General features: G+C 40.7%; 1 protein-coding gene across 1 annotated transcript; it reads right to left on the bottom strand.

Moving 5' to 3' along the window:
- Positions 1 to 19,585: 19,585 nt before the first annotated feature.
- Positions 19,586 to 48,498, bottom strand: LOC307119571 (NXPE family member 3-like; the record flags this gene model as incomplete). The annotated part of the gene is made up of 6 exons (XM_079805913.1): positions 19,586 to 19,783; positions 21,903 to 22,243; positions 26,291 to 26,506; positions 29,371 to 29,441; positions 29,529 to 29,944; positions 48,292 to 48,498. 6 exons carry the CDS (start codon positions 48,496 to 48,498, stop codon positions 19,586 to 19,588), a joined length of 1,449 nt encoding a protein of 482 aa, XP_079662039.1.
- Between the last annotated feature and the right edge of the window lie 23,591 nt (positions 48,499 to 72,089).

The following is a 72,089-nucleotide window of genomic DNA, read 5'->3' as shown; positions in this document are numbered from 1 at the left end:
GGAACGACTGCTGCTTCCAGTGCGGGTGTGACGGCGCGTCTCAGCGGGTGGCCGCTTCAACGGAGATCAAAGAGTTGGTTTGCTGGGCGTTTCCGTTTTTGAGTGCACACACAGGCTTGCACCTTTGCACTGTGTGGTGCCGCGGTCATCTCCCTGAGTGCTTCAGCACATAAAAAGAGCAGTTTTCCTTTCTAAAAGAGCTACACGGTTTGACCCTGCGTCTTTTTCAAGATGTTATTCAAACCGTGTGTTTCTGGATGCGGTTGTTTCCTGTCCTCCTTTGACGGCCACGATCTCTCTCACATATAAACATGTGAGATTGCGTTTGTGGGTGATCCATGCTCTCTCAGGAGAGCATGGTCACGTCGGCGCGTTGTTCGTCTCACCTTTCTCGTAAGGGCTTGAACGTTCAGCGCGCCGTGTGTCGTCGGGCGCCGACTGACAGTGGGGGTTGCTACGGCAATCCAGCGCGTCACTCAGCGTTTTCGAGATGCGCGGTCGAGACTATGAAACCTCAAACGGGGTTGAGTCCCTTTGCCTATTCCCCGATCCACTTTCTTTTCTTGCAAAAGCCAGAAAAGGACTACTTTGGCTGATAAGCCTTGGTGACCTGAGGATTACAGTGGTGCTTCCCCGCCGGGTACATCTCCGTGGGCCCCCACTCCTCTATCGCATCACAAGCATGCTGAGACTGTGTTTGTGGGTTGTTCATGTTCTCTCATGAGAACATGACCACATCGGTGCAGTGTTCGTCTTGTCTTTTCATAGGGCTTGAGCGTTCAGCGCACCGTGTGCCGTTGAGTTTGACAGCCACGTTCACTATTTCACATGCCTGCTGGTAGCTTATAGATGGGATTGCTGGTCCTTTTAAAACAAGGGGACCTAATGTTTAATTTGGGGCTCTGGCAGAGGACAGATGTCAATTGCTGCATCGGAGAGAGGGCTGTTATACACTGGAAATGATGATGCTGAGTTTCCCACTATAAAGGTGTGTGCTCTTGCTGAATCAGATTCAGAGTTGACAGCCATGCTTTCCCGGGTGGCTGAGGCGTAGTGCAATGCGTAAATCGCCTTGCCTACCCCCGTGCCTCTTTTCCCCGGATGGGCATTGGAAAAATTTGCAGTATGGAACTATTTGGTGTCAAAATATGGAACACCAAAAGGGCCAAAATCTGTATAAATTTTTCCTCTCTCACTACCCTCTGTCCTGCATCCACTGAAGGACGTGGTTCCACAGCGTACCATCTCCCGAGACGGACACGCTTCTCAACGTTATCCAAAAGTCACACTGGGTGGGTCTTGCAGAAACAGCAGTGACTGACCTCCCAGCTTGGAGCCCTGACTTCCGTACCATCTAAGACGGTCCAGTGCGCTCAAGCAGGACGCTGGAAGGGCCAGCGCCCTGGCGTTTTGGTAGGGATCCCAATTCGTCGGTCAGTTCCGACGTACATCGAACGTGACCGACTGAAAGGGAACGTCTTGGTTACGTATGTTACCCTCGTTCCCTGAAGGAGGGAACGGAGACATACGTCCCGTCGCCAGGTGCTGCGCTTCCGTTAGGGGGCCGAGTCACTAGTTCGGCTCCTCAGCAGAAAAAAGCAATGATCAAGCATTCCACTTCCTTATTTATACCTGCGCTGCAGGGGCGGTGTGTGGAATGCGTGAACCGCATTCCAATCTCCATTGGCTCGTTTTTAACACACTCGAAGTAGGTTGGTCTCTGAGACCAGATCCCAATTCGTCGGTCAGTTCCGACGTACGTCTCCGTTCCCTCCTTCAGGGAATGAGGGTTACATACGTAAACGAGACGTTTTTGATGAGCGAAGAGTAGAGACATTTCTGTGGGGACTAACATTATGCCACAATTGCTCTCAAAAGCGTATTGAACCTCAAGCATATTTTCTTTCAATGCCATCAGCTCATTCCCATATTCCTTGGAAAAAAATCTGTTTATATGTAATTTAGGGTATGTATAGTGAATAACTGCTTTTTGAGAGTGTGAGAGAGAGCTGAACTGCTCATTTAATGAGAGTTTGGCACCTTCATATGGTCACCACCTTCAATCTGCCCTCACATTTTCTTGAAAAGGCCTCTCCTGCCAAGTGCAATGAACCGTACCAATCAGACCCCATGCTGCTAAAGGGGAAGAAGACTGCAGAAGTACATTAAACCCTAAATTGTAAACGGACCAGATTATTGAAATGAAAACCGAGAACATGTGTAGTTCAGTAGTCCATGCCCTTGAAGTTTCCAGCATTCGTAAAACTATTTAAAAAGGGGTACATTTCAGGTTTTGTGTATTGGTAAAGGAAGTATTGTGAACTGTGGTAAACCAAACATTTTGTTGTCAACACACACTTGAAATGTTCACACCAAGTGCAAATAGTGAGCCTTGATGGCAAGTGCTATTCCCACTAGCTCCGGCAAACAATGTCTGGTTGGGGCAAAGAAGATAAAAAACCCTTGTATTTCAATGTCTTCAGGTTGCAGGTTAATATACAAAGAACCTTTCCATTTCCATCTTTATAGCGTAGAAAGGTTCTTTAGACTATAAAATGGTTAGAAAAAATGGTTCTTTAAATAGTTAACGTGCGACGTGCCGCCGACGTCACACTGGATTTTTTTACTTATTTAGTGAGTGACACTCAACAACTCAAATATAAAAGCTAAACATGCCACATACCTTTGGAAAGCTGAGATTCTTGTGAATCGAATGATGTAAACCATTTCAAGATGTAGTGAACACAGCAGGCACAATCAGTGTCTTTGTCAGACCACCAAACTACGCTGACCGCCAACAAATTTTTACGAATTCAAATTAAAAGTGTTCTTGTCATCCAAACATCATCTGTATCCATGAAAAAACGCTGTAATTCCACTCTTTAGGGTCCAGGCAATCCAAATTCAGTGAAATATTTAGTCCATAACACATTTATACAGCAATAAACAGCCACAGAATGTAGTAGTACCATTTCCAAAAAGTGGAGAGTGCTTTCCAGTCTTCTGTCAGCACTATATGTGATGTGAAATGCTTCACGAGTACAGGTAAACAATGAAGATCGGCGAATCTAAAATGGCCGCTTGACCTCTGCACTTTTGACTGACAGCTCATTTCAACCAATTGGGGCAAGCTGTGAGGGCTTTGGAGACTCAGAGAGCCAGTCAGGCTGGAGTATCCAAGCTAAAGCCCGGCCACCTTCACTCTCTTTGATTGACAGTGTTTCAATCCAATTGCACCAGAGATTGATTTTGAGTGACTCTTCTTTTAGCCAATGAACTTCTGAAAAGATTAACACAGTGTTTTAGTGGGAGGGTCGACCTTTGTTGTTATTTTGGCTGCGCGTCATCAAAGCGCGCACTGAGCCTGGGACGCGCAAGAGATCGCATCCAGAGGGGAAACCTAGGGGTTTTCCGTGTTATAAGCTAAATATAACGCGGATTCTCACTCGAATAGACAATTGAGCAATGCTATCGGAGTAAGTTATCACTTGGAGGAGGAAATTTCTAAAGAAGAGTGACGTTTTGAGCCATATGGACTGGTCAGAAAAGGATGCATTGCCCGAGGTGGACTTCCAAAACAACAAGGTAGTGTTTTATTATATTATAACTGCATGTTTTATTGTATTGTACTGCGTTTGGTGTGTTCTTCTCGACTAACCTCTGCCGTTTTTGTTTGGATACACCATGTGTGTATCGAGCGCGCGCGCGTGTGTGTGTGTCGAGCGTGTGTGTGTGTGTGTGTGTGTGTGTCAAACGCGTGTGTTTGTGTGCTTTCGTGCGTGCATGTCTGCGTGTTAGTGTTTTATTATATTATAACTGCATGTTTTATTGTATATCTGACGAGCACATGCCGGGCATGTCCCCACGTGCCTCGCCATCGCCCGTGTTGTTCGTCGACGAGCAGCACAGCTCCCCTCGCATGGCGGCTGCTGCTGTTTCGTTCGGCGGACCGGAGGAGGAAGAGGATGACAGCCTTTCCCTTGCTGCATCCGGGAGCGGGTGGTCGGACGCCGCCTCGGAGCATAACCTCAGTCGACGCTGAGCTTATGCGTTTGCTCACCAAGGCTGTGGACGACCTCGGCATTGACTGGTCTCAGCCCGAGGAGCCCACGAGAAGCCGACTGGATGAGTGGTATTTCGAGAACCGCCGTCAACCGACCACTCAAAGACCCGCTCCCTTCTTTCCAGAAGTCCACGAGGAGCTAACAAAATCGTGGAAGGCGCCATTTTCTTCTCGCGCCAAATCCTCTTTTTCTCCAGCGCTCTCGGTAGTCGATGGCGCTCAGAAAAAAGGATATCTGTCGCTGCACACCTTTGCCCGCCCTCCGCCAGAGGATGGCAGTCAAAGGATGTGCACCCTTCCAAAGCCTGCCGCACTACGTCCAGCCTCGCCGGTCGAGCATTCGCCTCCGCCGGCCAGGCGGCGTCAGCGCTACACTCCATGGCGGTGCTTCAAGTCTTCCAGGCCAAACTCCTCCGTTCCCTGGACGAGTCTGTTCCTGATAACGAGGCTCTGAAGGATCTGCGCGGCGCCACTGACTTGGCCCTGCGCGCCACCAAGGCCAATGCTCAGGCTATCGGCAGATGCATGGCCAGCCTGACGGTGTTGGAGCGCCATTTGTGGCTTAACTTAACGGAGATGAAGGACAAGGACAAGACCGCTTTTTCCTGGACACGCCCATTTCGCCTTCAGGATTGTTTGGTTCCGCCGTGGTTGGGTTCACGGAGCGCTTCACTGAGGCACAGAAGGCTTCGCAGGCAATACGACATTTCCTGCCCAAGCGTTCCAGCTCCTCCGCTAGCCGTCAAGATAAAGCTGGACCAGCCCAGCCCACCAAGGCGCCGCCTTCAGCTCGCCAGTCTCATGCGGCTTCCAAGCCCGGTCAGCGTTCCCGCTCTACGAGCCGCAGCAGACCGCCGGAGCGGCGAGGTCCACGACCCAGCAATGTGTCGAAACCTGATCCTCCGAAGCCGTCCTAGCCAGAGGTATGAAGAGAAGGCAGATAGTGCCCACTTCGGCCGGTGCACCGCCTCGCTCTCTTCTAAAACGTTCCCCAGCTCCCTTCAAGGCGGCTGGGAACGCCACATTCACAGCCAACGAGCCCGCAAGCAAGCGTGCTCGCCTGTACACAAACGCCGTTTTCACGGCGACCCATATGAGTCACAAAAAGAGCTTTTTCTCTGTAGGCAGTGTGCCAGCATTAAAGCATGTACCCCTACACTCAAGCACTCCCCCATGTTCCCCAGCCCCCTGCACTCAGGTGGCTGGAAACATTATTCTCACAGTCAACGAGCCCGCACTCAAGCGCGCTCGCCTGTACACAAGCACCAATACTCCATTTTTCCCCGGCCCCCTGCACTCAGGCGGCGGGAAACAATTCCCTCATAAGCGCCAACTTAGCGCAAGGTTATCAGGCCACCGAGTCCCTGTTACTCAGCGACTCGCCCCACAGATTAATTCAGCCCCTGGCTTCGAAGGCCGAGGCCTGGCGGGCCATTCCCGGCATTTCGAAATGGGTGTTGAACATAATAGGACGAGGTTACTCGCTACAGTTTGCTCGCAGACCACCGCGCTTTCGCGTCGTGGAAGAGACAACGGTGAGAAGCGACAAAAGTCACGTGCTTCGAACCGAGATGTCAAAACTGTTAATAAAGGGAGCGGTAGAAGCCGTACACCCCTCACAGAGCGAGTCGGGCTTTTACAGCCATTACTTCCTTGTACCAAAAAAGGACGGTGGTCTAAGACCCATCCTATATCTCAGACATTTGAACAAAGCCCTTATGAAGCGCCCGTTCAGAATGTTGAGAATGAAACAAATCCTCGCGCACATTCGCCCGGGAGATTGGTTTTTCACTGTGAATCTAGAGGATGCCTATTTCCACATACAAATAGCCCCCCATCACAGGCCATTCTTGAGATTCGCCTTCGAGGGGAAAGCATACCAATACAAGGTGCTACCTTTTGGTCTATCTCTAGCCCCTCGCACGTTTACAAAGTGCATGGAAGCGGCGCTAACCCCGCTGAGGCTTCGGGGAATGAGAATTCTCAACTATCTCGACGACTGGCTCATAATAGCTCAGTCAGAGATACAGTTATTAAACCACAGATCTTGGCTTCTCAACCATTTACAATGCTTGGGACTCAGAATCAACGTGGCAAAGTCTTTATTGTCTCCCACACAGAAAGTTTCGTTTCTGGGAACAGTATTGGACTCACTGCAGATGAGCGCGCGGCTGACGTCACAGCGCGCTCTCTGTTCGGAACCGAGCGGTTTCCCTCAGGTCCGGTGCACACATTCCTCTCAAACACTTTCAGAGGATGTTGGGTTTCATGGCCTCGGCGGCGCCAGTTCTCAGACTGGGTCTGTTGCACATGCGCCCCCTACAGCACTGGCTGAATCGCCGCGTTCCAGCTCACGCATGGCTTTCGGGCCGATTGGAAATCAAGGTAGACCACAGCTGTGTGTTGGCTCTGGCTCCTTGGAAAAATCCCATCTGGTACAAGACGGGCGTGAGTTTGGGCACTGTTACAAAGTGGAAAGTTATCTCGACAGATGCATCCAACCTAGGTTGGGGAGCCCTTCATGAGGGCAGGCCGATCTCCGGTCTCTGGTCAGACTCGGAGAAGAGCCTTCATATAAACTGTCTAGAGATGAAAGCGGTCACGATATCGCTAAGAGCTTTCCTTCCGTACATAAAATACCACCATGTCCTGATCCGAACGGACAGCAGGTCGGTGGTAGCCTATATAAATCGCCAAGGCGGTCTGAGATCTATCGATCTGCACTCAATGGCGGAAGAAGCCCTAATATGGGCAGAGCACAATCTGAGCTCGCTGAGAGCGACTCACGTGCCAGGCATTCTGAATTTGGGTCCGGACATGCTGTCCAGGGGCAAAGTGTCCCCAGCAGAGTGGTCTCTTCACCCAAATATAATTCAGATAATTTGGGGCAAGTTTGGAGAGGCAAAAGTGGATCTTTTCGCCTCACAAGACAATGCTCAATGCCGAATATATTTCTCCAAGCACGAGGATGCGTTGGCCCACGAATGGCCCAACCTTCCTCTTTATGCGTTTCCCCCAATCTCAATGTTACCTCAGGTCATAGAGAGGATCAGGGAGAGCAAATGCGCTGTGCTTTTTATAGCCCCGCTTTGGAGAAATCAACCTTGGTTCTCACTGCTGAGTCAGATGTCAGATACCGCTCCGTGGCCGATCCCGCTGAGGAGAGACCTCCTCATGCAGGCGGAACGGCAGATCTGGCATCCCCGTCCCGATCTATGGGCGCTTCATGTTTGGCCCAACTCAACGGGTACATGAGAACCTTTCTGAAAGCGTAATGAATACTATTACTGAAGCTAGAGCCCCCACAACTAAGCGGCTCTATTCAGGCAAATGGTCAGTCTTTTCAGACTGGTGTAAAGCGCGAAGTCTGACCCCACATGATTGTGCAGTGTCAGAGGTGCTTACATTTTTACAAGAGCTTCTGGACGCGGGTCGCTCCCCCTCCACGCTCAAAGTTTATGTGGCTGCTATAGCAGCGTATCACATTCAAGTGAACGGACTGTCACTAGGAAAGAGCGATCTCATTGTTCGCTTCCTTAAAGGGGCTAGAAGGCTTCACCCACCTCGCCCCACTTCAGTCAATTCAATTCAATTCAATTCAAATTTATTTGTATAGCGCTTTTCACAATACACATTGTTTCAAAGCAGCTTCACAGAAAGTGCATTTCATAAATGTACATTGAAAAATGTTAGAAAAGAGAATGTTAAAGAAAAAATGTTAGGATAAGTTAATCAATCATGTATTATTTTAGGCCATAACAACGCTGGCGTTGAGTCGTCTCTTCACAGGCGTCGAGTCGTCTCATCACAGGGGCATCTGAAGTCTCCATCAGAGGCTGGATACAAACTGGAGCTGACGAACTAGTTACCTCGGGACTAGTGTCCCGAGATAACAACAGAAAAGCAGATGGGAAATAATTAGCATAGCTGCTGTTCAGAATATTAATGCTGTTGGTGCGATTTAACTGTAGTATAAAACTTATTTATAATGTGAATGCTTGGCTAAAGAGATGCGTCTTTAATCTAGTTTTAAACTGGGACAGCGTGTCTGAACCTCGAACAATATCCGGAAGACTATTCCAGAGTTTAGGAGCTAAATGTGAAAATGCCCTCCCTCCTTTAGTGGACTTAGATATCCTAGGAATGACCAGAAGCCTCGAGTTTAGTGATCTTAAAGAGCGCGATGGATTGTAGGGCGATAAAAGATCAGTTAAATACACTGGAGCTAACCCATTTAGGGCTTTATAGGTCAGTAGCAATACTTTGTAATTGATACGGAACTTAATAGGTAACCAGTGTAGGGATGATAAAATTGGTGTTATATGATCATATTTTCTTGACCTAGTAAGAACTCTAGCAGCTGCGTTTTGGACTAACTGCAGTTTGTTTATCGATGATGCAGGACAACCAGCTAATAAAGCATTACAGTAATCTAGTCTCGAGGTCATGAATGCATGAACTAACTTTTCTGCATCAGAAATAGATAGCATGTTACGTAGCTTGGCAATGTTTCTAAGGTGGAAAAATGCCGTTCTTGTAACATATGAAATATGACTTTCGAAAGATAAGTTGCGGTCTAATATAACACCCAGGTCTCTTACTGTAGTGGATAAAGCGACAGGACATCCTTCTAAGTTAAAGTTGTATTGTGAGAGGTTTTGTGGGCAATTTTTTTTTTTTTTTTTTGGACCAATAAGTAACACCTCCGTTTTATCTGAATTTAATAGCAGAAAATTACACGTCATCCAGTGTTTAATATCATCAACACACGCTGTCAGTTTAGATAATTTAGCGTTTTCATCTGGTCGTGATGAAAAATATAAATGAGTGTCATCAGCATAACAGTGGAAATTAATTACATGTTTTCTTATAATATTACCAAGTGGCAGCATATATATAGAGAATAGCAGAGGGCCTAACACGGATCCTTGCGGCACCCCATAGTCTACTGATGTTATCTTTGATTTTTCCCCATTTAGACAGACAAAATGGTAGCGGTCTGATAAATACGATCTAAACCAGTTTAATGCCTGTCCCTGAACACCAGTGTAATTTTGAAGTCGATCTAATAGTATTTTATGATCTATAGTATCGAACGCAGCACTAAGATCAAGTAGAACTAGTATTGAGATACAGCCTTGGTCAGAAGCTAGAAGTAAATCATTTGTGATTTTAACGAGTGCAGTTTCTGTGCTATGATGTGGCCTGAATCCTGATTGAAATTTTTCATAGATATCATTTTCTTGCAAGAAAGAGCACAATTGAGCGGACACAACTTTTTCTAGTATTTTAGACATGAATGGAAGATTTGATATTGGTCTGTAATTTGCTAGGTTATTATGATCTAATTGTGGCTTCTTAATGAGAGGCTTTATGACTGCCAACTTGAATATTCTTGGAACATGACCTAAAGATAAAGACGAGTTAATAATATTGAGAAGAGGCTCTTCCACTACAGGTAACAACTCTTTCAGTAGTTTAGTGGGTATTGGATCTAATAAACATGTTGTTGGTTTAGATGCAATGATAAGTTTATTTAGCTCTTCCTGTCCTATGGTTGTAAAGCGGTGTAGTAGTTCTTGAGGGGCGATAATTGCGGTTGAATCATAAGACATCATTAATGATTGTACATTTACAATTTTGTTTCTGATGCTTTCTATTTTGTCAGCGAAGAAGTTCATAAAATCATTACTACTAAACTGTAACGGAATATTTTGTTCAGGCGATGCTTGTTTATTTGTTAGTCTAGCCACAGTGTTAAATAAAAACCTTGGATTATTTTGGTTATTTTCTATTAGTTTGCGTAGATGCTCAGCCCTGGCTGCTTTTAGGGCCTTTTTATAACGTGACATACTTTCTTTCCATGCGATTCTAAAGACCTCTAAATTAGTTTGTTTCCATTTACGCTCTAAGTTACGAGTTTCTCTCTTGATAACATGTGTAGCACTGTTGTACCATGGTGCTTTAGTTTTCTCTCTAACCTTTTTTAATCTAATTGGTGCTACAATTTCTAATGTACTAGAGAAAATGGTGCTCATACTGCTAGCCATTTCCTCTAGTTCATCTGTTTGTTTGGGTTCACTTAGCAGCTGAGACAGATCCGGTAAGCTATTTGAGAATCTATCTATAGTGGTTGGAAGGATTGTTCTGCCTGGTCGATAACGTGGCGCAACATGACAGATTTCAGCAGTACGCAGTATGCAAGTTACCATGTAATGGTCAGTGACATCATCACTTTGTGGTATAATATCTATATCGGTTGGGTTGGTTCCATGTGATATAATTAAATCTAGTGTGTGATTAAGACGATGAGTGGGACCAGTGACGTTTTGCTTGACCCCAAAGGAATTTAATAGATCTGTAAACGCAGCCCCTAACGCGTCATTTGTGTTATCTACGTGTATGTTAAAATCTCCAACAATTAATGCTTTATCGACGTTGACCAATAGATCTGAGAGAAAGTCTGCAAACTCTTTTAGGAAATCAGCATAGGGCCCTGGAGGTCTATATACAGTAGCTAAGGCTAGAGATAATACAGATTTCTTTCTTACATCTAATAGCGTGACATTTAGCACTAGTACTTCAAATGAATTAAACCTGTGACCTGTTTTCTGGGTAACATTAAGAATATCTCTATATATTGTTGCAACACCGCCGCCACGACCAATCAGACGGGGCTCATGCTTATAACAGTATCCTGGTGGAGTAGACTCATTAAGACCGAAATAATCATTTGGCTTAAGCCAGGTTTCAGTAAGGCAAAGTACATCGAAACTATTATCTGTGACCATTTCATTTACAATAACCGCCTTAGGTGTGAGCGATCTAATGTTTAGAAGACCTAGTTTTAGAAATTGTTTTTGTTCACTAATATTGCGATTTTCTGGTTTAATCACAATTAGATTTTTCCTAGATCCTACAGTAGATTTAATGTTTGACCTCACTAAACGAGGAATAGACACAGTTTCTATATAATGTTCTACATTGGTACTTATGTCAATTAAGTTAGTACAAAATTGGTTTTGTTCACTAATATTGAGATTTTCTGGTTTAATCACAATTAGATTTTTCCTAGATCTTACAGTAGATTTAATGTTTGACCTCACTAAACGAGGAATAGACACAGTTTCTATATAATGTTCTACACAGTTATGTTCAGACACAGTTTCTATATAATGTTCTACATTGGTACTTATGTCAATTAAGTTAGGACAGCAAATACTGTTATTTGGACTTTGACTTACTAGTCATATGATGGCGGTGTGCAGCGCTCTGGAGATGTTGTCCGACAGAAGAGCCGCTCCGATTCTGCTGGGGTGAAGGCCATCAGGACGGAAGAGCCTAGGTCGCTCCCAAAACAGATTCCAATTATTTACAAAGAGCAGCTTCTGTTCATTACACCATGACATTAACCATTCATTTAGAGCAAATAATCTACTGAACTTTTCATGTCCTAGTCGGTACGTGGGAAGCGGTCCGGACACGATGATCGCTGCTTCAGGCGATGTTCTGCGCACCGTCTCGATCAGGCTCCTGTAGTCCTCTTCAGAACCTCCGTCTGCCGCAGCCTGGTGTCGTTCGTCCCCGCGTGCAGCACGACAGCTCCGATGCGCTCGTCACCGTTCAGGATCTCGGGAACCTGCGCAGCAACATCGAGAACTCGAGCACCAGGAAAGCAGTGAGTGATAACCTTGCCTTTACCTGAGGTAGCGTGGACATGCCGGACGATGGAAGTACCGATGACCACAGCGTCGCGTTCCGTCTCGCGAAGAGGGGAGAAGCGGTTCCGGGTGGAGATCTCGAAGACCGGGAGGGGCGGAGAGGTCCTCGCTCTGGTCCTGGCTCGCGTCTTCCGCTGTGGAAACACCCAGGGTCCATGGCGCTGTGTCGGTGCCGGAGTGAACGAAACCAGGGATGATGATCGCGTCCTGGGTGCTTGGGTCCTGTGCAGAGAAACACGCGGAGTAGACGAGGTCGGAGTCAAAATGTTAGTATCCACTGACTTGTGCGCATCGGCGCGTGATGTTTCAAGCGCCGTTCGCCGCTCTCTCAGCACAGCTTGTCTGTCTAGAAGGCTGCGAATCTGCCTCGCCAACGACTCCAACTCCAACTGCACCGAATGCAGCTCGAACGTGTCCTCACCTGCACTCAAAGGTAACATTAGACACACATCCGAGTTATTCGCCATTGTAGCAGAAGTGCTACGATGGCGAATTGTAGCTATCAGTGTTTACCGGGTGTAACGTTAAACAAGTTACCACGCGTGCAAGGCTAGCGGGCTACGGCTAGTAGCGGAAGTTCGGATATAAGTAGCGATATCAAAGCAATCCGATTGTTTTTTATAGAGAATCGTATCGGAGATATGTTCACACGCTGTAAATAATAGAAAGTATTCGTTTGTAAGCGAGTATTAAGAAGAAAATCAAGGATTATGAATCAATTTGACGGAGCTCAAACACAAACAACGCGCTCACTTCAGTCCCTATATGGGACCTGTCCACGGTCCTGGATGCCATGAAGATCTCTGCATTTGAGCCTCTGCATTCTGTGAGCTTTAAGCTCCTATCACTAAAGACCGCTTTTCTGCTAGCGATTGCATCAGTTAAGCGAGTGGGTGATCTGCACGCGCTCTCTGTGAGAGCCTCGTGTCTGGAATTTGGGCCAAACGACTCCAAAGTCGTCCTCAAACCAAGACATGGATATGTACCTAAAGTGCTTTCAACTCCGTTCAGAGCACAGGTCATTTCACTTTCGGCACTTTCATCACAGTCAGATGAAATAGATGCTAATTTGCTCTGTCCTGTCAGAGCGCTGAGAATATACATAGAGCGTTCCGCTGCTTACAGGCAAACTGAACAGCTCTTTGTATGCTTTGGCGGCCGCACCCGAGGGTGCGCGGTTACAAAGCAGACCCTGTCACGGTGGATAGTGGATGCTATCTCACTGGCCTATGAGTCTAAAGATCTCAGTTGCCCCTTAGGCATTAAAGCCCATTCTACTAGAGGCATGGCCTCTTCGTGGGCTTGGTCTACTGGCATTTCTCTGAATGATATCTGTGCGGCGGCAGGCTGGGCCCAAGCCTGTAGTGCTCCAGTCAGAAATTGAAGCTTTCGCGCCTCGATCGCCCCCCGGTGGCCGGTCCCAGTATAGCTCCTAAACCCGCCTCTCCATGTATTTCAATGGGCGCGAGACACACTAAACTATTTAATTACACTTCAAATAATTGTTTCCTAAAGATGGTTTCTGTCATTTTAGGCAGTTTTTATTACAAAAAATTTCATTTCAAGTGTTCGTTTTTTAAATAAGTTTAGTTTTAGTGAGTTATTTGATGCTATAAAAACGGGGGTGTGACGTCATGATTGACAGCTGAGATTGACGGCTTCTCTGAGTGGGAGGCTTCTCTGGATTTTTGTGAGGAGATTGGAGCTTTAGCTTTCATTTCTACACTTCCATAACTGTTTATTTCACACCAACATAATTAATTATTCTGCATCTGTGAGAGTGTGGGCGGGCTTTTGATAATCGCGCCTCTACTTCCTGTTCTCTACTGCGCAACTCCGGTCCCGAGATCGCTACTGCGCAGACTCGGTCCCAAGATGTCAGCGCCGTGAGCGGGCATATGAAAGCTTCAACTTTGGTCAGCGGAAGTCAATGGAGTCGCGTCGTCCATATTTTTTTACAGTCTATGGCTGGGCCTCCCCGTCCACTTTTATCAGATTCTATAATTTAGATGTTCCGGCTTTACAAGCTGGGCTTCTTGCTGTATGAACAGATTTAACCCCTTAAGGCTCGATAAGTCCGGCCTGGGTTGAATATTGTTAAGTCATAAGCATATTCCTTATACGGCCCGAAGTATCTGGCCACTCATTATTCCTGACCCGATTATGTCTGGTCTATACTTTTATTGCACGAATATCGTGTTCATTCTCATGAGGGCCCGACTCAGGTCTGGCTCATTCTGAATTATTGATATCATACTACGGGCCCACCTAGGTTGGCCTGGGTTTGGTGTCGTCGGCTTTAGAGTCGTCAAGCAAGCACAGCGTTTTGCATTGGTCCCCATACCCCAAAACGCAATACGAGAGTACTCTCGTAAGGGAACGTTTCGGTTACTAACGTAACCTCGGTTCCCTAAGATGAGGGAACGAGTATTGCGTTTTGCTTGCCGTGCTTGCTCACTTGCTTAGGAGTCGCTTCAGTCGATTAACCTGACTAACCTTGCGAGAGTGGGTCTTATATACCCTAGGCTATGCAAATTCTGTTGCCCCTTGTGGCAGGAATTTGGAAGGACCTGATTGGTCCGTCCCGCCCCACGGTCTCGCTATAGGTTGCTGCAGTTGCAGCGGCACAGCCAATCAGCATGCAGCTGCTTCCTGCTGAGAGTTGTGCAGCTGCACTGCGTATAAAAGGTATTTTTGGATAAAAATTTGCTTCAATTTCTCGAGGAAAGGAATTCCCCCATAGCGTTTTAGCAAAACGCAATACTCGTTCCCTCATCTTAGGGAACCGAGGTTACATTAGTAACTGAAACGTTTCTTAAAGTGTGTTGTTTGGACTGACTCAGTCGTAAACGTTTGTGCTCTTCTCAAAGATTAAAATCTGATCCAGTCGAAGGGAACAATCTTTGTGTACAGTACAGTCTTAGAATGTTTCTGTCGTTAAGTGAGTCCCCAGGTGTGTGATAAATAATAAGACCACACCAAGAAAACCCCATTATATATAATTCAATGATGCTGTGACTGTCCACACCTCATTCTATTTTCGATCTTTGAAATATGCATTTTATTTTAAGCGTTTGTTACATGTTGTGCATGTACAAATAGGAAATATGAATGTGAAGTGAATTTGTGGTCTCATTTCAAATGCATTACGTTGACGTCACTGTAGCCAAGGCTATATGTGCGCTGCTTCCTTTCCGTGTTCTGACAGGTAATGGAAAATATCAAGCGCTTCCATTTCAGAGTCCCTGTCTGTTGAATATGTTGCTGTTCATGTTTGTTAGCCCAGGACATTTTATTAATCCAGACCAGACGATGTTCTACGGCCATGACCGGAATAAAGAGTATCCATGTCACACAATAAGATTTAAGATTTTGGCCATATACCTATCCAAGTCACAGACAGTATCAACGTCAGTAGGCTACACTTATTGTATTTCGACCACAAGGTGTCACTGTCGCCGCAGCACTTCGCCCTCGCCTACTTTGAGCTCGATTGCTATGTCTGTGGTAAACCACGCCCTACTCATTACCCTACGGACAAATAAATGTATAAATAAATGTATAAATAAATAAATAAATGTATAAATACATAAATGTATAAATAAATAAATGTATAAATAAATAAAATAATAAATAAATAAAAATGGAAAAAATAAACATATATATAAAAAAGGAAATAAATGTATAAATAATTATTTTTATTATTTTTGCTTTTCTATGTATAATTATTTATATATTTATTTGTTTATTTTTGCTTTTTTACATTTATTTGTATATTTATTTATGTATTTATTTATTTTTAATCTTGGCAGCTTTGGAATTACATATATTTAAGCGTATACTTTTTATATACTAAATTAGGAGCCTGCTTGCTGCTGTCACGTGGTAAAGTGACGTGATGAGAAACCCTGCATAATTTAAAAATACTACTATTGTGTCAAAAAATGTAGTTTTAAGACTTTTTCAGGTGAGAATGTAGTTGTTTAAAGCTCAAGTCTGTGGTTTATTTATAAAGAGAGTGCCTATTTAAAAAAACAATCTTGTGTTTTTGGAGTTGTGAGATCCAGGCGATCACCGGGCACTCAGTGCTTATTAACCCCGGCGAGAGCAGCCTTTCCTCGGCCAGTCCTTTTGACGTTTGCCGCTGACCAGTCCCTCCAGAAAAACGCGATTATGCGATCGCGTGATTTAACGCATAATCAGCCAAAGTCCGCATATTCATGCGGGGGCCGCATTTTTTCAAATATGCCGCATTTTCGCCGCATAAATTGCCTATTTCCGCGTGCAAAATATGCGGGGCTAGCATGATTTCATAATCCCCGCATTTTCATTGCAAAAAAAGTAATATATATATTAGCAGAAAGTTGAAAAATGTTTGTTTACTTCACACAAGAGCCTCCATTTCCCCCTATTGCCATGGGAACGCTTTGAAGTGACGTAATTACCTGACGTGAAAGTCATCGAAAAGCTGCAAACCCCGTGGAGAAACATGGATATCGGTGAAACCATGATGAAGCGCAAACTCCCATTTGCCAACAAAAATAACAGCAAAAGACGCGCAAAGCAGTTTCCCGGTGTGCTGACCGATTTCACAACACAGCTTTATCATGAAGCTTCGAAACGTTATGAATCAAAGAGTCGTTTCAGCGGTTTGAAGCGTTCAAATCAATGAGTCGATTCAGTGGTTTGAAGCGTTTAAATCAATGAGTCGATTCAGCGGTTTGAAGCGTTATGAATCAATGAGTGGATTCAGCGGTTTGGATCGCCCAAGTCACGTATTTCAGGAGTTTGACCCGCGATCCGAATCAAGAATCGACTCGCTGATTCATAGCATCATGATGCTGTGTTTTGAAATCGGTCATCACTATATAAGTCGTTATTTAGTTTTTTTTTGCACACAATAACTATTATCGTTGCTTCATAAAGTTATTGTAGAACCACTGTAGTGAGATGGATTTTGTAACGACATCTTTAGTACCTTTTATGGGTCTTGAGAGTGTACATTGTGCCAATGGAGGCCTTTCTGAGCCATTGGATTTACACTAAAATATCTTCATTTGTGTCCAACGACATGAGGGTCAGTCATTAATGACAGAATTTAAATTTTTGGATGAACTAACCCTTTAAGAGATTGCACTTTGTGCATTGGAAGCACTCAAATGTCTGTTTTGTAAAGCTAGCTCTGTAAAACAGGAAGTTATTTATTCATATTTCAAGTTGTAGCATATTCCTTTTGTAAAGCTACAGAACTTTTTTGACTCAATGTTTTGTAAATTTGAGCCATTATTAAGGTCTTCAATAAAACAAGATGAGAACTTAAATAGTCCCAGCACTTTCTGTGATGTAGTGCTTTTTTTCTCTTTTTCATCAAACCGCAGTTTTTGCAAGTTCCCACAATTTCATCGCATAAAATTGCATAAATATCCCGCATTTTTTAAGAAAACATGCCGCATAATCAAGGATTTTTGCCCGCAAGAATCACAAAAAAAGCCGCATTTTTCTGGAGGGACTGAGATGTCCTGTAGTGGTTCATCTTGTGTAGATCTAACGGGCGATCTTTGGTGTCATGAATCTACAATTTGTTGTCTGCCAAATCGTTTTGACTGAGGGCAAAGAGAAGTTTCATAACTTTATTTTTTAAGGATATTTAAATGTACATGCAGTGAAGATAATGTAGGAGTTGCCTGGACCACATTTGTGTGGTTATTAATGTTTAATATATATTTTTATTGAAAATGAAAAGAGACAGAGTGGTGTTTTATGACATATTTCTCCTGGAGCGCCTTGAGCGCTCAATTTCTACGCACGTCCAATTCGCCGCGGACGCGCGAATGGATTCAAAATGTTCACGTGTCAAATTAGACGCGGTAGACGTGATTTTGACGCTCTATTCACGTTTGGTGTGAACGCAGCATAAGTGTGTTCACCTGTTCCTCATGTTCTCTGCTCCTTGTTTTTCTGAGTGCGTTCACCTGTTCCTCATGTTTTCTGCTCCCTTTATAAAGTGTGTTCTTTCCCTCATATGTTGCTGGTTCATTATGTATATGTGATGCCTACTATTCATTGTGCTGTTATAGTTTGTTTGCTAGTAGTTTCTCTAGTTACTCCTAGTGATGGCCAAATAAAGTGTGTCGAAGCATTATTGCTTTCTGATACAATTGTGTCGAAAATTGTTCATTACTCGAAGCTTCATTCAGATAGAAATTGCAGCACCATCTCCTGGTGAAGTAAATGTAATGCAACAAAGCTGACAACCATAAAATGCAAGTAGGCTTATATGTTAACGCCCCGTTTATTACGTGTTTACCGAGGCGATCAAAGCTGAAACAGTGTTAGTGCTGTGAAACTCATTTATGTGAATTTTACAGATACTGATAAATTTCATGTGTTCACCTTGATAATAAAACATTAAGCATGGTGTGTGTGTGTAATTATTTCTTTAGACAAGGACAGAAGATCAGACCAGCTTAAAAAAAGTTGGAAACAATCACAGAAATTCTAATGGTTTCTATTAAAATAGAACGCATAACTCAGTATAACTTGTTAACTGGTGGGACTGCTATTTTTGTATGTTGAAAAGGATGTGCTTGTGTAACTGGTTGTACTTGTATAATGTAGCAGAGGGTTTTTGAAGTTTCTGTCTTTGATGCGTGTTTTTATGTAACAATGTTCATATGTTCTCTAATTAATAATAATAATAAAAATAAAATAATAAAAAATGTGGCAGAGGGTGACACTGAAATAAACTCAATCCACTCTCCTCAACAATAACGCCAATCCTAACACCGACTACTACAACCCACGGTGTTGCCATGGTTTGGCTTCACTTTTATAAGAAATTCAGCTGCCAGGTTTCAAACCTGTCAATGGATTGGGCTGTCAAAGCAGTCAGGTAGTTCACTAGAGGAGTGAACCAGTGTGTTTGCTTCAGAAGTCATTTTCTCGTGACTAGTGACGTAATGATACAAGCTCCGAAGCAGTGATTCATTGCAAGGACCGTTCGTGTTTGAAGCATGCTTCGGAGCGTCGGTGTCAGACGTAACATCCCTAGTTACTCCCCAGTTTCTGCTATCTACTCTGCCTTGTCTTGTGTTTGTTGGGTCTCCTGTTTGTTCCAGGCCTGCCCTGCATGCTGAGCTTCTCTGGCTGCTTCCTCTCTCTGCCAAGCAGCAAGACCGGTGCTATGCCTGACCGTGCCCTGTGAGTCTATCCACTAGTGCTGTGTGATCCTGTCTGACTCTCGCTGCATCCTTTGGCCTGGTGCTTCAGACTTCTACAACAGCACACCAGCCTATTCTCACCCTGGGTTGGTCTCAGTGGCCATTCCCTCAGTTTGTCATCGTGCCTTGTCCCTGCCTATCGTTTGAACCGTCATCTCCTCCTCTACCTCACGGCCTTGTCTGCTGTTTTTTTATTAAACCCCTGATCACTCATTCCTGCATTTGACTCCTCTCTCATTGAACTGTGACAGATATTAGTATACTTACTACATAAAATAAACTTTAAAATATACTTGAACATTACTTAAGTATACTTCATAAAAATGAACTTGAAGTGTACTTCTTTTTCGTAAGGGAAGTTACAGTTTCAATGTAGCTTTGACACCTATACCACGACATGGACAAACTATCAACCAAATGCCAGAAGTATGTTTACGCATCACATCACATTTATGTTTATTTTATTTATTTATTTTAAGTTCTGGGCCACAGATTTTGATTGAGAGGGATCCCCTCCCTGCCTCCCATCTGTTTGTGGTATGTATATCATCTCTCTCTGTATGTATATCTGTCTGAATTTATTAGGAAGGACAGATATAAGAGAGAAAAACATCGATCTCATTAGCAATGATAACAGGTCCTGGGTGAAGATCCTCAGTTAGATAGTGACAGGAAGTCATCTGCCAGACATCAATGTAGATTACTCCATCAATATCTCTGAACATCTCCTGCATCACTGTGTTCAGCTGCATTGCATACCAATCACTTTGAAAAATGTTCTGTAACAAACACAGATCAGTAACAAATGAACAAAAACTTAATTGTATGTCACATTCTATACCTCTCCTAACCCGTAGAAATGACAATAAACCTATCCCTTTTATCTAGTAAACAGTTTGTCCAAAAATTATTCATTCATCTACTCATACTCATGTTTTTTTTAGGTCTATATTTATAGCAAAATGTCCAAGAGGCTAATTTCCATGCAAAAAATTAACATTTCATTATGTTTCTCTCAAAGAACTATCATTTTGCTTCAGAAGACTTAAGCCAAATTGATTACTTTATGTTTTATGATCCTTTATAGTCCTTTTTACAGCTTGGCGGCCTTTCATTGTTCCTTTCATTGTAAGAGCTTGGACATTATGCTAAACCTCTTCTTCTGTGTTTCAGGTGAAAGTCATTCATACATGTTTGGAATGTCACGAGGATGAGTAGATGATAACAGAATTTTCATTTTTGAATAAATGATCTCTTAAAAGGAAGGAATTTTACATCAGTTGGAAAAAGTGTGTTGCCTAAATACTATGATGCCTAAATATGTGACCAGTCACGGAAAGTAGGGACACAAGTGGGGCATTTTTATTCTGAAAGTGTAGTCTCCAAGCTTTCCAACAATGTGTAACACGTGGAAATCTGATAATATTTGGAGAAGTTGTGGCCATTTGAAAGTAGGCACTCAAGAAAGCTTAATAGGGAGAAAACAACCTCTAAACATTGTGCAGTTCTCACCTGCTGGGAGTGACAATAGGGCTCATTTACATCTCATTTAGATAAGCCATACCCCCCCGAAAAGCTCCCCCCTGTAAAGCTGCATGGTTGCATAGCAACGACAGACCCAACGGGATGCATTGTGTAGCATTAGGACTTTTTGAACAGGATTCTGTGATAAACGTAAATCATTTTGGTCACTATAATCATGAAATGAAATTTTCATGCCATTTCATCTCTAGTTATGATCAACTATGATAAACTAAAATCAACTATAATTATGTGTTTTTATAGTATAATATGCAAAGTACAATTTTCTTTAAGAAAAAAAAAATCTCTGATTCTGTTCTGACATTTAAGGGTAACATAGGCCTACAAAGACTCTTTTAGGTCTAAAACAGTTTGGATAGTTGTTAATACAGCGTTCCCACAGCTTGGTTAACTTCATATTCAAGAACCTTTCAAGGACTTTCCAGGTCCAGCTTTTTTTTTTTTGCATTTATTTTTGGCCATATGACAGAGGTCTGATATTCTATTTGTCATATTTCTGTTTTGCATAAAACTGAAGAATATTCGGTACATCCTATTGTATTCTAAAATGATCTGATATTAACTTTTGCATGGATTTTATTGAAAAGAGCTCATGTAACCAGTCTATTTTTGCAATATTTCACAGTGTGTCTGTGAAATGCTGAGGTACCGTATGCGCGCGTGGCAACGTACAACACAAAGTACCTCACGCGGGAAACAGGGTTGCCAGGTTTTCACAACAAAACCCACACAATTGCTACTCAAAACTAGCCCAAAACCGCATTTGGGAGGTAAAATATGTGGTTTTTATGGCATGGTTGCCTACAAAAATGTGCGTTCGCGGGGCTAAATATCCCATAATTGGGGTCGCTTCAACCCGCGGACATGAAAAACAGCCCGCAGCAACAGTATTGAAGTAGCCCAACCGCGGACTTGGCAACACTGAGCCACGCTTCCCTTAGAGGCCCGGGGCAATAACAAAAGAAACACGCCTCTACTGCATGCTAGAATCTCAGAAAAACAAGCCAATTTCAACCTCAAAGTGTATGCTTTTAAATATACCAATACTGCCATCTCAAACACGGAGAAGCTTCTTCGTGATCTCAACTAACAGATTGTGCAAAAAAGTGAAAATCATCAATTTTGAATAAAAACGCTTCTTTCTCATTTAGCTCGAAAGTTGTGCTGCCGACTTGTGTCACTGGTCTTCATGACAGGTCACATGTACTAAGCATTTTTTAACTTAAGGGTTTCTAGACTTTCAATAAAATATAGCAGAACAAATGTATAATTTTCTGATTAACCATGAATATTATCATAAAAACAAGATAGAAAACTATTGAAAATGGAGTAGGATTGGAAAATGAGCAATTGTACCTTCACTCCTGCAGTATTTACAGACTTGATGATGACGGTGGTCTCTGGTGCACGACTCAGCAGTGCAACAACAGACTGACGGATTTTGGCCACTTCATGCACGTAAAATGTTATTGGGTGAAAAACCCGGTGGGCACCAAATGTGAAAACAAGGACTGCATAAGGACCACCAGCTATTTCATCAATATCATAGTCGATATAATGTAGATTGGTAAAGATCAAATGACTAAATCGCAAAGGAACACTGTGTAGCCTCCAGTGAACAATGATATTATTTTTCAACTCTACAGCCATTAGGGGTCCACCCTTATGATGAGTGTGGAGGTCCATTCTTGTTATGCCTAAAAAGCAAAACATACATTAGAATCATTGCTTTAATTTATTAAACAGCTTTACAAAGTTGCTTTTGCTTATTGTATACAGCAGCCCCAAAAAGCATGGGCACACAAAACAATTTTGTTTTCCTTTGGTTCCCATGTTTTCTTTACTGTATGTGTTTAGTTTCTGTTCACGTTGCAAGTAGGTTTCTATGCATTGGTTAATTGATTATGTTCACCTGAGTCTTGTTTGGTTTTGTTTATCCATCCATTTATACCTTCAGTTTGCTTGTTTTCTCTGTCCTGTATTGTCTTTGCATAAGTGAAGCTGTTACATTGATTCTTGGCTTCTGTATTGCTTTCTTTGTTTTTGTAAATAAAGTAAATCTGCTGCAATTAAGATCCTATGCTCCTCTTCCCTTGCCTGCAACTTGACAGAAAAAAAGGACCAAAGTTGTATCTATCAGCTGCCTTCATTGCCCTCGCCCGAGAAGCTCTTCCTTTGTTGGTATACTCTACCAGGGTCTGTGAGTCAGCCAAGTGCTCCTATATTGATTATGCCACACTAAAATATTATTTTTGGGGTACGAGAAAATTATTATGGCCCTCTGGACTTACCAGACATTGGAAATCTAACATGGCGATAAGCCTGCATGCATGAACAATAAACCAGAGCCCACCACAGACCCAGAGCCCGAGCCTTCATCGCTGCTGGTCCTGCCCAGCCTCCCACTCCATCTGACTACACCTTCAAGCTTTTTAGTCCCACCTTTGCTGGCCTTGTCCAGCCCTCCACCTCTGGCTGCATCTCAGGCTGCCAAGATCCCAGATCTGATTTGGTATGAGGGTCCCCTAACCTCCACTTTTGGGCCTCCGAGCCCATGACTCCACCTTGACATTTATATTTACATTTATGCATTTAGCAGACGCTTTTATCCAAAGCGACTTACAACTGGGGAGTACAGGAAGCGATCCGTCATGGAGAGTCAAATAAGTGCAAAAAAGTGCCTGAAATACTAAGTCTGTGTACATTTCTCAGTGTAGCACAGGCTAGAGTAGGGAGGGAAAATGGGAAGAAAGAGGGCACATTCAAAATCAACCCTGTTCTAGCAAGTAATACTTTAAGCAATGCAACATAACTGAGTATTGGCAAAAACACTGACATGCTCCTTCGAACTGTTTCACTGGCCGGACACTCCTCCGTTGGATTGACCACACCACGAAGGATTGACCTGTCCTTTGGCTCTACCTTGGCTCCACGATTCCTGGGCTCTACTATAGTCTGTCATCCCTCAGGCCATGCCGGGTTCCCTCGTCCTGCCGGCTCTGCCTTGATCAGTCATCACCCTTGTTGAGCCACATACTTCTGGGCCTCTGGCTATGCCTCCCACCACCAGGCTCTTCCTTCCCCTTTGGCTCCACTGTTGTTCCCACTCCCACCGGTTGCACCCCGAGCCATCATCTCCACCTTGGTCCCATGAGCCTGTGGTTCTACCTTGGCCCTCCAGTCTATCGGTGTCACCCTTGGTCTTTGTCTCCTCTGCTCTGCCTGGGTCTCCACCTCTCGTGGCTCCACCTTTGTCGAAAATTCCTTTTGGTTCTGTCTGGACTTTTCCACCGTGGCCCTTTGTTTGAACACTCTTCTGGGTCGCTCTATGGCTCCTCTGTTTTCTCCTCCAGCATCTACTCTTTGGCTCCTCTCTCCATCATCCCCTCCTTGGTCTCTCCCTTTACCAGCTCCTCCAGGTCCTTGATAATTGAAATGAGCTGATGACATCACCGTTTTCTCCGGAGTGGAGTGTTGTTTTTCCTTTTGGTTCCCATGTTTCCTTCATGTAGTTCCTGTTAGGTCCAGAAACCTCCATTTCATGTTTCCTTTGCTCCAGCTGCTAGTTGGTTTCCATGGTTACTTCTCATTATTTTCATTGGTTAATTGATTTGTTCGCCTGAGTCTTGTTTGGTTGCTCTTTTAGCCATGTATTTAAGCCCTCAGTTTGGCTCTTCTCTTTGTCATGTAATGTCTTTGCATAAATAAAGCTGTTACGTTGATTCTTGCCTTATGAGTTGCCTTTGCTTTTGTAAATTAAGTAAATCTGCTGAAATTTAGATCCTCTGCTTCTCTTCCCTTGCTTGCACCGTAAAACACTAACAACACTGAACCCCGCAGATTTTCAAAGGAAAAAAAAAAAAAAAATCAAAAACATATTTTTTTGTGTTCCATGGGATAAAGAAAAGGTTTGGAACAACACAAGTGTAATAAGTGATGACAGAATTTAACATTTTGGAGAACTATCTCTTAAAGGGTTAGAACACAAATTCAGATATTTTGTTGAAATCCGATGGCTCAGCGAGGCCTGCATAGCCATTAATGACATTTCCTCTCTCAAGATTCATTAATGTACTAAAACATATTTAAATCAGTTCATGTGGGTACAGTGGTTCAATATTAATATTATAAAGTGACGAGAATATTTTTGGTGAAAAAATAAAACAAAATAACGACTTATATAGTGATGGCCAATTTCAAAACACTGCTTCATGAAGTTTCGGAGCGGTATGACCACTACCTTGTGGTAGAGTCTCCCAACATATAGACAATCTTGTTTTTAAGACAATTTCCCATTAGTGCACTGAACTGACTAGTGTTGCATACAAAAGAATTCCAGACATCGTTCAGATAAAACCCTGCAGGAACAGGTGTCGTCATGCCAGATATGCATCTCTGTTTTGTGCCTAAAGCAAAGAAACATTTACTTGAAAGACAGTGTTGTAATTATGCAAATTCTGCATTTTCTTGTAACTACATTTGATTTTAGATGACATTTCTCTCTGTGTATGTTTTAACATTTTACTATTTGGAAAGAATTAATGACAAAATTTAAGCAAATATGAGCCGAGTTCTTGTTTTTGGTTTGCTGAATAAAAAAGGAGTCATTATTTCCTTGGTCATGTGTGAACATACCAATGCCTGCAGTGTTGGGAAGGACATTAATGATTTGTGTATATTTGCGTGTCGAATCATGACTCGGGTCGTGTGTGACAAACCGCCAAACTGCTGAAATCACATGACTTTGGAGCTCCGAACCGCTGATTCGATACGTTGATTCATAACGCTCGAAACTTCATGAAGCAGTGTTTTGAAATCGGCCATCACTATATAAGTCGTTATTTCGTATAGTTTTTTTTTTGACGCACAAAAAATATTATTGTCCCTAATATTATTATTAGGGCTGTCAAAAGATTAATCGCGATTAATCGCATCCAAAATAAAAGTTTGTGTTTACATAATATATGTGTGTGTACTCTGTTAATTATTATTTATATATAAATACACACACAAGCATGTTATATTTAAAAAATATATTTTTTTTATATATAAAACATTTATATTTATATATATTATAGATTATATAAATGTATATACAGTATATACATGCAAATATTTCTTAAATATATACATGAATGTGTGTGTTTTTATATATAAATAATAATTAACAGAGTTTTTGTTTTTGGATGCGATTAATCGCGATTAATCTTTTGACAGCCCTAATTATTATTGAACCACTGTACTCAGATGAACTGATTTAAATATGTTTTTAGTAAATTAATGGATCTTGAGAGAGGAAATTTCATTGCTGGCTACCAGGCCTCACTGAGCCATCGGATTTCAACAAAAATATCTTAATTTGTGTTCCAAAGATGAACAGAGGTCTTACGGGTGTGGAACGGCATGAGGGTGATTAATAAATTACATTATTTTCATTTTGGGGTGAACTAACCCTTTAAGTCGCACTGATTTATGAATGTGTCATTGCATTAGATACAAAATATACCAAGTAGCATCTGCAAACAAATACTGCATGGGCTTTTGTCAGGACTAACTTCACTTTGTGGGGTCTCTATATGTTTGTTTCATACATCCATGCTATGAAGCCATAACATAACATAACATAACATAACATAACATAACATAACATAACAAACATAACATAACATAACATAACATAACATAACATAACATAACATAACATAACATAAAAGTCAGCCCCAAATCAAAGCCATTTATGTCACTGAATAACTTGCCTGGCACATGTCCTTCTAAATACTCAAACCACTGCCTTGTGGTAGAGTCTCCCAACATATAGACAATCTTGTTTTTAAGACAATTTTCCATTTGTGCAGGACTGAACTGACTAGTGTTGCATACAAAAGAATTCCAGACATCGTTCAGATAAAACCCTGCAGGAACAGGTGTCGTCATGCCAGATATGCATCTCTGTTTTGTGCCTAAAGCAAAGAAACATTTACTTGAAAGACAGTGTTGTAATTGTGCAATTTCCAGAGATGTATAGTAACGAAGTAGAACTACTTCACTACTGTACTTAAGTACTAAAAGGCAGTATCTGTACTTTACTAGAGTATTATTTTTTTCTCCTACTTCCACTTTTACTTCAGTACATATTTTCGATGAGTTTAAAGGGGTGGTAAACCACGATTTCACTATTCTAACTTTAGCTAGCGTGTAATGTTGCTGCTTGAGCATAAACAACATCTGCAAAGTTACAACGTTCAAAGTTTAAAGCAAAGGGAGATATTTGCTTTTAAAGAAATCAGTTTCTAAGAACTACAGCAAACGGCCAGTAGGCGACTACACACATTCCTCCAGGGCTTGCTGACATCACCAGGCTCAATATTTACATAAACCCCTCCTCCGAGAATATTAAATAAGGGGGGGTGAGGCCATTTTGTATCGCGGCGCTGTTGTGGTTAGTAGGCTGGAGTGTTGTTGCCGCGATGCCGAGGAAACGCTGTTATTTTCATCCGGATTGCAGGTCTGGGGTACTTGCTCTGTTCAGCCTTCATAGGGACGGGGGTGCGTTGCAGAGCGTTTAACATACAGCATGTTATATGCACGTGTGTTTGAGTCAGCGGGGAATCAGGCGCGCGCAGGGCTCCCTGCAGAGGAGATCTAACATCTAAGCACATCTAACAGAGGAAAACATCCACCGTCATCCACCGTCGCGATTTCAATGCCAGATTTGCACAACCTCAGCTGCGTGAAAAAAACACTGCCGGTGCGTGGATGCACGACGCGCGCGCTGCACATTTCACGGAGGACAACACAAACTTCCACAAACTTCGCGAGTTCAATACAGGATATGCACAACGGCTTGTCCTGAAAGCTGGATTTACAAACAGAAGCTGTTCACGGGCCACAACCTGTAAGTCTGATTTATTTTTCATCGATGTGTTTTCCTGTAATAGGTTGTAGCAAGGAAGTAAACAGATGACAACGCTGTTCTGCAAACCAGTCTGTTAAATGCTCATTCATACTTAACGATATCCGACGAACATCTAACATTACAAACATTAACGTTAAAATCTCAACAGCGAACCTGGCATTAGTGTAAATGATTCTTTGATTAGAGCTTTTATGTATTGTTTATCTTCAGGCATGCTAAACATGGTTCTGTGTGTGATTTGGCTAACTTACTAAAGTCAGTGCTTAGTGTTCGTTTTGGGTTAACGTTAGTTCTTGCGACAGATATTTGGCTATAATCGTTCTAAAAATACAAAAGTTAAAGTGCCATTCAGTAGCGATCATTATAGATCCGCAGTCTTTACTCTCGAGGACTGAACAGGTTCTGCTCGATCATCTTCACTCAAATGTTCTGGGTCTGATTCGAGCTCATATGGTTTTATTGACGCCGTTGTTTCTAATACTGAACAGCCTCCGGTAAGGGGCGTGACGTTTCCGACGTGCACTGCGGTTAGCGAATAAGAACACACTGGGCCAGCTAACCAATCTGAGCCCACTGCGTATTTTTGAGGGACTGGCTTCATACAACCCGGAAAGCATCAGACCGTTTTACAAGGAGGGACAGAGCAGTGTAGAATAAAGGTCAAATATATGACAAATAAGGCAATTTTTTTTAAAACGAAGCATGAACACATGTTACAGTGCACCCCACAAACACAGCCAAGCCTTCAAAAGAATGTGTTTTACCACCCCTTTAATACTTTTACTCCGATATTTTTTTTATGTGCTGCATCGTTACTCGTTACAATTATAAAAATGTTATGAATCATTCCATTCCAAACCCACATTACCGCGCATGAGAGAGAGAGCGCGCGCGAGAGTGCGAGAGAGAGACAGAGCGCGAGAGAGAGAAAGCGAGAGAGAGAAAGCGCGCGAGAGAGCCCCGCGAGCGCGCATTCACTGTCTTTAAAACAACACGAGGGTCTTGCGCTCAAATTGCGCTCAAATTGCTCTCTATTTGTTTACATAGTTAATGTGCACTGTGAAGTAACATGAACAGCTGTATTTTTATTAACTAAGATTAACAAAGATTAATAAATACAGTGACAAATGTATTGATCATGGTTAGTTCATGTTAGTTATTAGTCTAATACATTAACTAATGTAATGTTAACAAATCAAACCATATTGTAAAGTGTTACAAACAAATCATTTACTCAGAACACCTCTTGAAATGAGAATATAGACCGCTTACCCCATTTTTTTTAGTAAGAGTGGTTATAGTAAGATTTAATCTTAATGAACTACAGTATTTTCAGGTTATTTATATGACAATATGTAGAACAATTACTTACCAACATTGTGATTGTCCTTTAGCTTAATCATTTGAAATAATAAAAACAATATGATGTTCAAACTTTTGACTACTTTCTTTAATAACTACGTAACACAATACTTGTACTTTTACTTTCAGTACTTGAGTATTACATTTTAAAATAAGCTACTTGCAATACAAAAGTACAAAAAATGTTGAATACTTTAGTACTTCTACTTAAGTGTGGTGCTTAAAGAGCACTTCAACTTCTACTCAAGTCACTTTTTTGATAAGGAACTTGTACTTTTACTCAAGTATGTGTATCTAGTACTTTATACATCTCTGGCAATTTCTGCATTTTCTTGTAACTACATTTGATTTTAGATGACATCTCTCTGTGTATGTTTTAACATTTTACTATTTCGAAAGAATTATGACAAAATCAAAGCAAATATGAGCCGAGTTCTTGTTTTTGGTTTGCTAAATGAAAAAGGAGTCATTATTTCCTTTCTATTTATTCCTTTCCAAATATTTAATAAAATGGTCAAAACGTACACAGATCATATGTGAACATACCAATGCCTGCAGTGTTGGGAAGGACATTAATGATTTGTGTGTCTTGAGTAATAGCAACATTTGTTAATGCCCTGTGGAGAAAGAAAAAAACACATTTTATACACTTATAGATTATATACAATTCTTATAGAAGTTGATTTGAACCATTTCCCACTTACTGTGTGAAAAATTGCTTCTCAAAAGGACTTAATGGGCTTTCTAATTTCCCACTAGAATGACGAGCCAGGTTGTTACAAGAAAGTTTCTTCGGTCTCTCACACTGCCACACCGTCCCTGTTTTTACATCCTTATACTCACAGCAGCAGTTGCCTCTAATCCAACTTCCATCTGCCCCCCATTTCAGATTACATTGTACTTCTTCTCTGATCCTGGCTTTATTGGGTCCTGGCCCTTCATATTGGCCAATATAGTGGCTGCGTGGGAATGAGGAATCCCTGTATTTTTTAAGAATCTGCACAACCTCACTGGAGTGCTCTAGACGTACATAAACTTGTGCCTGACCTTCCCAAGGCAGAAGAAGAGCAACAGAGTAAGTTCCATTACGGTGATCCACAACCTCCCCGTACACACTCGCCTAAAAACTAAAATATCTTCATTTGTGTTCCGAATATGAACGGAGGTCTTACGGGTGTCCAACGACATGAGGGTGAGTAATTAATGACAGAATTTTCATTTTTGGGTGAACTAACCCTTTAAGGAGAAAAAATACAATTTTTTTTATTTATTTATTTTCTTTCTTTCTTTTACTTAAAGGGGCTATATGCGTTTTTCTGAAATTTAAACTCGCGACTGACACCTGTGGCCAAAAAACAGAACTGCTCTTATTTTCTGCTCGCTCTCGCAGCGGTGGTGACGTCACATCCGCAGACAGCGCAGGAAAAATCCGACCCGACAGAAAATAGGAAAAATAGGATACAGGCTTATAGGTGCACCCACTGTGAGCGGACAAGGTGTCAGTATGCTCATCAGGAGATGTTTGAGTCATAAATGGTAAAATAAAAAGGCTATTGTTACGTTTATTTTGGGGAAAAAGTTGCATATAGCCCCTTTAAAAGAATTGAAAAACCTTACTTAAACTTAAAACTTTACTTAAAAACCCTTGTACACATTCCTAGTGTATTGTATAATATACAATAAATATATATAAAGATTTACACTGGCAGCTCAGAGCTGTACAGCAGCATTTAAGTATGAAATCAAATGAATAAATATAAAATTAAAACACTACATAGACTTCACTATAAAATATACATGATTCTTATTAAAGCTAGCCTACTGTATTAAAGTTTTTCAGTCAAGAGCATTGAGTGATTTTCTCTTTGTCTTTTGTTGTTGTATTAACATTAAAGGGATAGTTCACTCAAAAATGAAAATTCTGTCATCAAGAAATTAATATAGGTTTGGAACAGTATTAGAGTGAGTAAATAATGGCATCATTTTAGAGGTGAACTGTCCCTTTAAGTACAGCGTGTTCACGTGTTCAACTGTCCCTTTAAGGAAAGCACGCTGTTGTAAATTTAAGACCTCTACACATCTAATCTACAGACACACGCAGATTTTACTTTCACTTTAGACATAACCTACTGTGTTTATGTAAACCTTGTGTGTATTTGACAGTATTAGCGAAGTAAGACGACTTAGTCCAGTAATCGCGTGTTTGACAGGCGTTTAGTGCGCGCGCTCGGAAAAGCGCATGTTTAACCGGCAAGGCTGTAAAACGCATGCAAATAATGAGCTTTCGTGATTGTGAATAACTAGTGTTCCGTGAGTGTAACTCCACCACTAACGTGTGATGTGAATGTATGTCGCGTGGTTCAGTATATTGGGATGGAGTCAAATTATAGAATTAGTAGAAAAATTATTAATTAAATGCAAAACCGAAAAACCGCAATTCACAAGCGCGTATTGAACCGTGAAGGCCGTACCGAACGGTTCAATATTATATTGAGAATTTTGGCATCCCTAGTGTATATATATATATATACACACACACACAAACACGTTTGTTTTTGTGAAATGTGAGGACATTCCATAGGCGTCAGTGATGCGCGGGTCAATGTATAAACAACCCGCACCCGACCGACGTTTTCAACTAACCCGCCCGCAACTCGGACCGCAAAAAAAAAAGAAGAAAATATTGTACCCGACCCGCTTCCTGACCCGCATTTTTTAAAAGTAGTAAATGCTCATCGTAGCTCATTGGGCCATTGAGAAAATGTTTCAGGCCCTGACGTGGTGCGCTCAGAGGTGCAGCAGCGAGAGCAGGAAGTTCTTGAGGCGGCCCATCATTTTCCATTTCAGCTCCAGATGCATATTATTGATGAACGCGATGTTTATGTTTCGACCCGGCTTGAATAATTCATCAGCCCACATTTGGAAAAGTGTGAAAGCCCTTAGGAGCGCAAACTGTTATTTTTCTGAATGCTGTGTGATATAGCCTAGTGTTATGTAATACAGGCTTGATTTATTCATTTATTTCGTTTAATTTTCTTAACAATTAAGATGCTGCATGTGTTTATCCAGTCTAATCGAAGTGTGCGTCTCTCCCCCGACTTTCCCAACAAAAATCCCGCCCCCTCTCAGAAAATACATAAAACTGACTTTAAATGCGTTTAAAAGTAGCCTATTAAAATGGTACAATGGCATTGCTCAGTTCAACGTTCTGGGAAATCGGGCATTTTGTCCCGCGTCAGCATTTCTTCAAAAGTTAATAACGCTCAACATTCAAAAGGTAAATAAGGATTTATTGACGATCCGACCGACCGTGACCCGAATATCATTAAAAATATTTTTGGATGACTCGTAACCGCGGATAACCGCGGGTGGCCGCGGGCACCCGCTCATTTTGGATCAACCCGCGCATCACTGATAGGCGTAATGGTTTTTATACCGTACAAACCGTATTTTCTATCCCCTTACACTGCCCCTGCCCCTAAACCTACCCCTCACAGGAGACTGTGCAGTTTACTTTCTGTGAAAAAAAACTTGTTCTGTGTGATTTATAAGCATTTTGAAAAGTGAGGACATGGGGAACGTCCCATGTATGTGTATGTGTATGTGTATGTGTATGTGTGTACGTACGTACGTACACACATACACGGGATGTTCCCCATGTCCTCACTTTTCAAAATGCTTATAAATCACACAGAACACATACATACATACATACATACATACATACATACATACATACATACATACATACATAGACCTGGGCTGAGAGCAGGCTGAGGCATAGATCTACGTGCAGCGGTTTAATAAAGAAACAAGTGGCTAACAAACACAAGGAACAAAAGGTAACTGAAAACAGGGGCCATAACATTCAACAATTGACAGAGAGCAAATGAAACACAAGGGCTATATATACACATGGGCAAACAAGATTAACAACAGTAACGAGGAAACAAGATACACTTGGGGAGACTAATCAACATGAAAAACTACAAAGAACTACAAAATAAAGCACAGGAAACATTTCAACGTAAAAGTCCAAGGACAGACACAGAGCACATGTGACAGAGCCCCCCCTTTAAGGAGTGGATTCCAGAAGCTCCACAATCCCCCCCAAAAAAGTCCAGGAGGGCGGTCCTGGGGGAGGGATGGCGGGGGAACAGGACCAGGCATGGCTGGCCTGATCCATGGAGCATGGCCGGACTTGGGTCGGGGCGCATGGGTGGACCTGGGCTGTGGAGCATGGGCAGACCTGGCAGTTCCGGAAGCCATGGAGGCGCAGGCCATTCAGGGGACTATGGTGTAGCAGGCAGCTCAGGGGACCATGACGCCGCAGGCAGCTTAGGGGACCACAGAGGTCTTCAACCCAGTTCCTGGAGGCCCACTGAGTTAAACTGAGCTAAACTCTGCAGGACAGTGGGCCTCCAGGAGCAGAATTGAAGACCTATGAGCTTATGTAATTGAAGTTTGAATGTCAAATTACTAAAGAGTTTATTTAACACATCATTAATGATGTCTCTTCCAAACGTTATGGAAGTGAAAAAACTAAAAACAACAACACACATCTACAGTAGGTGTCAGAATATAACTTTATTGAAACATGACAACATTAATCTGTAATTATTTACAATCATAGCTCTTTGGCGTTATCAAATACAGACATTTGTGATTTTACCTACATATCTACTGGTTGATGGACTTGGCCCAGTGCTGGATTCTGTACGTGTCAGTGCCTGTGTAGCTTCTGGGTTCCTCTGGAGAAGGGCTGGATGTTGCCACTCCATTCTTTATCCCTATTCGGACGGGATTAGTTTTTGCAAAGTAGATGGAGTAATGTAATTTTACCACAGGACATCTGTAATATTATGGCCAAATCGAAAGAATTGAAATAAGAAATCTCAGTAAAACTACTTTTAAGCAGGAAATGACAGAAAATGTACGTACATATTTACCTGAGGTCATTTTTCCGAACCTTTTTAAAGAAGGTAAAAGTCGCCATAATCATTGTCATGATTGCACATTTAATTAAACAGTTACTTATAAAAACAACAGTTGCTTATTAACACATATAAAGCATAATTATGTCCTATAGCTATGTTCGCTGGGAAGATGACTGTGTATTTAATATGGGTCATTTATGTAGTAGAAATGTGGAATTATTTTTGAATATGGTGCCTTCTAGACAATGAGATGTATGAAATGAAATGTATTTTTGTCTCATGTGGATGAAAGACAACAACTCCCAGAATGCACTTGCTTCGCTACCCTACGAGGCCACTCCCAAAGCCACGGCTACTGGTTACATCTCTTGCTCACCGCGGCACCGCCCCCACTGTCGTTTTGATATTCATAGTAAGAAAATGATTTCGTTCAGTTAGAGAATAGACAATACAATTAACAACTGAACGTGTCTTTTCAATAAAGTGTGAGCCGAACGAAAGGCATGACACAAACGCAGCAGGTGTTCAGATTTCATTCATCACGAGAGCGAAGAGCTGAGCAGAGCTGAGGTTAACGCGGCATTCATTCATGGCGTGTGTCCAGTCTGGCGCATTTTCAGCTCATGCCTATAGAAGCTTAACTTTCATAGGAATTCATTGAAAAGTTGAAACACTCACTTTGCTCCATACCACTCCATTATTAATGCCCGAGCCGTGTGCATTTACATTCTGTGAGTGAGATCCCTCCCTAATGGGCGGGTTGAAAACATGCAGAACTAACTCCTACTACTGGCTGTAGTCTTTAGCCTCTGGCCAAAAATAAAAAAATAAATAAAAAAATTACGATATTTGTGTCATCTGAGGATTTTTTTCCAGAAATAAAATGCATAATTCTCTCATCTCAGGGGGCATGAGAGAAGAAAGTACGATAATTCGAAAATACTACCGGGTTTCTATACAAATCTTTATGCTAAATCACTGAAGTAACCCTTTAATACACTGTGAAACCGAACAGTGAAATTCACTAAATGAAATAAGTTCATTTTACTTAAATTGAAAAAAAGTTAACAAATATGTGATGTGAACTCAAAAACTTGAGCAGAACTCAATCGAAATAAGTTACTAGAAATAATAACTCTAATGGTTTAACCACTTAAACTCTGTACCCTGTACCCTGTTCATGTATATATTTTCAATTTTAAATATCTGTGGAAGAGCTCTGACCTCATATGTGGTACCATTTGAAAGCTTAGACAACTTTCTGGAGATATGCATCACTTTGGCATTTGTTTTACACAAAGTTTACACTAAATTACTCTGGTAAAATTTCTGCCTGGATTTGGCCTACCCAAATTGAAAGCTGCCCATACCCACATTCAGTGGTCTAAATACAAAATGTTGGTGTCATTTCACAGCCAACCCTATGGAGTTTCATAAAACACTGCTAAAAGTGACAACCATGTAAGTATATGTTGTCTGAGCTGTATTATTATTCAGTTATCATAAATGGTATCATGACACCCAAGGACCAATGATGTTATACTGTATATAATGTAGTGTGCCACCATTTTCTACCATAATTTCAGTCTGTCTATTATTCAAAGTAGTTTTGTATTGCTTCAGAAGAATACCAGTCAAATCTTGAAAGTTCTGGTTATAGTTAGTTGACTTTCTTAATATGAACAGAAAAATGATCTTTTGTGTTATATTTTCACTGGCACTTATCCTGAAGTTTCCTTGGGTTTGTTAATGTGTTAGGTAATTGCTTGTCATGCATGATAAAAATAAACAGCCCATAAATGTGTCTCACAAATGGTCAGTTCCACTGAACATCAGAGATGCTCTTATCATCTTGATTTTGGGCATATCAATTAAATGTCCTGGCACCGAGAAGTCTGAACTAAATTGCTCGGTTGTCACTTCTATGGCCTGGCCGATGCCAAGCAGAGAACCCCCATAAGACTTCAAAGGGCACACACAATCTCTCCCGTTTATCACCACATGCTCACACAAAGCGTGGTCTCGACTGAGAGACTTATTTCAATACACATACATGAACATTCTCTTTATTTAGCCTTTAATTAAACTTTCCCAGAATACACTCACCTAAAGGATTATTAGGAACACCTGTTAAATTTCTCATTAATGCAATTATCTAACCAACCAATCACATGGCAGTTGTTTCAATGCATTTAGGGTTGTGCTCCTGGTCAAGACAATCTCCTGAACTCCAAACTGAATGTCAGAATGGGAAAGAAAGGTGATTTAAGCAATTTTGAGCGTGGCATGGTTGTTGGTGCCAGACGGGCCGGTCTGAGTATTTCACAATCTGCTCAGTTACTGGGATTTTCACGCACAACCATTTCTAGGATTTACAAAGAATGGTGTGAAAAGGGAAAAACATCCAGTATGCGGCAGTCTTGTGGGCGAAAATACCTTGTTGATGCTAGAGGTCAGAGGAGAATGGGCCGACTGATTCAAGCTGATAGAAGAGCAACTTGGACTAAAATAACCACTAGTTACAACCGAGGTATGCAACAAAGCATTTGTGAAGCCACAACACGCACAACCTTGAGGAGGATGGGCTACAACAGCAGAAGACCCCACCAGGTACCACTCATCTCCACTACAAATAGGAAAAAGAGGCTACAATTTGCACGAGCTCACCAAAATTGGACAGTTGAAGACTGGAAAAATGTTGCCTGGTCTGATGAGTCTCGATTTCTGTTGAGACAGAATGAGAACATGGATCCATCATGCCTTGTTACCACTGTGCAGGCTGGTGGTGGTGGTGTAATTGTGTGGGGGATGTTTTCTTGGCACACTTTAGGCCCCTTAGTGCCAATTGGGCATGCCGCGTTTAAATGCCACGGCCTACCTGAGCATTGTTTCTGACCATGTCCATCCCTTTATCACAACCATGTACCCATCCTCTGATGGCTACTTCCAGCAGGATAATGTCACAAAGCTCCAATCATTTCAAATCGGTTTCTTGAACATGACAATGAGTTCACTGTACTAAAATGGCCCCCACAGTCACCAGATCTCAACCCAATAGAGCATCTTTGGGATGTGGTGGAACGGGAGCTTTGTGCCCTGGATGTGCATCCCACAAATCTCCATCAACTGCAAGATGCTATCCAATCAATATGGGCCAACATTTCTAAAGAATGCTTTCAGCACCTTGTTGAATCAATGCCACGTAGAATTAAGGCAGTTCTGAAGGCGAAAGGGGGTCAAACACAGTATTAGTATGGTGTTCCTAATAATCCTTTAGGTGAGTGTATACACAGTAGGCCTATATGATGATTCCTTAGAATATGTATGTTCCCTACGTAGTATATGTGTGTGAGACGTTAAAGTCATCTTAAATGCTTTTATTGCTCTGTAAAGAAGGTAAACTGCTTTTATGCCTTCAAAGCAAGGCATGTTTGATGTCTAAATGCTCCTCTTTCTTTGTCTTAGTCAATGGTCCAAAGCAGGGATGGAAATTAACTTTTTTGTCCACCGGCCACTGTGGCTGGTGGATTTCAAAATCTACCAGCCACACAATGTTTTTACCAGCCACTTTCTTGTTTTTAACCGACAATGTGTAACTGCATGTGAAAATGAATACTACAAGCTCTACAATACTTCAGCAGTTTATTTAATCTCAAGTCTCAATGAAATACTGGCATTTTCTCTTTCTCTCTTATACACACACAAACCATGAACTGATATTAATTTCATTAAATGAGTAGGGCAGATTAATGGATGTGGCATTTGGATGATTCGTGGTCTTTTATGGCTTCCAGTTTTAGGTTTTTAGTCCCAACAATGAAACTATTAGTTTTGGCATCTTCTGAAGCGTGTTGACGACATACTAGGGTTGCCACCTTCACTGTGGCAAAATAAGGGACACCCATTCACGACAATATAACATTTTTATATTATTTTACATTTGATTATTTAATTTATTTCTAAAGCCTATTTGGTGCACTTTAAAGGGATAGTTCACCCAAAACTAAAACATTCTGTCATCATTTACTCTCCCTCATGATGTTCCAAACCTGTATGAGTTTCTTTGTTCTGCAGAACACAAAAGAAGATATTTAGAAGAAAGTTTGTACCCAGGCTGCTCTGGGGCATCATTGACTTCCACAGTAGGAATGAATCTTCCAATGTGTTCAACATAACAAAGAAATGTATACATGTCTGGAACAACTTGAGGGTGAGTAAATAATGACAGAATTTTCATTTTTGGGTGAACTGTCCCTTTAAGCAGTCATTCTGAACCACTAATCACTTTTTTGACAATTCTGAAATTCAAAATTGTTACATTTTGTTTTAATTTACTTAAATTATGACTGTTATTATGTAATTATTTGTCCCATTTTTATCTAAATATTCTTTTAATAAATGGCAAACTTTTATAATGGCAGGATTATTTATTATGTATGATAAAAATGATACATTAATAATAACATTAATTAGGCTATAATCTATTAATTAACCTGTCTAAAAGTATATAATAATTCTGTCTGCCAAGCTCTGATAATGTATGGAATATTATATAAATATATTATCCATTTAAAAAAACAATAGACCTATACCTTGTAACAAGTACAATTCGGTGCTGCTCCTTTAAGGGGGAAGGCACTTATTTTACTCACTCGCTGAGTGGGCAGTCCTTAGATGGAGCACGAGCTGTGAGCTGCATGTATGCTTTATATATTTCTGTTGCTCTTTATCGTTTATTTTTCCATTCAATAACGCTGTTGTCAGTGAAGTGTTGCAAACTAACGTTACCCCATTAGTGCATGGGAATGGCGCTGATAATAAACCCCATGTGAAACGTCAGATAGCCTGCCTACGTGAGTTTTGCTTGCACGGTCTCCGGTCTCTCTGTATGTCACCGCTGCTGCTTTAAGTCAGTCAGTCTGAGCAACTGAAATGCTTCTCATAAAGTGTGCGGTTCGCCTGAGGTTCATCACGAGTTACTGGACAGACCCATTGATACCTTTTTTTCTATTCAGCTCTATATCTGGAGATCCTCTTGCGTTCAAACGGTGGATGCGACGCGAGCTCGATATGTCTTTTAAAAAACCGCGCACGTTTCCAGCGCATGTTCTCGAGACTCCGCTGCTATGGCAATAAAGCCGCTTAACGCAACCACGCGCAAATTAACTTCTCTACTGCATATTGTGAATTTGATTTGTAACGGCACATTTCTTTTTAAAGGTGTGACTCCTCTAAAAGTGTCCGCCGTCCAGCTGAAACAGTCGGCTATGCTATTTTTATTTACCCGCCACGGTGGCCGGTAGGTGAAGCGAATCTACCCGCCACAACACAAAATCACCCGCATTTGGCTGGTGGCGGGTGCTAATTTCCATCCCTGGTCCAAAGTATATGATTATTATATGTACCGTTAGTATGTTTAGCCCTTTTGGAGTAAAACATTACTAATTTGGGCCTGCCACACGGATATTCCATTGATTCATAAAGCCCAGACAAAGAAACCTTGTGCCGCCCAATCTGGCAACACTGCTCATAAACACTCTGAGAAGACTCGCACGCATTCTTTTATTCTCAGCACAAAGAACTTCCATCGTATACATTCCATCGAAATTTGCGTTTTAAGATTTGAACCCCTGTTTAAGGTGATAATTTTTCTTGCTGGCTCACAGTGGTTATGTTTGTGAAAGTGTCACTCCGGGCCCTCCCATACCCTTCTTCCTTTCCTTTCTTCTCATCCTCTTTCATTGCTTTTCTTTATTCTGTATATACATGTATTCTTTATTTAGTCGTATGTAATCGTAGTATCAATTATTAAAATCATTGTATCCTCGTTTGATTGTCATTGTTGCCGCTCACAAAACTTTACTTAAAATGTCACTTTAATGTCCGATCTAAGCTACGAGCTCTAATAAGTATCATTGAATGCTTTAATTAATATCCTAATATTTCAGAAAGTTTATTTTTTATGGCCAGAAGGATAACCTTCCCGAAGATTTGGGAGAAAGAATAGACTTTGTGAAAGTTGATAAAGGATTGCACTGTTTGTTCGCTAAACGAACGGATCAGAGGAATTTTGAATCAATTCTTTAAAGGTTATTCTGTAATGATTAAATATATACAGTATATACGTAATTAATTGTTGTTAACCACACATACATATACAGTGAGGAAAATAAGTATTTGAACACCCTGCTATTTTGCAAGTTCTCCCACTTAGAAATCATGGAGGGTTCGAGAATTGTCATCGTAGGTGCATGTCCACTGTGAGAGACATAATCTAAAAAAAAAAAAAATCCAGAAATCACAATGTATGATTTTGTTACTATTTATTTGTATGATACAGCTGCAAATAAGTATTTGAACACCTGAGAAAATCAATTTGGTACAGTAGCCTTTGTTTGCAATTACAGAGGTCAAACGTTTCCTGTAGTTTTTCACCAGCTTTGCACACACTGCAGGAGGGATTTTGGCCCACTCCTCCACACAGATCTTCTCTAGATCAGTCAGGTTTCTGGCCTGTCGCTGAGAAACACAGAGTTTGAGCTCCCTCCAAAGATTCTCTATTGGGTTTAGGTCTGGAGACTGGCTAGGCCACGCCAGAACCTTGATATGCTTCTTACAGAGCCACTCCTTGGTTATCCTGGCTGTGTGCTTCGGGTCATTGTCATGTTGGAAGACCCAGCCTCGACCCATCTTCAATGCTCTAACTGAGGGAAGGAGGTTGTTCCCCAAAATCTCGCAATACATGGCCCTGGTCATCCTCTCCTTAATACAGTGCAGTCGCCCTGTCCCATGTGCAGAAAAACACCCCCAAAGCATGATGCTACCACCCCCATGCTTCACAGTTGGGATGGTGTTCTTGGGATGGTACTCATCATTCTTCTTCCTCCAAACACGTTTAGTGGAATTATGACCAAAAAGTTCTATTTTGGTCTCATCTGACCACAGGACTTTTTCCCATGACTCCTCTGGATCATCCAAATGGTCTTTGGCAAACTTAAAGGGTAACTAAACCCTAAACCAAATTTTTTTAGTTAATGATCTGTAATACTGGGGCTTTATTAATGCTGTTCATTGATTCGAGTAAATGCGTTGACATTTGAGTATAAAGTGTTTTAATTCTATAAAATATGGTGTAAAACCGCCAAAGTGCTGCCCTCTTAATGTTGAACGGTGGCTACTGCAGTTGAATTTTCCTATTGGACGTTGTGGTACATCGTGACGTAGGATGGTACCTCCAACGGCTCACTATCCGCGCCCCTAGCACGAGCTCACCACGCCCTCAGAAATGTTTCCCCCAATCACATGATGAGAACGGCTTCACTCCAGTATGAACTGTCATGTTACATGAAGTAGAAACATTATGAATGAAACTGACTTGATACTTGCTTTAACATTGTATTGAAGAAAATACGGTTAAATAATGCAGTTGTCAGTACACGTCAGGCTTTTCTTGCGATAATATTGCCGCCCGTCATGTGTACAGATCATATAGATTGATATAGATAGATTCATACATGAGACGTGCATTCAAACCCTGACACGCAAGTGGTTGCCGCGGACACAGATAGATTAGGTTTTATTAGATTAGGATTTTGCAATTTACTTTGAAAAGGGAAACAGGAAGTGTGTTTTAACTTGTGCAAACATTGACTGGTTTGGATTAAACTTCAGCTGTGTGTTCGTTGTAAGAGGCCGATCACATGGATATGACTTTTGTGAGTCAAAGTTATAGCGCCACCAACTGGCAGCAGGAAGTGTGTCACTTTCAAAAATGCTTTGAATCACCATCTTATTTTCACCAGATTTATTTCAAACTTCATCAGTATAATGTGAAAACATGACAGATAGAGACGTATGAAATGGATTCCTGAAATTTCAAATACTGTTGCCATGGCAACGTGTCAAAGTTTATAATCTTTTGGCTGTTCTGAGGCTCTTAGCATGCTTGAAATTGCTTGGAACTGCTTGAAACTCAACACACACATCAGAGATGTCAGTTAGTACACATGGGCAAAGCCTCAGAAACGGGTGGGGATGAGGGGCTCTCTAGCGCCACCTTTTGACAAAAGTGGGGGGGTTAGTTTTATCTTCAGTCACCAAACTCGGTACATATATTGTTCTCTTCGAGCCGGACAACTTTCTAATTTACAGTCATTAGCTCCGACCAACAGGAAGTCAGATATTTTGGTTTGAAGGTGAATATTTATGTAATTCAGGGTCTGAGTTTTTACGTTCTCCTCGTAGGCGATTTATTCAATCTCCACCAAACTCGGTCAACATGAAACAAAGATACGGAAGATGCTAAAATGCGAACGAATATTGGATATCTCAAACGGTGTTGCCATGGCGAGGGATTAAATAAGGACAAAAAAAGGGAACAGAAATTGTCTCATATCTTGTAAAATAATATTTTGATTTAAATTAAATTAAGATTGTATGTTTGGTAATTGAACTTAGATTAATTTAAAATGACTGTACTATTTTTCAGATGAATATATATATATATTTTATAAATATTTATTTGTATAATGTATTGTGCCCGTGTGTGCTGCCCTTCCCTCAATGAACACAAGATGGCAGCATTGTGTTAGTTTTGAAGCAGGATAAAAAAAAACTTGTTTCTCTCTCTCTCTCTCTCTGTGTGTGTGTGTGTGTGTGTGTGTGTGTGTGTGTGTGTGTGTGTGTGTGTGTGTGTGTGTGTGTGTGTGTGTGTGTGTGTGTGTGTGCTTCTGTGATTTCTGAGGACATACATTTGTAGACATTTCATGTGTCCCCGTACATATATTGTTCTCTTCGAGCCGGACAACTTTCTAATTTAACTAATCTAATTTAACTAATTTAAAACTCAAAGTTTAATAATGTTTTTGGCTGTTTGTGTGCCCTCCCCTCTATCACCAAAAGGTGGCAGTGTTGTATTATTTTTGAAACTCCCTTTCTCTCTCTCTCTCTCTCTCTCTCTCTGTGCTTGTTTTTGTGATTTATGAGGACACAAATGTGTATGATGACATGGGTATTACACTGGTATTACAAAGTAGTGGTTAATGTGGACATGAACTATGACACTATATCACTACAGGACTAATTTTCTAAATGACATTTGAGTTACAATTCTTATCACCTGACAGCCGTGATTTCATGTACTCATTCAGACAGAACTCTTTTTTTAAAACAGAGGATTGTGAGTGTGTTTTCTATACATGTGCTTTACAGAAGGTCATGTGCTGTGTTTGCCAAGATCACTTTTGACACATTTGTCTTTAAATTCATTATTTACTGACATAGTTCAAATTTATTTTTTTTAAAAATTCACATTATTTTCTACAAGTGTCTGTTTATAAGTGTCTTTTTTTCACAGAAAGTTTTTGTTTGAACGTGAATATTTGTATAATTCAGGGTCTGAGTTTTTACGTTCTCCTCGTAGGTGATTTATTCATTCTCCACCAAACTCGGTCAACGTGAAACGGAAGCTTAACGCATTAAAAATATTTTAGAGATTTTATCAGATCAACATCATATTTGGTCAGTCTAATCTAAAGCCCTTTGCAACGTTAAATTGCGAAGATCTTGAGTTTTCACTGAAGGGCGTGTCCGTGCGGCCTCAGAAATGTCGTTGTATCGCCATGAAACAGGACATTGTTGTAACTCGGACATACAATGTCTGATCTGCCCCAAACTTCACATGTTTTATTAGAGTCCTTGCCTGAAAACATCAACATGCCAATATTCAGTGACAGTCATAGCGCCATCTGTGGGCAACAGGAAATGGCATGTTTAACACTGTGATTAACTCCTCATTGAGATGTAACCAAATCAACATCCTATTTGGTCAGTCTAATCTAAAGGCCTTGGTGATGTTATATTGTGAAGATCTTGAGTTTTCCCTGAAGGGCGTGTCCATGGTGGCCTGACAAAGTCTGATGTTTCGCCATGACACAGGAAGCTGTAGTAAGTCAGGCATACAATGTCCGAACTGCCCCAAACTTCACATGTTTGATAAGAGTCCTGACCTAAACCCATCTACATGCCAATATTCAGTTAGTCATAGCGCCACCTGCTGGCAACAGGAAATGGCATGCTTTATACTATAATTCACTCCCAGAAACACTTTTAAATATGCCATGAAATCCCAAAAATGCTAGAAACACAATAAATCTTGCAATACGTCGATACGTGCTACTGTATGTGATTTACACCATTAAACAGGAAGTTGTTGTAACTCAGGTATACAATGTCCGATCTGCCTCAAACTTCACGTTTGATAATAGTCCTGACCTGAAGACTCTATATGGCAATATTCAGTTATAGTCGAAGCGCGACCTGCTGGCAGAAGGAAGTGTGGCACATTGAAGTGAGTTTGCCATATTTCTCCTATATTGACCCGCTTAAATGCATGTCGCCCACTGTTCACTGTTTTCCTGAGGCCACCGGTTGGTGGTGCATGTGCGAGGGCCCTTTCATCGCTGCTAGCAGCTTTAATTTATTGTTATATTTTTGACTATACAGCATACTGATTTTGTTTTATGCTTAAACATTTTGTGAAGTAAATGTTATATTTCAATAAATTACCTAAGAATACCCTCCTGTTCTGTCATAATTTTGTACCAATGTTAGGTTGTGCTTAGTCTTATGTAACTTAATTACTTTGAGTTTGATTAACTTAAACCATTTGCTGCAATCGGTTTCCTAAAACCATTTACGTAACTATATAGTTGTTAAGACTTAGTTAGATTTGTTCCCTGAATTCAAACTGAATTAATAAAATAAACTTAGAATCTTTAAGTTCAGTTTACTCTGACTAAAACAACACTAAAATATAAGTTAATGTTACTCAATGTATATGAGTTTACAGTACTCATACTTAAAGGTTAACTAAACCCCTGTTCACAGCCTCCACCCACGGACAATATTTAAAAATGCAGAAAAAATGGGGCGAGCTCAGCAGAGACAGAGGAGATGAAACGAGGGTGGAGCTGAGTGGTTCTTTTGAGTTCTGTTGACAACTATAATTACGTGACCTTTAAATAAATAAATATGACCTTTCTTCCTTAACAAATTTGAGAATGTTATAGTACTGCTACGTGTCTGTGTTTCCTTGAGCATTCTTCCGAGATGTCTCACTCTGCAGCTGCTGCCACACATCACAGGGGTTGGAAAATTGGACATCGACTGATGCCTGAGAATATTGAGGCTGCAGATCAGTCTACCTAAAAATGTAATTCTAACAACTACATTTAGAGCAGTTACACAAATTTCTACTTTCTTAAGTTAAGCTGAATGCCACACAACCATGTTGCCTCATCAGGGAAAAATAAATGCAATAACACTATTTTACAGTGTCCTTGCTACATATGCTAAATGTACTTACTTATAATAGTAAATTATGCATAATTTCAAGTCACTAACCCTAATCCAAACCACTTTTCTAACCCTATAGTAAGTACACATTGTAAACTAATAATAGTCAGTACTTAAATATACGCTATAATCACACATATTACACACACATAAACATTTTGATGTATCAACAATTTCATGAACTTACCAGAAATAATGTCCAAAGAAAAAATGCCAGTAGTAATAAATACTTGCAGGCTGAAAATGCATAAAAATGACAAATTTTAAAATCCTTCAAAACATTAAACCATTTTGACCCATGTTATACACCAAATATTAATAAACTACTGATTACCTGGATTTGATTTATTTCTGGCTGGTATGACCATGGCTAAGTCTGATGACCTCCTAGAACAAAAAATGCATCCACTTGTGAGCGAAGCACATTTACATTGACTTCAAAACTATTTCTTGTTGAACTACACTGCTCTGAAAATGAGGCACTCCCACAAATTCAGTGACACTATGTTAATTTAACAGCACATTTCTCCTCAATACTGGTTTAGCCAGTTTGGCTATCTTTGATCATTCGATTGATATTAGATGTTAACTGTCTTCAGTGGTGGAGGAAGTACTGAATCTCAGTACTTAAATCAAAGTACAAATACCCAGAGATATATCTACTTTAGTAAAAGTAGAAGTGCCACAATGGCAACTCTACTTAAGTAAAAAGTACCTGATTTTAAATGTACTTTAAGTATTAAAAGTAAGAGTATTTGCATTATAATGTATTCTCTTAAAATATTCTAATAATAAAAAAAACAGTGTGGGCTGTGGCATTTTAACTAAGTTAATTTTGGGTTAATGTAATTGTGCTTACCATCTGTGGCCCAGTTTACATTCTGACTTACAATACTGGTTATCTATCAGGGTGATCTGCAGAGTTAAATATCATTATTCTGAAGCAATATTCTCACCAGTGTTCAATCATCTTTGACGTATTTAAATCTGCATATTTGTGATATTTTTACCTTTTATAAAGGGCACCCCCCCCCCCCCAATCTTATTGAATACAGGCTATGCTACAGCTTTCCTTTTATATTCCTAAAATTGATCAATACATTAGAATAAGACACTATGGGGCTGTTACCAAACAAATTAAATAATTTACACTGAAACATTACAAGTGCATTAAATAATGTTATGAGATTGTTTTAAATTGTTTTAAATATTTTTGAATACAAATAAGAATTGTTGGAAAGAATGTTTAAACATGAAATTAAACTGCCATTAGGTGGTGGCAGGTCTTAATGAGTGAATAATTGAGTCGATTCGTTCAAACGGCTGATTCGTTCAAAAAGGAGGCAGTCGTTTATGAACAGGTCATAAGTACTAAATGTGTTGAAAAATGTAGCATGTAACGTTTTAATTGGATTCTGTGGAAACAAACGAAATTACTTGAAAAAAAGATTTGTTAATTTTGCTGAACGAGATTCAAAGAACCGAGTCAGTAAAATGATCCCAACTTCCCACTACTAATGAATAGTGAAGATATTCTTGCTATGGGAACAACAAAATTCAGCAGTTCTTTTGTCCTTCAATAGCACCATAAAGCTCACACTCTCCAGTTCACCTTTGTCTGGTCTTGTTTGTTCTACCCTGGACACTTACCTGTCTAGACTTACCTGTCTAACTACTCTAAAACATTTCAGGCCTCTCCAACTAAAGATTTTCTAGTGACTGGTCACATCTAAATTCAGTTGGCAAAATTGCATTTCTGTGAATTGATACAATTAAAAGGTGTCATGAACTGGCTTTTTTTATTTTTCATACTGTTGTCTGAGGTGTAACGATTGATCCACTGAAGAGGCAAGTTGCTGAACCCAAGTGCAGTTTATTATAACTTAAAACGTAATATAAATCAAAACAAAGACTTGGCAAAACAAAGACTTGACATACACTCACCGACACAGTGGGTTACACATTCAATAACAGACGAAGACACATGGCAAACATGAGGGCTTAAATACGCATGGACTAATGACAAGACAAGGGACACCTGTGAACAATGATCAGACAACGAACCAATGACATGACAGGAACACATGGCAGCATGGGCGTCACTAGGCCCTTTTTAGGGGGGCTTCAGCCCCCCCTAAACTTCTGCCCAGCCCCCCTAAAAAATGTGTGATTGACCTTTATAACATATGAAACTTGCGGGAGGCTTTGGCTTCGTCCCGTCTTTTAATCAGCGTGTTCTTCAATCCACTGTGGCGGCGAATAGAGCGCACGTTAGAAGTCTGTCACCGCTCGTCAATGTCAAAATATTTGAGAAATCCAATCAAATCAGAGTGTGCAGGCTTTACGTACGCACAGATGCTGCCGAGGCTGAGCGCAAATTTTAGCAACACGACTCAACGTCAAGTGCGAGATATGTAAGTAGCTAAACTAAACATTTCATATTTGACAGCTGCTTTTTTAAGTCAGAAACGTTAAACAAATGACAAGAATATTCAGGCAAATTAATAAACTTTTGTCTAATTTCGCCATTTTGAATTGAAATAGGCCAATGTAATGTCCTTTATAATATAATTAACAAACAAGAAATATTAAGAAAGCCGTTTTCTTCAGATTAGGCATAAGATTAATAGTAATGAATGTGTGCATATTGTAAATTAATATAATTCCATTTGTAGCATTCAGTAAATAAAAAAGCTCAGCTTTTTTCAGTCAGTTTTGGGCATTAGATTAGTAATGAATGTGTGCATATTGTGAATCAATTTAATACATTTAGTTACCTAGTGTAGCAGCGGCAGTAATGTAATTCGACTACGCCACCCCGAGATCTAATCCGGGGAACTGTAAGTAACCACCAAGGTTTCTATAAACTTAGGCCGTCAGGTTCGGGCACTGAACAAACAGAGAAGTAGTTCCATACAAAAAAAAATACAAATTGTATTAATCAAATGCACAGCAAATTCACAGCAAAAAGTAGTAAACACTCTGAAAGCTGACATCAGCACATTCCTAAAACACTATACTCTGGAGGAGAGTTAATGGTAAATCACAGTATATCTAAATTCACAATCCAATGGATTGAACAATTCATCTTTATCAATAAAACACAATAATAAATAGCACCTGAGATGGTTGAGTCAGTGTACTGACAAGGAGTCTCTTACACACGCACACTCACAAGACCGAGCTTGAGGCTTACTGGTGGGCGTCCAGCGACTCGGGCCGTCGGGCATAAGTATCCAGATAATCCACCCCAACGCATGTGCACAACCACGCCACCAGCACGGCAATAATCACACTGTGAGGGCACCCACACTACACAGCAAAGAGAGCCCACCACCTCGAGCGCGATGTCCCCACCGTCAGCACTCAGCTCCTCAAACATATAATAAGGACAGAATAAACAAAATTAACTACAGGTCATAATTTCAAACCAGAAATCAGACTAACACCACAATGACAAAAATACTAGATAACTTTACCAACAGCAACAGCAGTACTGATAAAGTAAATAAACAACAAAGAAAATTAAATCATGTTACGAAACAACAGAAATGCTGATCAGGGAGATTAACTAAGGAAACAAAAATAATATTGCAGAACAATAATGCTAAGAAATGAAAGAAACAAATGAAAGCTTCACAAAAACAAAATGCTGATAAATGAATAAACAAAGAGGGCGAATGAAATAACTTCACAAAAACAAAATACTGATAAATGAATCAAAGTAAATGAAATAACTTTGCAAAAACAGCAAGACTGATAAATGAACTAAACAAACGAGGCAAACGAAATAATCGTTAAGAAACAAAGACGCACAAATCACTCAAACGATCACAATTAAATCATGTAACAAACACATTCATCCGTGGGAAACTGCATGAGGGCAGATGCTCAGTCGGTCACACAAGTGGCCAATGAGGCGATTTATATGAAAGATGACCTCAGTCCATTAACTCGGACTCGGCGAAAAGTTCCGCACTTAGAAGAGACGTGTATTCACAACACAAACAAAGCAGCAGTTGCCCCAAGGCAGGCCGCAAACGCTTCCTTGCGAGCTAATCCCTAATAAAGCAACCACATAGCCCGAACGTAAAACTACTTACCTGAGCAACAGCACGCTGACACATGAATCTCGCAGGCAATGCGCAGTGCGCGAGTCAACAATAACACGTTATTCCGTTCAATCCGGTGGAAAACGGGGTAGCCGCAACAAAGCAAGGAATTGTATGGAAAATCGAAATCCTACATGAACCCCCAAGAAACCAGCAACAGTTCAACATTTACAAATGACCTCTACATACCTGCGACACCACCAAAAACTGGGTGGACCCAAACAACACGAGCCATCAGCGTCACGCACTACCCTTCTTCTTCTTATTATTTTACGGCGGATCGCAAACACCGCCACCTATAGCAGAAATGGACCATTGACACTTCCTATATCTCTATACCCAACATAAATTCCCTTATTTACCCCTATACCAACATAAATTCCCTTATTTACCCGCATAGAGACATCATCGAATTTCATCCGGCGCTGCGTCACGCACTACCCGGGGTTACGTTCGAGCTATAACATGCTCCTCCTGACCTGATTGGCCACCACGAGCCAATAGTAAACTGGCTAGAAAGGATAAAGCCAATATAACTAAATGGGGAGGAGGGACTGAGTCCAACCACAGTACATCCTGCCACACTAGCTTTCCTGTTAGCCTTCAGTAAATTAACATGTTTAAAAATTATTAATAAAAAATATAAATATCAGTTAAACATACAGTATGTTTAACTGTCTTCACTGACAAAAATGGAAAAAACTTTATCAGTCATATCTTCTCACTGACATAGTTTTCAAGCTATTGTTATCAAATTTTTTGGCGTTCAGAACATCTTATAATGCACATATGTAGATCCTGGAAATCAAAATGTTCTCCCCAAACCCCCCTAACTACCTCACATTTGGGATCTCAGTGATTATAAACCTGCCTACATTGTATGATTAAGGGATGTACAATATGGTCATGCAGAATAAGGCATTAATATTTGCTTTATAAGTAATAATAAATAGCCAATATCCCAATATGCATTCTAATAAGCTATTACTTAATAGTGAGAATTGCCTAAACTAAAGTTTTACCTTTTTTTCCCCATACCCTCACTGGGGGCTGAGCCCCCCTAAAATTAAAATCCTAGAAACGCCCCTGCATGGCAGGATCACATGAGGGCCAGGGAATCACATGACAAAAACCAGGAAGTGCATGACAAGACAAAACATGACTGTGAACATGACAAACTGAAAACATGAACATGAACCATCACCAAAACACCCTGTGACAGGTCAACTTATGACGTTTGCGTGGTTTTTACATTCAAAAACATCATAATGAATAAGTAATAGGCTTCACTCCTAAGGCGTCAAATTTCGAAGCATGGTCAAGTGCTTTCCGCGTCACAAAAAAGACGCTAGGTGTCACTATACCGACGTGCTGAGTGCTCTATTAATTTCATTGAGAAACCTTTGGCGTCATACACAGACGCGCTGGGCATGGGAACGTTATCATCATGATGATAATATATTGGGTTATGATTTTGCCATTATGACATGTTGGAGTGTGATTCTCAATTTAATCAGCCAGCATAATTTTATTTACGCTATCTAGACACATTTTAACATGTAACCCAACCCCATTCCATCCCTAAACCTACCCATTTGTGTGATATATAAAACACAGATATAACAGGCAGATACGACTGCATGCACAATTTATTCAAAAAGTACAAATATTCCGAGTGTTCCGAGGCCAAACGATTGATTTGTGTGAAGGAAATCCCCAAAAGCGATCAGCGTCTCCATCCGCAGAAGATCATGAACACATACATTAGGCTTGTTTGAGATGAGCGAAATCTGCGCAGAACCGATCACCGGTGATCAGCGCGAGATGCATTCCGGTTAGAAAAGTGTCCGAGGGCGGTCCGCCTTGCTCTGATGTCATGCCGACGTATGTCAAAAAACTCTCGCGAGCGAAAGGCGGATGTGTCGGATTTTGCAGTCGAGCGCAGTTGCTCTCCATCGACTGCGCGGAGCAAAAGCATGATGGGAAACGACTTGCTGACGACACAGCTTAATGCTTATTGGTTTAAACAACCGTGATGTATGGTTCTTTTTTTAAATGTTTGATTTTAAAACTCTGATATCATGTTTTTATGTGTGAATATTCCCAAACTCTCTAACAAAGGCGATCTCTCTGTGGGTTATGTGATTGTTGTCATATTTATAACAAAATATATATATATATAAAAACATGTATGTAGGCCTAATTAAAGTAAAAATTATTGATAAACACGTCTTTCGACTGGAAATAAATAACAAAAACTTTGGGTGTCTTGTTCATAATATTTATTTTCATATAAAAGTAACAGAACGTAAATTACATCCAGTTTATCAGCAACAAAGCGCACGAGTGTGAATCCCGCGATATCCGCCTTTGATCTCGCAGGTGTCGGATCCACTACGAGAAGAGAGAACTGTCCGGCTTGCCTGCACTTTTTTCACTCCTCCCCTCACTGCAGCCGCCTAGTCTCGGCTGAATTTCAGGCGAGGCGAGGCGCATCTCAAACAAGCCTATTTTCAAATATTGCCGCCCGTTACGTCAGTTTTCATAGTGAAATTGCATTGGCTCTCGTATGTCTCGTGACCAATTGCGTCATTACGTCAGCTTTGATTGTAAAATGTCATTGGCTCTCGTGTGTCTTGTGACCGATTGCGTCATGATAAAGAGTCGTGTGTATTATTTGAATGAGATATGAATGAACGCGTTCACAGAGCGGCGGATCATCATTTCAATGATTAAAACATTAAGATCAACTCTGTTCTTTACATAAAGACATCGTGTGACTTCAGAAGACTTGGAATGCAACATGAGATAATACTTTTATACTGTTTTTGGTCAGTTTTTGCAAAAAATACATGTGACTGTACTTATATTTGCCTGTTACGTGTTTTATATTGTTGAGAGTGGGTAGGTTTAGGGTAGGAGTTGGGTTAGCTGCTCCAAAATATAAAAGTAACCTTTAAATATTAATAAAATATTAATAAAATCATGTCTGCTTTTACAAATGCAAAGAATAAAATGCGTCTTGATTTGACGCATTGGGTAAACAACTGAAATTAATGGAGCACCCAGCGCGTCGATATAGTGACGCCTAGCGGTGACTTTAGCGTCTTCGTTGTGACGCGGAAAGCACTTGACCATGATTCGGATTTTGAGGCCTTGGGAGTGAGAATGGGTTGGCTATTCTCTGCCTTGGTTTTGAGGCTCTCTGAAGAAACGGCCGGTTTTGATGGGCGTGCCGCACTGAAGACTTGGAAGTAAATGCACACGGCTAGGATTGGATAATATTTTCATATTATACAGTGTATCAATTAAATGCTTGTACTATGATTACAAAAAATGATGCTGCTGTGACCACCCTTGCAGCCTCACTATTGGCTGATTCAGAGGATGAGGGCGGCCATTTTGAGTTGACATCATTGTAGTCCTTAGTCTGCAACACTTAAGTGCCACCTCAGTCAGCACTTAAGACTACTGAAAGTTGCTTTTAGCTTCTTTATAAAAGTCTCCTACTCCTAGACATGTCCTACTTTTTACTGAGAATTTTTGACACTTAAGTCAAAGCTTAAGACTTTTCTTAAGAGCATTTCTGAGAAGTTCTATACATACGGGCCCAGGGGCCATATTTACAAAACACTTTATCTTAGAGGTCTCCTAAAAAGCAGTCAAATTTCTTAGGTAATAGTTTCCTCTTAAAACCCATTCACAAAGCTGCGGAGACCAACTTTTACTAAGGAATAAAGAGAAATCCTAAGGGCGGATTTGACCTCGTTGCTATAGATGATGTCATCACGTTTGCTAACTATGCACACAGTGATTGGCTGATGGGTCACTGTCAGTGATTTAATCATATAAATATTGTAGAATGAGTTATCATGTTGCCATATTCAAATAAAGATTTTAAAATAAAAAAATGTTGCCATATTCAAATAAAGATTTTAAAATGTAGGCTAAGTGTCACAAATTAAACAAGTACATGTTCAGCTAATTGTCAGCCTCTTACATGTCTGCATCTCGAGAGATTGCAGAATTCAAGCAACAAATTATGTTAATTAGGTTTTATAAATGCAATTCGGAAAGAGAATGTAAAAATAGTCTGTGTGTGTATATATATATATATATATATATATATATATATATATATATATATATATATATATATATATATATATATATATATATATATATATATATATATATATATATATATATATATAAAGCCGACTCACCTAGTTACCTCTACAGTTTTCTGCCAATATTATGACAGGACAATTCCAGGGGGAGTGTAATTGACACGGTCTCTGCAGACACTTCAGGGTCATGCGTTGGTCTTGTCTGGGCGCAGGTCCACCATCTGAACTGGATACGGCCCGAATTCGGCAGACTGCTATAGACCTCGGGATAAAACAGCGAGATAAAACATTAGCGTAGATGCCTCGGGATAAAACATTAGTGTAGATGCCATTCTTCTGATGATGTAACGAGTACATCTGGGGCCTGTTTCAGAAAGGAGGTTCAACCAACTCTGAGTTTAAACCTGAACTCTGTGTTGACTTACTCTGAGATGGGAAACTCTGAGTTTTGGGTTTCAGAACAGCTGAATTGAGGTAGTTCAATCAACTCTGAGTAGACTGACTCTGAGTTAAGCTCATGCACTCCAACTATGAAAAGCCACAATCAATGGAGCTCCGAAATTACGATTCACCATGGCAACAGCACCCAACAAAAAGACGTTTGCATACTTCCGGGTCAATACACAAGTTTAATTCTTCATTATTTTAATTAAGTTTAATTTCCGTGGTATCCAAAAGGCAAACAAAGAATGTGGCAGCAGCTAAAAAACAAAAACAAAAAAAAACATAATTCAATCAGGAAAAGCTTTAAGCATAAAATGTTCATTTTACGCACATTTTATGCTTAAAGCTTTTCCTGATTGAATTATGTTTTTTTTTTTTTTTTTTTTTTTTTTTAGCTGCTGCCACATTCTTTGTTTGCCTTTTGGATACCATGAAAATTAAACTTAATTAAAATAATGAAGATGGGTGTAGGTTTAATGACTTTACAAACATTTGACATATTAAAAAAATATCATTCAGTGTCCAATGTGCAGCAGCTTTTCCCACATAGACCCTTTTCACAGACTGTGATGACGTGTTTTAATAGTCATCAATATCGTAAATCCTGCAACGTTTTTTGTATTTTTTTTTTATGTATGTACATTTATAACACTAATACTTTGTATTATATTACTTTTGCTTAAAATTACAAAAATCTAGTTACCGCTGCTGTGATAGTGTTTCTAATACAGCGTCTATGGGAGTGATAGTTAAAATTAACATCTTTCTCTCTTTTCACTGCAGTTATCAATCTTACTTTAATTTTTCCATCTTTTTGAAAGTTGTTAAATCACTATTGTGGAGTTTTTCTTTTGCTATTTGACCAAATGGAGACACAAAAATATATATTTAATGTATTCTCTCATTCACCGCTATAAGAGTTAACCCAACTATGACGACTTCAGCTTCGGAAACCCAGAAATGTGAAAAGGGTCTATGCTCTTTTCACATAATGAAATGTTCTCTGATCCCACCTGTTACATTTATTAATCAGGGGAATGACATTAACATTTGAATTCTACTCAGGCCAGCCAAACTCCAGCACCACTGACATATGAAGAGGAGATGGAGGACGAATATTAACACCCAACAGGAAAAAGAATAAAGTATTTGTAGGAAATAAAGATGACTATAAAAAATTTAAATAAATGTATTTAACAGCTGTGGTGGTAGTTATGCCATATATCTCGTGCTACCATCTGGCAGCATCCTTCCATTCCATACAATAATCAGTTTTCAGAAAATGTGATGATGGGCACATGAGTGTCATAAATGCGTCCAACCACTGGAAATCCTAAAGGAAATTCTAATTATTAGGTTACTTCTAGAGGATTATCAAGTGAACGTCAGGATCCTGTATAAAAGGACATGCCATTTTTGTCAGTTTGACAGTGTCCCCATGATGAAAATATGAGCAATGAATGTTCCTGCAAAGAATGCTTTTCTTACTTTGTATTTTTGTCAAGTGGCAGAAAATTTAATTTGTTTTAAGTAAACTTTGCTTACTTTAGATTTAGATTAAATGTATATATTTTTTTAGATTTATACTTGAAATACGACCAAAATACTCAGTAAGAAAAGCATTTGTGGCGTTTGAATGAATGAATAAAGTATTTAAACACTGCTGGTGCTTTAAAAAGGGGGAGGAGAACAAAAGAAACTCTGGGTTTACCAAAGAAAACCTGCTTCTGACCAGGTTAGGTTCACAGAGTAAGTTACCCTGGTAACTGACTCTGAGTATAAGTTACCTCTCTTTCAGAAACGTGCTTGGCTTACCCTGCTTTCTCTGGTTTGACATACCTCCCATTCTGAAACAGAAAACCCAGAGTTTCCCTTTTTTCAGGGTTAACCTACTCAGAGTTTTCACTTAACCTCCTTTCTGAAACGGGCCCCAGGTGTTCTGGGAAGTGTTCCCAGTTCCGGCTGACCTAGTTAATGCAGCCTAACAATCATTTAATTGAAAAAGTTTTTTATGTGTATGCCATAGTAAAGAGATGTGTTTTTAGTCTAGATTTAAACTGACAGAGCGTGTCTGCTTCCCGAACAATGCTAGGAAGACTGTTCCAGAGTTAAGGTGCTAAATAGGAAAAGGATCGACCGCCTGCCGTTGATTTCGATATTCTAGGTATTATTAACTGTCCAGAGTTTTGAGACCGCAGTAGACGTGATGGACTATAATGTGTTAAGAGCTCGCTCAAGTACTGGGCATCTAAACCATTTAGTGCTTTGTAAGTAACAAGCAAGATTTTAAAATGTATGAAATGTTTAATAGGGAGCCAGTGCAGTGTTGACAAAACTGGGCTAATATGGTCATACTTCCTGGTTCTAGTAAAAACTCGAGCTGCTGCGTTTTGGACCAGCTGGAGTTTGTTTATTAAGCGAGCAGGGTAACCACCCAGTAGAGCATTATAATAATCTAGCCTTGAGGTCATGAGCGCATTAACTAACTGTTCAGCATGTTGCATTGAGAGCATGCCCAGTAATTTATATATATTTTTAAGATGGTAGAATGCAATTTTGCAGATGCTAGAAACGTGGCTTTCAAATGAAAGATTGATATCAAAGAGCACACCCAGGTTCCTCACTGACAACGAGGACTTGACAGAGCAGCCATCAAGTGTTAGACACTGTACAATGGTGTACAGTATCTTTGGGCAGATTTCTGAGACGGATTTCTGACAACAGCCATTTTAGGATTGTTTGTGATTTGGTCTCAGTGACTTAGGAATCTCTTAGATACTCTTAGAGCAAAAAATGTGTAGCCCTAAAAGTAGGGCCAACACACATTGTTGGAGCCAGAGGGATGTCCAGGTTATCACATTTAGATTGCTACTTCCATTTCACCTCCTATTGAAAAAAGCATTTATTTTGACATGCGGCGCCGCAGCACATTGTTCACATGTGAAATCTTATTTTCTTAAGGAGGTACTGCAGGTCCGGTTCTACGGGGGTGCTAAAGTGTGCTAAGCACCCTTAAATGCAAGCAAAGGCACCCTCAGTTGATACTGTAATAATATACTGGCGAACCAAATTGGGCAGATTTGCACATTTGTGTTTGCGCTCTGGAGAGCGTCAAATGCATCTGTTTTTGCAGCGGTGAGTAATGTAGCCAATCACAGATATAGTTGTTGATCCCTTGAACGTGATCAGAATCTCACCGCTCAAAACGGCAGAGTTTTTATTAAATGCTGAGTTAATGCAGGCTTGGAAAACTCGAGGCTATACAGTCTATATTATCCATTGAATAAAACTATTGATTTTCATGTCGCTTAATGCTATTGACGGATACGTCCCTCACCGGCTGGGGGACGATCATGAGTGAGAGAAACCACCTGGAGCTGATGGCCGTGATCCTGGCACTCAGGCACTTTCTACCAGACCTCAGGGGCCATCACGTGTTGGTCCACACGGACAACGCAACGGTGGTCGCCTACATAAATGGGGGGGGGGGTGCGCTCGCACCGATTTTGGAAACTGGTGCATCGAGTCCTGATATGGGCTCTGTTGAAGGTATTGTCAGTTCAAGCAATATATATTCCAGGGCGTCTGAACAAGAGGGCACACTTCCTGTCAAGGGAGTGGTGCCCGGGGAATGGAGACTCCACCCTAGGTGGTGGAGCTCCTCAGGAATTGCTTCGGGCGAGCTCAGTTGGATCTGTTCACGTCTCGAAGGACTATGCACTGTCCGCTGTTTTATTCCCTCACACTCCATCCTGGAGTTGGATGCCATGGTGCAGACGTGGCCGAGGCTGCGTCTGTATGCCTTTTGGTGTGAACTTCCTTTTCCTCGTTTGAAGAAGAGACCAGGAGATGTTGGGATATCTTTAAAGCAGACGTTACTCTTTATTGAGAACCGTGCTGTTCTTCAGCTGAGGTCATCCAACAAGTCTAACTAAAGGAGTTGTACATTGTATTTTATCTATAACGGTGTCACCCATCCTAATTCAATCAGCATAACAGTGTCATTCAAATACATAGATGATAATTCAATCACCTAGGGGCTCCAAGAGCCATTAAAGACAAATGGTGCTCATTTTACTTACAATGAAGAGAACAGGAAGTGGCCTGGAATATTTGTATAGCAGACTAATTCATCTGATATCATCATATTTACCTTAAATGCTAAATACAATGTACTTTAAACATACTCTTAAATTTGTAATGCTACACTTTCCCACTGTGGTGCTGCTACTAGGAGTTCTGGAGAGAGTACACCGAGACGGGGTCCGTCTGCTGTTAATAGCCCCGTTCTGGCCGGGCCGAGTATGGCTGTCGGACATTGTGTATCTGCTCAAGGGCATTCCATTGGAAATTCTGGTAAAGAGGGACCTTCTCTCCCAATTCTGCACCCATGCCTGGAGCTATGGAAACTGTGGGCCTGGCCTCTGAGGGGGCCCGGCTCATAGATTCAGGTCTCTCTACTGAGGTAGTTGAGACCATGCTGCACTCCAGAGCTCCTTCTACGAGGAGGCTTAATGCCCTTAAATGGACAGTTTTTGTCTCATGGTGCATGAGCCGTATGTTGAATCCAGTTAACTGCCCGGTTCAGTACTAGAGTTTCTTCAGGATAAATTCTCTTCGGGGTTATCCCCTTCTACCTTCAAGGTATATGTGGCGGCCATTTCTGCTTACCACATTCCTTTAGACGGTGCATCAGTGGGTAGACACCCATGGGTAATTTGCTTCCTCCATGGTACTTGGTGGTGCTTAGGCCTGCGGCTCGCTCGAGGGTGCTGACTTGGGATCTGGCTGTGGTGTTAGAAGGCCTAGCTTTGGCTCCCTTTGAACCTATTGAAGAGGTGCCAGAGAAGTTTCTTACTCTAAAAACATTGTAAGACTGATCAGTTGTTTGTATGTTTTGGGTCCCAGAGTAAGGGAAAGCCTGCATCTAAACAGACGCTGAGTAAGTGGATAGTCAGGGCTATTTCAATTGCTTATGAGTCGGCTGATCAGCCCTCACCGTTAAGGGTCCGAGCCCACTCTACTCGGAGTATGGTTGCTTCTACAGCTATGCTATCAGGAGTTTCTCTTCACGAGGTGTGTGATGTGGCAGGCTGGTCCTCATCGCACACCTTCATGAGATTTTATAACCTGGATGTGGCCTTTACTCCAGGGTCTCAAGTGCTTGGAACATAGTGTGCACTGCGATTTCACACATACATGCACTTGAGATTATGGCGGTGTGGGTATTGGGTTCCCGCAGCGCTTGACGCAGCATCTCGTTCCCTTGAAAGGGAACGTCTCAGGTTACGTATGTAACCATGGTTCCCTGAGAGGGAACAAGATGCTGTGTCACTTTGCCATAATCCCGGCATTCCTGTGACTGACTTGTTCGACCTATCAGAAGCTGACATTGTCTGGTTCAGGGGTGCTTTATAGTTTCCTGGTCAATGGCGTCACCCGCCTATGATGTCCCATCTTGAGTGTTCACACTAGCGATGCACCGAGTGAACGTGCACATTCAGTAGATAGCGCTCCCGGTACACAAGGTGGTGCTGCGGCACTTTACGCTTCTGACACTCATAGATCCTCTTCTTAATATCATTAATTCATCTTTGTCATTAGGATATGTACCGAAAACTTTTAAGTTGGCTATTATTAAACCACTTATTAAAAAACCGCAACTTGATCCTACAGATTTAGTCAATTATAGACCAATCTCAAATCTATCCTTTCTGTCAAAAATACTTGAAAAGGCAGTGTCTTCGCAATTATGTTCCTTTTTAGAAAGAAATGGTATCTGTGAGGATTTCCAGTCAGGATTTAGACCGTATCATAGTACTGAGACTGCTCTCATCAGAGTTACAAATGATTTACTCTTATCATCCGATCGTGGCTGTATCTCTCTATTAGTGTTACTCGATCTTAGCGCTGCATTTGATACTATCGACCACAACATTCTTTTGAATAGACTCGAAAATGATGTAGGTATTAGTGGAATTGCATTATCATGGTTTAAATCATACCTATGCGACCGTTATCAGTTTGTAGTAGTAAATGAAGATATGTCACACCGATCGCAAGTTCAGTATGGAGTACCACAAGGCTCAGTGCTAGGACCGCTACTCTTCACCCTGTACATGCTACCACTGGGAGATATCATTAGGAAGCATGGCGTTAGTTTTCATTGTTATGCTGACGATACTCAGCTCTATATTTCTTCACGCCCTGAAGAAACTTACCAATTCACAAGATTAACGGAATGCATAGCTGATATAAAACATTGGATGACCGGTAATTTCTTGCAACTCAATTCAGAAAAAACTGTATTTTTAATTATTGGACAAAAAAGCTCCACAAGTAGTAGCCTAGAATACTGTCTAACACTTGATGGCTGTTCTGTCAAGTCCTCGTCGTCAGTGAGGAACCTGGGTGTGCTCTTTGATACCAATCTTTCGTTTGAAAGCCACGTTTCTAGCATCTGTAAAACTGCTTTCTACCATCTTAAAAATATATCTAAATTACGGCACATGCTCTCAATGCAAAATGCTGAACAGTTAGTTCATGCGTTCATGACCTCAAGGTTAGATTATTGTAATGCTCTACTGGGTGGTTGCCCTGCTCGCTTAATAAATAAACTCCAGCTGGTCCAAAACGCAGCAGCTCGAGTTTTTACTAGAACCAGGAAGCATGACCATATTAGCCCAGTTCTGTCAACTGCACTGGCTGCCTATTAAACATCGCATACATTTTAAAATCTTACTTATTACTTACAAAGCACTAAATGGTTTAGCTCCCCAATACTTGAGCGAGCTCTTAACATATTATACTCCATCACGTCTACTGCGGTCTCAAAACTCTGGCCAGTTGATCATACCGAGAATATCCAAATCAACTGCAGGCGGTCGATCCTTTTCCTATTTAGCACCTAAACTCTGGAACAGTCTTCCTAACATTGTTTGGGAAGCAGACACACTCTGTCAGTTTAAATCTAGACTAAAAACACATTTCTTTACTGTGGCATACACATAAAATCACTTTTTCAATGAAATGATTGTTAGGCTGCATTAACTAGGTCAGCCGGAACCGGGAACACTTCCCATAACACCTGATGTACTCGTTACATCATCAGAAGAATGGCATCTACGCTAATGATAGTCTCTCTGTTTTATCCCGAGGTTTACTGCAGTCAGCCGGATCCGGGCCGTATCCAGTTCAGATGGTGGACCTGCGCCCAGAGAAGACCAACACATGACCCTGAAGTGTCTGAGAGACCGTGATTAGACTCCCCCTGCAACTGCCTCATCGACACGGCATCTCAATAAACCCGTCTCCAGCGTGTTGCCTCCGATCATTCGAATATTGCACTTTAATAATTATTTATTCAACATCATCCTCAATAAACCCGTCTCCAGCGTGTTGCCTCCGATCATTCGAATATTGCACTTTAATAATTATTTATTCAACATCATCCTCAATAAACCCGTCTCCAGCGTGTTGCCTCCGATCATTCGAATATTGCACTTTAATAATTATTTATTCAACATCATCCTCAATAAACCCGTCTCCAGCGTGTTGCCTCCGATCATTCGAATATTGCACTTTAATAATTATTTATTCAACATCATCCTCAATAAACCCGTCTCCAGCATGTTGCCCCCGGTCCCTCGAATATTCTGATCTATTATGACCTCCGAGCTGTAAAGCTGCCAGAATAATAATAATAATACGCTGTTTGTTAATTGGCCAGAGGAGAACTGGCACCCCGACTGAGCCTGGTTTCTCCCAAGGTTTATTTTTCTCCATTAGGTCACCTAATGGGGTTTTGGTTTCCTTGCCACTGTTGCCTCTGGCTTGGCGTGCTCAGTTGGGGACATTATTATTTAGATTTATTTCGATGTTTAGTTGAAAAATTTAAACTAAATTAACCATTTAAACTAAATTACTGATCGAATTATTGATCTAACGCCCACACTGTCACTGTATGATACTTGAAATGTTTCCAGAAATGCTATACAGCTGATTAAAATTATGCTGCATTATTTTCCTGTTTAACACTGTAAAGCTGCTTTGAAACAATCTGCATTGTTAAAAGCGCTATATAAATAAAGTTGACTTGACTTGACTTGACACTCGCTTGTCACACAGAAGAAGAAGAGAGACAGTATTTACGTGCTTGCCAAAACCACAGATATATTATGTCCAAGGCCAAAACCATTCACACACTTTTTGCTAACTGGCAGGCAGCATTATCAGCTCATTTTCTTCTTTGTCTACTTACTACTTCTTCGTCGTATCAATGTGTGCTCGGCAAGACCATTTTGTGCTTGAGCGCCACCAAGTCGTGTTTTACTGTCACTTCAGCAGCTCCAGGCACGTGAACAAAAGCGGCAATCTCATTGGTCGGCCAGTTTTTAACGCGCCGTGTCAAAATAAAAAAACTAACCTGAGGCGTTATTTTAAAAATGACGCTTTTACACTTGCCGTTTTACGCGCCGGTGTGCACACTCACATTGGCGCCCTTTGTTTAGTCACGAGGCGTTAAACACGCGCGAAAATCATCCCGGTGTGAACAGGCCTTAAGACATTCTCACCACAGTTTTGAAAAATGCTATAAAAGTGGGCGTGCTTAAGCTGCAGAAGGGAAGGGGATGAGGGGAGCCTGACTGACAACAAAGTTTTATAAGCCGTTTGATCGGTTAATTGGCCGTAAAGAGCATTTACACTCACAGTGTGGATGAATCGTGTTTGTTTCGAATACTCAGCATCTACTGAAGAGAACTTGTGCGATGCAGAAACTCTTACAAAGCAAAAACACTCGTTTGTTCCATTAATGCATCTCTCACTTAATGAATGCAATCTCACTCTTTGAAGCGCCTGTCAATCAACGCGTGCTGCTTTGTTAAGTGAGGCATCTTCTCATAGGATAAGGACACATAGACTCATGAATAATCAACAGAGTCGTCTTCTTATAGGATAAGGACACACAGTCTCATGAATAATTAAGCGAGTCCTCTTCTCATAGGATAAGGACACACAGTCTCATGAATAATTAAGCAAGGTCTCTTCTCATAGGATACGGATATGAAGACTCATGAATAATTATGAGACACTGATGAGTCATCCCCGTACTATAGTACAAGACATTCTGTGACGTTTATACAAAGATTAATTTAAACCCTGAAGTTGAATATAGGCCAATTTCTTTTTTTTTTATTACAACAATCAAAACCAATGGATGGTAACATTGACTTCTATGATGCTCGACACTCATAACTCTGTTAAAATCGTAGAAAATGTGGTTTAGGGTTTCATGACCCTTTAAGAAAACTTTCCTTTGCCTGAGGGCAACACTATGCAGTCAAATATACTGTATATAAAACTCCTTAAAGCTTCCCTGCTTTCTTCAGCATTAGGATGGCACCGTTACCAGGGAAACGCCATCAGTTTCCACAGTAACGGCATACAGAAGTGAGATGAGATCATTATTTCAAAAATATTACATCTGAGCACCTCTGATAGAAGCATAATTATGTTTTATAACCTCACTGTGTGCCGTTTAACATTCAGACTGCAATATTACATAAGATAAATTGTGTCCTTGCCACAAATATCCCAATAATCAGCTGGTGAAGGGTGTTTTCTACACACCAGCCCATAGAATTACAATTACTTTTCATCCCTGGTGATTTCCTATTTCATAATAGACTGTGACAGCGATACTAACAAGAGAATGAGAAGCACTCCTCTTGATACAACAAGTTAAATAATACTGAAGAACTGAATATCAGGGACTAACAGAAAAGGCTTATATTGCAAAATTATTTTATCTTTTTTTCCCTGGAAAAAAATCATGAAATATATAAAGGTTATTTTCAGAATGTATCTTAATGGTTTTCTCATTTGGCACTGGCAGATATAGTAATAAAATATTTGGTAACACTTTACTTTTATGTATAATGCATTATAAAGGTATGCATAATGCATTATATCTCTGAGAGCATACAATGAGATCATGCAATGTATTTTAAGGTGCATTAGAAGGCATAATTCTTGGATTCAAAATACTTTAAAGGGGTCATGAACTGCGTTGTTTTATTGTTTTATGATGTTTTCTGGGTTGCACTTATAATGTTAATTTAAAAATAAAAGGCATTTTCCCACCCTGATTTTAGCCCTCTGCTCTGAACGCTCCGTTTTAAGGGGTACGTAGTAATACGTAGAAAACTAGCTAGCTATTAATAGCGTAGTGACAGCAATGAAATGTCCAATACCGTCCAATATTAGTTGATAATATGATGATCTTCTTCATTTCTCTTTTTCCGTCCCTGTGCACCCGAGGGTTTAGACCGCTTCATTTTTGATGAAGCCCCACCCCTTAGTAGGACTAAGGGCAACACAAACCGCCCCCAACACAATTGTCACCCTAGGCAACCGCCTAGATCACCTATAGCAAACGCCGGCCTTGATTAATAGTTTAGATCATTATGAACCAATCACCAGAACCAATCACAGTGAAGAAGGCTTGAGTGACATTGATTTTTCAATCAACTGTAAAATGTACATGTACATGTATCTTTCTGTTCAGGAGACTCACTTGGTTGTTGTGACCAGTGATCTCCCGGCCGTGAATAAAACTTAATTCCTGCAAAGAGCAACTTTGGAGTCGTGTCAGGTAGTATATATGCTGCACAGCTGAGGAATAGAAGCACTAAAGATTCTACACTCAAAGGACCACAGCAGAGACAATGATAGTGTTGGAAGACTATAGAGCCGTCCTCGGGGTGATGCTGTAATACTCAGGGTTAGTATTAATGATCCTGTGTTGGAACAGCGTACACCTGAGAACGACGATAAGAGTGTAGATGCTAAAGACCTGTGAGCTCATGTGTGATTGGGGTAGTGATTCAAAGTATTAAAGGGGCTATATGCAACTTTTTCCCCAAAATAAACGTAACAATAGACTTTTTATTTTACCATTTATGACTCAAACATCTCCTGATGAGCAAACTGACACCTTGTCCGCTCACAGTGGGTGCACCTATAAGCCTGTATCCTATTTTTCCTATTTTCTGTCGGGTCGGATTTTTCCTGCGCTGTCTGCGGATGTGACGTCACCACCGCTGTGAGAGCGAGCAGAAAATAAGAGCAGTTCTGTTTTTTGGCCACAGGTGTCAGTCGCGAGTTTAAATTTCAGAAAAACGCATATAGCCCCTTTAAATTGTATTAGAAGTATTCGAGAAGGGAAATACCTCGAAATACTGTAGTGTTATTTTGTATTGTATTCGGGACGGGAATTACCCCAAAGGTACTGTAGTATTGTATCGGTACTGTTGTATTGTATTAGTTTATATTAACAACTGGGAGTTGTTTGAATTGTCTGTGGTGAAGATTCGTATTGAGAATTTCCACGTTTATACCCTAAAAAAGCTAGCGGAAATGTCATGCTTTTACATTACACCTTGAAATGTAATGAAACAGGGCTGTCCTTTGTACAAGAGCTTTAGAATTACTCTCCAGTAACGATAGAAAGGCCGGAGAAGAGAGGGTACGAGTAAAGTACCTTCTTTTCACACAGTAGAAGAGGATTCCCATTCATGTTGAGCCACAGAGGTGATACACAAAACCTTATCAGTGTATTCAGAAAGGCAGCGGTCATGGTGCTCTGCTCTTATTGTGACACTGTACCGCTCTCCCAGACATACAGACGGTGTGAATTCTGTGTTCTGCTGTGGAGACACGCTGGCCTTGAGGGAGAAAAAGTAACATTCACAGAGGAAGATTTTCCCTTGTGAAAAAGAAATAGACTTTAGAATACTTTTATATTGTGGAAATAATATACTTTAAAGAACATACTTAAGTGCAAACTGATTGTTATGTTTTTGGACACTTAATTTCATGTGTTTAATTTAAGTTAAACATTTTATTAAATGTATACGTGTAGGAGATTTTCTATTTAAGTATTGGACTTAAGCAGTGGCGGCTGGTGATAATTATTTATTTTGGTGGGGGGGGGGGGTGTCAAATAAATACAAAGCAGTATCAAGATGCATGTTGACTAAATTCAAGCATTAAAGAGAAAACACTTGGGGTTACTTGACTGTAACCCTGTTCCCTGATAAAGCGGAACGAGATGCTGCATAAGCTTATGCAAATGGGAAATGTCTTTGACATAACCAGCTGTGAAAATAGTGTGAAAACACGTCAATGAAATTGACCCGGAGGTATTTATAGCCTCGGCCGGTGATGTCATAGGCGCACCTGCTGCACGAGGCTATAAATAGATGAGCTTCAGCTGGAGCAAACCAGATCTTCTTTGTTTGAAGACCAGTCCTGAAGCATCATCAGCACGGCCTAGCAATGCAGCATCTCGTTCCGCTTTATCAGGGAACAGGGTTACAGTCAAGTAACCCCAAGTGTTCCCTTTCAAAAGCTACACTCAATGCTGCATAAGCTTATGCAAATGGGAACGAGAATACCCACGCCGCCGTGCTTGATGGTGCCCGGACCCCTTACGGTTGTGTAGGTGTGCACAAGAACGCAAGAAGCCTCAGGCATTAGCCTGTGATGTCGACTCAAGGACATGAGAGCCCAGAGTGGCATGAGCATCCAAGCTATAAAGTCTTAAGAATGTGTGCGGAGAGGACCAACCTGCCGCATCACAAACACTTTGTAAGGGAGCACCCCTTGCAAACGCAGTAGAAGAGGCGACTCCCCTGGTGGAGTGAGCCCTGAATCCTATAGGTGAAGCTTGACCGCACAGGCAAGAGCAGTAGCATCCCTGACCCAATGTGACATTGTTTGATGGTGGCAGAACCTCTGTTATGGCCCCAATGGCAAACAGACAGTTGCTCTGACTTACGCCACTGGCTAGTGCGGTGGACGTAGGCCTGAAGAGCATGGACTGGACACAGTCTATGAAGTTTCTCCTGATCCGGCGTTGTGAACGGCAGAGGGCAGAAGGTTTCAAGAGTGACAGGATGTACAGTCGACAAAGGAACCTTAGGCAGGTAGTCAGGGTGGGGATGCAAAATCACTTTCACCAAACCTGGGGCAAAGTCTAAGCGGGATGGCGATATTGACAGAGCCTGCATGTTCCCAATTCTTTTCAGAGAAGTTATAGCCATAAGAAAAACCATCTTTAGAGTCAGAAGTTCGTCAGACGCTGATTCTAGAGGTTCAAAGGGGGTCTCAACCAGACCCTTGAGGGCTAAAACTAAGTCCCATGAAGGGATCTTGGCTCTTAAATGGAGGCCACAACTGCCTGGCACAACAAAGTGAGCAGGCAGAAGATGCCTCCCAAGCGGCACCCCATCCACCAGGGCATGGCAAGTCAAAAGAGCGGCCACATAAACCCTGAGAGTGGAGGGGCAAGCTAATGTTTCAAAGGGGGTCTCAACCAGACCCTCGAGGACTAAAGCTAAGTCCCATGAAGGGATCTTGGTTCTAACAGGTGGCCTCAACCGCCTACCCCACGAATGAAGCGAGCGAGTAGAGGATGTCTCCCGAGCGGCACCCCATCCACCAAGGCGTGGCAAGCCGAAAGAGCGGCCACATGAACCCTGAGAGTGGAGGGGCAGGTGCCTGATGACAACTTTTCTTGCAGAAAATCCAGAACTGATTTCTGATTTTACTCTTTTTTTTCAGAGACTTTGTAACACACCATAACACGAGTTGGTCTGAAAACAAAAAGACCTGGTTTGCTCCAGCTGAAGCTCATCTATTTATAGCCTCGTGCAGCAGGTGTGCCTATGACGTCACCGGCCGATGCTATAAATACCTCCGGGTCAATTTCATTGACGTGTTTTCACACTATTTTCACAGCTGGTTATGTCAAAGACATTTTCCATTTGCATAAGCTTATGCAGCATTGAGTGTAGCTTTTGAAAGGGAACAGTGTCTTCACTTATATCTTTTTACACATTCATTTCCCACGTATAATTGAATGAGGTAAACAGCAACAACAAACTAGCATGTTGACTACTTGAACATACATTTTGCTCTCCTTTCTTTCTGGCCAGCAAATTTCTCAATGACTCTGATTAAAGTCAGTCATCTCAGTAGTGTCATGACGTTTGCATTTTTCAGTCAGATATTTGAGGTCTCTCATCCCTGTTGTTGTCCATTAAACTTCAGTACTGACACTTTGAAATAAAAGACATGGAAAGCAATAAAGGGCATTGCTAACAACACATCCAGCCAGCCACCGACGTTTCTCATAACAAGCGCGTGAAGCTCCGAGTGTAGCTTCATCCTCTGTCACTGGCCTGCTGCTGGATTTGTAAATCGCGTTGGTCCGGTTCGGGATCCTTTATCCTTTTTTTTTCTTCCAGCGAATGCCTTGTGAAAGAATTTGGTTTAACTTCTGCCATCCCTACGAAAGTGATCATCCTAACAAGGTTTTGTCGGAGTGACGGAGGCTCTTACTAACAGCTGGTACATCGTATGAGTAAACAATTTTATTTTTGTTTCATTTTTATATCATTTTTGTATTGATGGGATGATATCATTTTGATGGGGGCGGCGTACCAGCACCCTCTATTGACAAGCCGCCACTGGACTTAAGTATGACTTTATATGTAATTTCATAATTACAAGTACTGACAAGCATTTATGGTAAACTAAAAATATACTGACTGTCATTTGAAACTTCGATGTCATGTATTTAAATATACTTGTAATTTTCATCATTTCTAATGTTGAAATTGCTGTTAATATATTTAAAATACTTTAAATGTATTATCAAATAAAACACACTTAAAATTATAATCAATTTCTTTACATGTGCTTAAAGGGATAGTTCACCCAAAAATAAAAATTACTGTATGATTTACTCACCTTCAAGCCATCCTAAGTGTAAATTACAATATTCTTTCAGAAGAATACAGAGGTTAAAAAAGAAGTCCTGTGCATCATTCCATTAAACAAGTAATCCACATAGTTAATAAAGGCCTTCTGAAGCGAAGTGATGTTTTTGTAATAAAAATATCCAGCTTCTGCCAGACCGACTTCCATATTCAACTTACAAAGCTACGTCATCGTCACGCCAGTTACACTTTTTCGGTAAGTTGAATACTGAAGGCGGTCTGGCGAAAGCTAGATATTTTACTTTATAACGTGTTACATATGGATATTTTTTTTACACAAATGCACTGGTTCGCTTCAGAAGGCGTTTATTATCCCCCCGGAGCCGTGTGGATTGTATAATGGAAGGATGCACTTTTTTGGGCTTCAAATTTTGGGCTCCCATTCACTGCCATTATAAAGCTTGGATTAGCCAGGACATTTTTTTATATAACTTAAAAGTATTCGTCTAAGGATGTCATATACACCTAGGACGGCTTTAGGGTGAGTAAATCATGGGGTAATTTTACTTTTTGGATGAACTATCCCTTTAAGTATGTTAATCAACACATCAACATAAGTCTGTAAAGCATGACAAAGTGCACTTTAAAAAAAAAATCTACTTAAGTGTTAACATAGACATGAAAGTGTATTCTCTTAAAGTGGCCTTTTATTTTGTTGACATTTTATTACATTAATAGTACACTACACGTGCATATAGGGTTGACATGCACATGCATACCCCCTCAAGGGTTGAAAAGAGAGGAAAGGAGTTTTAAGAGAAAATGATTTGATTTTGCAGTGATGCCACATCTTCTGCTCATATCAGCAATAGTTTAGCATGAGCTCATGAATAAGTGCTGGCTAAAGACTGCAAATGACTCATTCTCTAGAACTCTTTCTACTGCATGTCCAGAGGGACAGGCTGGGTAATTGCAGTCTTACCAATGAAGAAACGCAGTTAAGAGGCTGAAAGCTTCTACAAAAGACTGCGTACAGCTGATGATATAGAAAATTAAAGAGCTAAGACAAGTCACAATGGTCATATAAATAGCCTTGACTTGCAACATTGCCTCATGGTGTGGCTAGACAGTGACAGAAATTAGCTTTTTCCATTAGCACCCTGCATTGCCCTCTTATATTGATTTCCAGGGGCATCTTCATCTCTTTTTATTTTTTTATTTTTTTTTTACAGTTTTTCCAACCAAATGTCATCTTTTGTCAAATTATTACATAAAAATGATTACATTAATCAAATTCAATTAGAATAAGACATACTATTAAGAATATACAGTTACCAATCCAGTTAAATCATTATGTCTTCATAGCCATATTAAAATGAATGTGGTAGTATGATATGAGTCATTGAATCATTCATTAAAAACAGCTGATTCATTCAGGAACGAAGCAATTGACTGTATTTTGAACAATCGATCTGACGAATTCGTTAAAAAATATGGATTAATCTGTAAAAAAATAAAATTTTATCAGTGAAATCGAGAGAAAAAAACAATATCGACTGGAGTGTGTCCAAAGATCCACACGATCCAATTTATGCAACTTTATTGAAGAACAAAGAATATATATATATATATATATATATATATATATATATATATATATATATATATATATATATATATATATATATATACATATAAAGTGAACAATTTAAACAGACAAATATATTTAAAAAAATGATGTGGTGTGCTGCAAATTCAAACAAAAGATCCAATCAAAAGCATCAGAATACCATCGCTGTACTAAATGGCCTTTAAATGACAGGAGACATCATGCACATCAAAAACAGGCAAAACAACAAATTCAAATGACCGTGCTTCCCTCCCTCATGTCCCCCTGAGACTAGAGATTTCTGTATTTATTGTCTGGAAAAAAAACTTAAATGACGCAAAAATCATCATTTTGCATCATCTGAAGCTTTTTTGGCCAGAGGCTAGAGACTACAGCCAGTAGAAGGAGCTAGTTCCGCCTGCTTTCAACCGCCCATAGGGGGTGGGATCTCACTCACAGAATGTAAGACACAGATGGCCACTCGGGCATTCATAACGGAGCGGTGTGGAGCAACGTGTTTTTCAATGGATTACTATGAAAGTTAAGCTTCCATGCATGAACTGAAAACGCACCAGAATGGACACGCACCGTGAATGACTGTGAGGCTGTGCAAGAAATGACAATGCGGCCATTAATGAATGTAGCCGGTAGGCGTGGCTTTGCAGTGGCCTCGTAGGGCATCGAAGCAAGTGCATTCTGGGAGTTGTTGTCTTTCATCCATATGAGCCGAAAATACATTTTCTGGCTTTTCTCAGTCTAGAAGGCACCAAATTCTAAATAATTTCACATTTCTACTACATAAATTACCCAATTTAAATACACATTCATCTTTGCAGTGGTGAAGTACCCCTTTTTATTATATTTCACGCATCTGAATAAAACTAACCCTGGAACAGAAGCTGGTCTGGAGCAGGTTATGTTCAGAGAGTGAGTTGCAATGGCTACTTACCTTGAAAGTTACCTTAGTTTTTGGAAACGAAAGTTGAGGTTATCTGCTTACTTACCCTTAAACATACCCAGGTATGGCAAATAACCTGCTTTCTGGAATACACCCCTAGAAAATCCTCAGAATTGCAGTGTGACTCTAAACAAGACTTTGCAGAGCATGACTCAATAAACAGGGCATCAATAATCAAACAATAATGAGTCCAGGCAATGGGTTGTGGGAAGTGTAGTTCATGAAGGGAAAGCAAAGGAGATGGGAGGAGTGCCCTCTAGTGGAGATCCATGGCACCCCAGCTAGTGGATGTAACAAAAAGAAAGAACAGAGTCTCTTAAAAAAAGAAAAATAATAATAATAAAGTTGATTCTAAATCCATGTGTAATACTCCTGAAATGGGAGAAAATAAAGATGGAACTACATGAATGCAGTGCTTCCTTTTTTACCGGCTTTCCAGAGCTATGCGGACCTCAGTATTTTCCGAGGTGTATATAATAAAGGTTGTCAATTAATGGCATAATATAGTATTAACTCTGCTTTAGTGCTGCAAGGATATTGCACAGCATCAAGATGACCAACCTTCTGAGCTGCCTCAGCGGTATGTCATCGCTTGTCAATGTCAAAATTAATTAAAGCAGTGCAACGCTTTAAATCTCGTAATTATGGTAATTATGTAAGATGGGGACTTTCTTAGAGCTCTTACCTGTACCACCTGACCACTGCAGATTAATTTAGGTGTTGCCATAGAAACACATAATACTGCCTTCACATGCTATTGGAAATTATTGCCTATTTATTGGAAAAATCATATTAAAGTCGAAATGATACTTAGCTTCACATTCATTGACAACCATAAACATTCACCGAACTATCTAGATAGTCAGCTTAGTGACGATTCTGGAATTTCAGTCAAATAGACTACAGGCTATTTTCACTGTGTATAAAATATACA

Source organism: Gobio gobio (assembly GCF_949357685.1).
Source record: "Gobio gobio genome assembly, chromosome: 23".
NCBI lineage: Eukaryota > Metazoa > Chordata > Actinopteri > Cypriniformes > Gobionidae > Gobio > Gobio gobio.
Note: the sequence above shows the minus strand (reverse complement) of the source record. Positions and strands in the feature narration are given on the sequence as shown.